The sequence below is a fragment of the Budorcas taxicolor genome, chromosome 4, assembly GCF_023091745.1.
Source record: "Budorcas taxicolor isolate Tak-1 chromosome 4, Takin1.1, whole genome shotgun sequence".
NCBI classification, from domain to species: Eukaryota; Metazoa; Chordata; class Mammalia; order Artiodactyla; family Bovidae; genus Budorcas; species Budorcas taxicolor.
The window spans coordinates 68,604,868-68,676,956 of NC_068913.1; positions in this window are offsets into that span (position 1 = coordinate 68,604,868).

Consider the following 72,089-nt stretch of genomic DNA (forward strand, 5'->3'; position numbering starts at 1 on the left):
GGTGAGTCCTGACCAGACGGATGCACAGCTGGTGGAAGGAGAGGCGCTGGAGGAGTAAGAAAGAGGGTGACACCCCACGCCAGGCCAAGGAAGGAGAATAATGGGATTCCCCAAGGTGGCATCTCATCCCACCAGTGCTCGATGTCACCATATAACCTTGAGACGTGGGCCTCAGTTTCTCATCTGTACAGAGAAGGGGTAAGAGCAGGTGGCTGGTTCCTTGTTGGAATATGCATCAGAATTACCTGGAAAGCTGTTTCCAAGGGACAGAGGCCTAAGCATCAGTTCTGTTGCCCACCCCCAGGGAAGGTGCCTAGGAAGAACTCAGAGGTTGCAAACAGGGCAAACTCAGCGGTCTCCCTGCCAGGGTGGACAACAGTCCTGGGTGACAGAAGCTTTCACCCCCATAGTCAAAGGGGATACAAGTGGAACAATCATTCCTCCCAAACACTTCCCTGGAGACGCACAAATAGAAACTCTTTAAAACGTGTGTTTTTGTCCATCCAGTGGTTACCCAGAGCAGCAGTTCTCCAAGTGTGGTCCACTGATGTTTGGGTGATCCTCTGTCAAAACTATGTTTATTAATTGCCTGTTCCAACTGACTGACATTGTAAGTAACCTTTGAGAAACTATACTTGTTTTGTTCTATTGTAAAAAAAAAAAAAAAAGAGGTAAAAAAACCCAAATGTACATGCTGCTATATTTAAAATGGATAACCAACAAGGATCATGTGTATAGCACATGGAACTCTTGCTCAATGTTATGTGGCAGCCTGGACAGGAGGGGAGTTTGGGGGAGAATGCATACATGTATATGTGTGGCTAAGTCCCTTTCTGGTCCACCTGGAACTATGACAACATTGTTAATTGGCTATACACCAATACAAAATAAAAAGTTAAAAAAATTCTTCCTTTTGCCAATGACATATATGTCTGAGGCCAGAGCTTCTTCCTATACTACAGACAAAGCAATATAAATCACAAGTTGAACACAGAAGCAGATGTGAGAATCAAGATGTTTTCTGTTAGGCCAGACATTTGAGAGATTTACAAATTGTGAAACAAGGACAATATTCTCATTTTCTCTTTTGGGGCATGGGGTTATTCATCACAAAAATACGTTATTTATGCAAACACAGAATGACTTCACTATCGTGAAGTTGAAAAGAATTAATTTTTTTTTCTCGGTTTTACTTTTTAAAGCAGGAAGTACCAGCAGATATAACTCACATAAACAAAAACTCTTTGGGGTCCTTGGTAATTTAAAATGTACAAAAGGACCCGGAGGTCAAAAAGTTTGAGCACCTTAGACTTCCCTGGTGGCACAATGGATAGGAATCTGCTTGCTAAGGCAGGGGACACAGGTTTGATCCTTGGTCCATGCTGTGGAGCAACTAAGCGCATGGGCCACGACTACTGAGCCCACGCTCTAGGGCCCAGGAGCTGCAACTGCTGAAGCCTGTGCACCTAGAACCCTGCTCCGCAACAAGAGAAGTCACAGCAATGAGAAGCCTGCACACTGCAACTACAGAAAGACTGCACAAAGCAAAGAACACCCATTGCAGCCAAAAATAAACAAATTAAAAAATTTTTTTCCAGCATCTCTAGACCAGAATCTCAGTGAATAAGATCACTGGGGCTTTTTGTACATCTAAGTGTCCCAGGCTGGCAGAACTGCCTATCTGCTTACACAAAGAATGAGCATGAATCACAAAACAGATACTCCCTAGCCATTGCATAGCCCGATCTATGTCACAAAACCTGAGGAAATGGGGTCAATTCAGTGGATTCACTGCGAAAAATTTGTTCTTGCTCATTACTTCCACATCTGTTTAAGTGTGGTCTTTTGAGATGGCAGCCAGCATGTTACTCTTTTCTGAGCCACTAGATGGCACTGTTTGCATAGACAATATTCCAACAAGGATTGCATTGAGCTCTTTTCTAGAGAGATTTAGGATGGGGATGAATGAGGAGGATTGGGACCATCTTATTCTAACACACACTGAATGTATTAGGATAACTTTTCTTTTTGTTCCTCTAAAGCTCTTACCTTGAGACCACTGATAGTGAGGGGATGGTAAAAAGAAAAAAAAAAAAGATTAACTCTCTGATAAAAGATAGTAAACCAAACAACCTAACTCAATTTTAGTTATTCCTCTACAGCAGAGATTCTCAGTTTTAGCTGCAGATCAGAATCGCCCAGAAAATCTAAACTCCAGATGCTCAGCTCTTATCCTAAGTAGTTAAATCGGTTTTCTGGGGGTGTGTCCCAGGCATTGGTATTTTTGAAAACTCCCCAGTGGGCAGATAAGAATCCTTGTCCTATAAACTTTGTCTTAAGAAAACCACCTACTAGCCCCAAAGAGGACTTCCCCGATGGCTCAGTGGGTAAAGAATCTGTCTGCAATGCAGAAGACACAGGAGGCTTGGGTTCAATCCCTGGATTGGTAAGATCCCCTGAAGGGAGAAATGTCAACCCATTCCAGTATTCTCATCTGAAAAATTCAATGGACACAGGAGCCTGGTGGGCTACAGTCCATGGGGTCACCAAGAGTCAGATGCGACTAAGTACACACACATAGCACCTAAAGAAGAGACACTGACTTTTCCTTGTTTCTTCATTAAATTCTCTTAATCATCCTACATTTAATTTTCCCCATCATTCAAATTTTAGCCAATAATCTGGGGAAAGGACTCAGGGAAAAAGGAACAATGCACAAACCTTTGAACCAAACTGAGTAACCAGAACTGCCAGAGTCTACTCTTAAGAATTTTTACATGGAGGACTTTTTATGCAGAGGTAGAGGTGAGAAAGAATGCCAGTGCCTAAATTAGGACAAAAAAAGAGTCTCAGAAAAAAAAAGAGGCATTAGAAAAAGTGGGACAGGTGTCCTTAAAAGAAAATTCTTCCCCAAGTATCTGGTAACCTTTACTTCCCCATCTGACCTTTCATCTAACCAAGGGTTGAGAACTTTAGAATTACCTGGAGAACTTTAAAAATAGGCTTGAGCTTCACCAGTAGAGGCTTTAATTCAGTTAAGTCAGGAGGGTAACATGGGTCTTTTCTAAAAAGCTCCCAGGGTGATTCTAACTTGAAGCTGGTTTGAGAACCACTGACCTAGCCAAATCAGCTCTTTTTCAGACTGTGTAAGTTTCACACTGTTCGGAGATTCTGATTTAAAATAACACTCTGGTAAAACCTGGTTTCATGAGCAAATGTAATCCAAGTTCAAATCCATTCATCCGTACAGCATTATATCCCATTCCATTTTATGATGCTGTGTGTGCGAGGAGGAAGATGGATGATCAGAGTCATTACTGCACCTGTCACTTTTACTAGCCAAGTTATGCTCATCTTCATTTATCCTTTCTCCCGAGAAAAGACTGGTTATGCCACTCACATATTTCCAAGGAACCACCTGCAGAGCAGTTCTACAGGTTTTCCAGAGCCTGTCATGTGAACGTCTTTTCCAGCCCCAGGATGCCTTATACGTGAACAATGCAGGCTCTTTCTTTGGCATATGGATGCAGTGTCTCAGCTTGGGGAAGGGCAGTGGGTGACAGCATGCTTGAATCAACTGTCCTTGATAAAGTCGCAAAGCCTCTCCACCCTCCAGGACCAAGACCTCTTCCATAAGGGCACAGTGGTGGAGCCCGTCCACGTAAAGGGCTGCCTCGCCATCTTGCATTGATGCCAATCATGGTTTCTGAACCTGGTCAGCCAACATTCTAATGGAATTCGAACAAGGTTAACACACTGCTTGCACAGATTTTACTCTGTTCATCACTTGCAGTTGTATTGGTTACTCTCTGCCACATCCCTTGTGTCAAATTCAATCCTGTCCTGCTTTCGCCTGTGGTGGGGAAACTGATTAACTGTGTCCCTGGCTCCTTTATCCTCTGGCTTCCAGCGGGGTTTGTCCAGTGAGAGATACAGGCAGGAGATCGCAGGGTGGGAAGAGAGAGAAGATGAGGCATTTCTTCCACTGCCCCCTCCCTCTTGAGTGGCGCAGCGCCCAAGGCTCACACCCTTGCTTCATTGTAGGGGTCTCTCTCTATCGCCCTCCTGTGGGAGCTCTGTTTTTATAGGAGCGCCCCCTACAGGAGCCCCGATCCTGTGCTCCCCCACCCCTACTCCTGTGGCAGCCCCTTCTGGTGGGAGTCTCCGCTCCAGCTCTCATCAGGCTCCAGAAACCCCAGCACCTTTCCCCAGTTCCTTCAGCAGCTCCCGCCATTGCCAGTCCTTGAGAAAGATTTCTTGTTAATCAACTTCTCTTCAAAACCCCAGTGAATCTGTCTTGTATTTACTGCTGGGCTGTGACACATTTAAGACTGCCTTCTGAATTCATTTTTCACTTTTCATTCATTCACTTGGGAGTCCTGTACATATGACTTGTGCTCCTCAAAGATCTTAACTTTAAGAGAACATCTAAGGGGCAGGTTATTTTAAAGCATTCTTTTTTCTCTATCCGAGCCTCTGTGACCTCTAGATGTCTCTGAAATATCCCAGACCAAGGAGCTGGGTGCCTCAGTGTCCTCTTGTATAAAACAAAGGGGATGCACGAGGCGGTCTCCAGTACCTCCTCCTCCAGGCTCTAGTTTCTCACAATGTCCCAGAGGGTCAGGGCTCAGCTCAGGGGCGGCAGGAGCCGCACAGAGAGAACACGGAGGGAGACACACCATCTTGGTGTCCTGAGATGTGCTGCTTCTCAGGGTGAGGAATCAGAGCCCTTCACTCCAGACAAGGCCACTCTCCTAGTTTCACAGCAACACAAGCAGAAACCAGAGAGCCTTCCTTGCTGCCTAGAATAGTGGGAGGAATCTGGGAGCTGGCCTGGGGCAGCTTGAGAAAGGAGGGTGGGGTGGGGTGAAAAGGCATGTAAAATGGGGGGGGGGGCTGGGAAGAGCCCCAGGGGAGCACCGCTGAGGGGTCTGTAGGTGGGCAGGGGGCAAGGTCAGGAGGAAGCAATAGTTAACCCATTTCCAGGTATAGTCACGCCACACTCTATTTCGTGATTTAGGTCCTACACCATAATTACCATCTTCAACCTTCAGTGAAAGGCTGCTAACCACAGACTCTTTGCTAACAATCCAAAAGAGAAATGAAAGAAAAAAAGAGAAAAAAACAAAAAACAACAGCTAACAGGATGGGGCGGAGAAGGCAATGGCAACCCACTCCAGTACTCTTGCTTGGAGAATCCCATGGGTGGAGGAGCCTGGTGGGCTGCAGTCCATGGGGTCGCGAAGAGTCGGACACGACTGAACGACTTCACTTTCACTTTTCACTTTCATGCATTGGAGAAGGAAATGGCAACCCACTCCAGTGTTCTTGCCTGGAGAATCCCAGGGATGGCAGAGCCTGGTGGGCTGCCATCTATGGGGTCGCACAGAGTAGGACACGACTGAGGCGACTTAGCAGCAGGAGCAGCAACAGGATGGGGAAGGGGACCAGTAAGAAGGGATGGGAAAACAGTCTGGGTCCAGGGACAGGGGGTGGGGAGGGTAACACGATGAGTATGGTGGATGTTTTACTCAGGGTTTGCTTTAATGTATGTGAATTTAGGACATAATGCATTCTTTTCTTAATTAATTTTCTGAATAGGATTTATCATGGTTCAAAATTCAAAGAGTACGAAATAGTAGCAGGAGTCTCCTTCCCACCCTTATATCTTAGACACCCCCTTCCCACTCCCCACTGGCAGTCCTCATACTAGCTCATCATCCTTTGGGGGGTATTTTATAATTTTCCTAGAAAAAAAATATGTAAAATCTTTTTTTCTGGTTTACATAAATAAAACCATACTATGCATACTATATCTGTTTTTGCATTTGATAACCCTGAGTAATTAACTTTCAAATTAATCCATATGAGAACATCTTCTTTCTTTTCTGTGGTTGCATGATATTCCTGTATATGGGTGTACCATAATTCATTCTAAGTAATCCCCAACTGATGGGCATTTAGATCATTTTGTGACATTTGCTATTATAAAAATTAGGGAAATGATTAACTGGTAAACTGTATTCTTTAGTGTGCTTGTATTATACCAAGAGTACAAATGATTTTTTCTCCAGTAAAGCATAAATACAATTTAACTCAGCAAGTAGCTTTACTTAATACATATGTGTTACTGAAAATATTGGGGTTTCCCTGATGGCTCAGATGGTAATGAATCTGCCTGTAATGTGGGAGACTGGGGTTCGATCCCTGGGTCAGGAAGATGCCCTAGAGAAGGAAATGGCTACCCATTCCAGTATTCTGGCCTAGAGAATTACATGGACAGTGGAGCCTGGTGGGTTACAGTCCATGGGGTCAGACATGACTGAGTGACTAACAATTTCACTTTCACTTTTCGTTGAAAATATGGTTGTCACATATATTTGATCCAGTCAGGTATCCTTTACAAGGCTTCCCTTGTAGCTCAGCTGGTAAAGAATCCACCTGCAATGTGGGAGACCTGGGTTGGGAAGATCCCTTGGAGAAGGGAAAGGCTACCCACTCCAGAATTCTGGCCTGGAGAATTCCATGGACTATATAGCCCATGGGGTCGCAAAGAGTCAGACATGACTGAGCAACTTTCACTAATAATAAAATTCATTACAAAACAATTTACTTATTAGAGCTAGTAATAGCAGTGTATTTTCAAAAACACATGTAAATATTAAGAGATTGTTACCATCAGTTGACGCAGGATGGTCAAAAGCAAAGGTCTTTGCTTAAGGCAATAAGAACAGAATGAGGTCCAGCTGCTCCATAGATTTAAGAAGCTTTGAACTTGGAGTTAGGAAGTCTGGGTTTGATTCCTTGTCTTGCCATTGTGACTTTTTCAATAAAATGGGGATAATCATTCCTGCCCTATGTACCTGGCAAAGCTGCTCTGAGGATAAAGTGGAAAATTATTTCACATGCGTGAAAGCTGTTTACCAGCTGCAAGAGTCTGAACTGATGTTGAATCTTGTTGCTACTCTTGCATTGCTTACAGCACAGGTTCTGGAGATCAGTAGACAAGCAATCTATGGACTAATCGCTGAAATTAATTTCATAAAAGAAATGATGCTGGGCATGAACATTTTAATTAAATGCACCAAATGGTGGCACTTACGTATAGTAATGTTTTAAAAATCAATTAAAGAATCAGAAAGGAAACAGATTCCTGTTGGCTAACCACCACAGTGTTTTTTTTGTTTTTTTCATTTGCACCCTCCCCTCTCCCTGCCTCATCTCCAGTTATTAAAGTCATGTTTACCGCTAACCACCTTGACAGGAGGTAAATCTGGAAACCACTCAAATCTGATAGGGTAGGTAATATCTTTTTGCCAATTAACATTGTTAATATTCTCGGATTTACACATATCTCTGGATTCATTAGGAAATGATCAATAAAATAAGTGGGCAGATCAAGTTTAAGTACTCTGGAAAATGAAATGCTGGGCTGTCTGGATTTGAGAAATATTAGGAAGCCTACTTATTTCACTCATTAAATCCCTCAAGACATGCCATTACTGAAGCAGACAGGTGCCCCGGGCATTTCTCAGTCAATCCATTCAAGTTTCTGCCACCTCTTTTTGAGTCACTGCCGCCATGGCAACAGTCCACTGACCTGCCCTTAAGGGAAATAGGATTTCTGGCAAGACTGAGACTTTTAATAATTCCACTTGTCAATAAGGTCAGAAAGAAACAGATGGAGTCGTACGAAGTTACTTCACAATCCACTAACAAAATGAGTGACCCCCAGCAAATGACCAGACCCAGTGCTGGGAGCGTCCTCTAGGAAAGTCAACCAGTGCATCATTAACGTCCAAGAAATCGGCGCCACCATTGCCCATCCATCAAACCTTTCGCTGAGTCTGGACTTCCTCCTTCAATGTTTTCTTTATCTACCTTTTCCTGAAAAAGGTAAAAGTGTACTGGGCGGCTCACTCAAAGTAATTGTTAATCTGATGATTGATTTTCTCTAAAATTTAATTTTAATAAATAAATACAAAATGCTCTACAAGAAAGGACATATTTTTTCATGTAAGTTTCCTTATGGGACTACCATCTAGAAATATCAGTTCCTAGTGACCCAACTTTCCTCTTGGGGGACGACAAAAATCTACGAATATCGATTCCAGTACCCAGGATCTAAACTCTCATCCCAAATACACCAGAGTCACTTCCTATTCACTTCTTCTCCTGGAAATGTTCTAATGCATTGTCTGCAGTTGTAACAGATTGCCTTTTGGGTGGCATTTCTCTCCAATTCAGAAATATAAACACCACTTCAGAGATTTATTTTACAATTCATCTTCTGATTTGTCATGGCCGGGAAAGTCGGCTTCTGGATTTTCTATTCTAAATTACTTTCTGAACAGATTTTTGCAAACAGACTAAGGAACAGCTTTTGCTTAGACAGGAACAAACTCCCAGGAAGCTGGGACTCAAGTCCTCTCTCTTCTGTTGAAATGTAAACAATCAGGAACCCTATCATTTCCCAAATCAATTATTTGCCAACGAATAAACAGGTGCTTTGGAGACTCTGGAGTTATAAAATGAAAATGGCAAATGATTTTTTCATGGGCCAGCTGCTCAACTGACGTGATTCTGAGGCAGGTTCTCCTAGGCTCTAAAGCTCAATTAGCAAATCAATTAGGATCACGCCCTGTCTGCCAGCAGGCCTGCCTGCCATCCTCTGCTCTCCTCCTGCTCTGGTGCTTTCTGTGCTTTCTGGTGCATCCCTGTCACCAAAGCTGAAGCCCGGTCAGTCAACCTGAGGTTCCTCTGCTTTTTGCTCACACTGGACAACAGGGGGAGGAGGGGGGCTGTTCCGGATTAATTAAGGATTAACAAACACCAGAAGGAGCCGTGCTCAACCCCACTCATTTCTATCTGCCCCAGTCCAGGCTCGCCTTAGAAGCTAGGCTCAGCACAGACTCAGGGGGGCTGACTGGCATGGCTGGCTGTCGCTTTGTTTCAGTGGAAAACAGATAGGACCAGTCAAAGCAGATGGTTCCTAAAGGGACACATTCAAAAAATCTGCTACCAAACTGCGGCGGCGTCTTTCACATAAACAGCAATTTACTGGAGAGGAAAATCAGACCCTCCTCGCCACATCCTGCCATGGTGCCACCAGCTTGAGCATCACCCATTTGGGAGGGTCTCATCCTCAACAAGGCCCAACAACTCCTCCTCTGGGGCAAAGGACAAGCCTCCCAGAGATAGAGCCAGAGATGGGGGCATTAGCATTGATGCTGACTATATCTTTCCAAGTCTCCTAGAGATATAGCCATCATCATGGCTAATGCCCCCATATCTGTCAATAGAATCTATTATCTAGGTAAGACCTCCTTCAAGAGGGATTACTGACCTGTGCATCACACATGGTCATCAAGTTCTAAGAGAAGCAAATACAAACACTACGTATTTGGCCAGCTGGGTTGAACTGGAGATGGAGCCAGTGACACCGCAAATGGCAACTAAAAATACAAGTGACCATTTTCATCATAAAACACTAATTTTTTAAAGGATTTTTTTTTTCTTTCAAACTTCAAATAAACTCACAGACAATTATTAGTGGAAGTCCTGGCTCTGACTTATGAGTTCTGGCAAATCATCGGACATTTTGGACCTCACTGTCCTCATCTGGAAAATGAGGGAGTTGAACTGAAATCAGACTTCCAAGGTCTCTTTTAGCACAAAATGTTTAAGGTTTTTTGGATGGGAGTGGGTTGGTCTCCTGCAACAGTTTGGCAAATCACATACTGAATTAAGCATCCAGGTTTTCAGCATAGATTAGAAACAGAGAGACTGTGTTCGTCCCACACGTGGCTTACCTTTTCGACGGCTGTGTGCTCTTCATTTGTGACGCTGGCTTTTCTTGATTCATTTTTAGACCTGCTTAGCCTTCTGGATACTTTTTCTCTGAGTAGAGTGGCATATCCAATGTGTTCATAGATGGGGTTTGTTGTCATTTTGGAAATGTATTCTGAAGCTTTTGTTTCTATGTACAGTGTTATCAAGCCATCTGTGACCAAATCATGAATCGATTCAAACCTCTTCTCACCCACAAAGTGTTTTCCATCATAGAAGAGCCTGTAGTTTAAGGTCTGGTTTCCAAACCTGCCCATGAGGAAGGAGAGATCACAAGAGTTTTAGAAACCAGGTCAGTGGGTGACAGTGTCAGCTAACACTTCTGGGATCTGTACTGAATGCCAGACACTGGGCTAAGGGCCTGACATGATTTCCCCCCATGAGGTTATCATGGAGACCCTTCAAGACAAGTACAATTATTATTCTTGTTTGACAGCTGAGAGAATTGAGACTTGAAGAGATGGGGTACCTGCTTGAGGCTATACCCCTGGGAAAGATGCAAAGGTGGGTTTAACCCCAGCCAGTCCTATGGCATCATTTGGTCTTAGAAATCACTATGGCCATGGGTCATAGTCATCCTCATTTGCATAGTCAGGGGGTACTGCCTGATTCACAAATATGTCAAAAATTTCTTAATGGAAGCCAGCCATGCCCCTCCACTCCCTCCCCTCTACCAGGCAATTATCTCTGCAGGGGAAATTATAACCACTGGCCTTGGGTCCTTTTATTATTATATCTTTGACCATCATCAGGAGCGCACCCATGCCTTCCATCCTAGTTGGTCCAGCAGAAGGGTAACAGGGGAGCTGTGGAGCACGCTTTGCTTGAGCATCAGTGACAGCATCACAGAGACTTAATCATTAGGGTTCTCCCCTGTTAGTGCTGATTGTCCCCTCTTGGCCCTGGTCCTACAGCTCACAGCTGCTTCTGGGTTTCCCACTGGGACTGTCAGCTCCTGCTGAAGGGGATGCCGGTAAGCTGAGAAAAATCTTTGCATCCCTAGAGCACTTGCTATTCTTGAAGTGCTTCATCATGGTGACACCACTGAAGATATGGCATCCCAAGTGCAGCTGGGAAAGCATCGTTCTACAATCACAACCGAGATGGTGGGTTGAACACGTCTTTGTGGGTGGACCTGGGAAGTGTTTCATTGACACTATTTTTTTCCACGGAGACAGTGCTTTCTAATTCCAAAGAGTTCACAGATGAACTTTTGGAAGACAATTCAATTTTGAAATTGAAAACTTTCCTCAAATCTTGTAGGGTTGTCATGAGGATTGAAGGATATAAAATATTTGATGCAGGTTAGGAAACTGCAGTAAAGGCAATGCCTTTGGGGTGCTGTGATTTTTAATACTGTGATTTCATGGTAAAGTGCTAATGAGAGCTCTGGTCTGATGGCTTGCTAGCAGGAAGTGTCATGACCTCTAGTGGGAGGTCTATGGGTCAATATGATTCCAGAGAGAACCCAGTGGACCAAATGCATGTGTGTTCAGGCACACACCCACAGTGTGAGGTGAAGACTTTTGACAAGGGCTGCACAAGCTGAAATCAAGATTGCTGGGAAAAATATCAATAACCTCAGATATGCAGAAGACACCACCCTTATGGCAGAAAGTGAAGAGGAACTAAAAAGCCTCTTGGTGAAAGTGAAAGAGGAGAATGAAAAAGTTGGCTTAAAGTTCAACAGTCAGAAAACGAAGATCATGGCATCCGGTCCCATCACTTCATGGGAAATAGATGGGGAAACAGTGGAAACAGTGTCAGACTTTATTTTTTGGGGCTCCAAAATCACTGCAGATGGTGACTGCAGCCATGAAATTAAAAGACGCTTACTCCTTGGAAGGAATGTTATGACCAACCTAGACAGCATATTGAAAAGCAGAGACATTACTTTGCCAACAAAGGTCCGTGTAGTCAAGGCTATGGTTTTTCCAGTGGTCATGTATGGATGTGAGAGTTGGACTGTGAAGAAAGCTGAGCACCAAAGAATTGATGCTTTTGAACTGTGATGTTGGAAAAGACTCTTGAGAGTCCCTTGGACTACAAGGAGGTCCAACCAGTCCATCCCAAAGGAGATCAGTCCTAGGTGTTCATTGGAAGGACTGATGCTAAAGCTGAAACTCCAATACTTTGGCCACCTCATGCTAAGAGTTGACTCATTGGAAAAGACTCTGATGCTGGGAGGGACTGGGGGCAGGAGGAGAAGGGGACGACAGAGGATGAGATGGCTGGATGGCATCGCCGACTCGGTGGACATGAGTTTGAGTGAACTCTGGGAGTTGGTGATGGACAGGGAGGCCTGGCGTGCTGCGATTCATGGGGTCACAAAGAGTTGGACACGACTGAGTGACTGAACTGAGCTGAACTGAAGGGAGGCAAGCTTTCCAGATGGCTCAGTGGGTAAAGAAGCCTGCTAATGCAGAAAGATGCAGATTCGATCCCTGGGTCAGGAAGATATCCCCTGGAGGAGGAGATAACAACCCTTTCCAGTATTCTTGTCTGGAAAATCCCATAGACAGAGGAGCCTGGCAGGCCACAGTCCATGGGGTTGCAAAGAATCAGACACAACTGAGCACAGAATTTGTGCAGAAAAAGGAGGCAGAGGTATGTCTTAATTTACTGGCTTGATGTTTCAGGCAGAAGCAGCTCTAGAAGCACTAAATTTGCAGATAATTCTCCCGAGAATATTGTGCATGCATAAACAGAGCCTTGGAGTCCATCAACTGATAACGTTTGTGACCCAGGACACATGTAAACCTGTAATATGCTGCTGGGCACTTTGTGAATGACATGAAAATAAAAAAAAATAATTGGGGGAAATGGGGAACAACTGATTAATGGAGTTTTAATTTGGGATGATGAAAAAGTTCTGGGAGATGATAGTGGAGATGGCTGCACAACATTGAGAATATACCTAATGCCACTGAATTGCACACTTACAGATAATTAAAATGATACATTATATGTTATGTATGTGCTTGTGCTTAGTCATTCAGTCATGTCCAACTCTTTGCTCCATGGACCGTAGCCTGCCAGGCTCCTCTGGTCCATGGGGATTCTCCAGGCAAGAGTACTGGAGAGGGTAGCCGTGCCCTGCTCCTGGAGAATCTTCCCAACTCAGGGATGGAACCCAGGTCTCCCGCATTGTGGGTGGATTCTTTACCATCTGAGCCACCAGGGAAGTCCAAGAATACTGGAGTGGGTAGCCTATCCCTTTTCCAGTGGAACTTCCCGACACAGGAATCGAACCAGGGTCTCCTGCATTGCAGGCGGATTCTTTACCAGCTGAGCCACCAGGAAAGCCCTGTATGTTATGTATATTTTACCACAATAAAAAAAAAGGGAAAAATAAGTAAATCCTTGTAAAGCAGTTGCAACTGTGGATAATCGGGTTTACCTTAGTGCTAACGTGTAGCATCCTGGCTGGCGCTGGCTTTCTCGAAGAATGTAGGCACCCTCTACGCCTCCAAGAAGCTCATCTGCCTTCTCTCGGGAGATGATACCGTGGAACCTGAGAAGAGACAAGAGCATCTTCGTTCTGAACAAACCATACAGCAGGTATGGACCACAAAGAGCTGGTTAAAAGACATGGTGGGACCACCTGGGATTTACAGCTCCTCACCTTAATGAAGAAGGAAGTGACTAATGTATAATTCCAAATGGGCTTGGACCCACCTCCCAGCATGTATCCAAACAGATAATATGCAAAAGAAAAGGAAGAAGGCCAAGTCCACCTGGCTTTCTGCTATTGTCTTTGCTCACAAGCTGAAAATTAAAGTCAGAACCAAAAGCCAGGTTACGACTCCTCTTTTAACCACGGGGAATTACAAAAGAGCATTTACCAATTTAGCTCTCCGCTCACTATGTATTATCCTGATTGCAAATGAACACATACTGATTATCACCCTGCTTACTTCAGGTGTGGGGTGTTGTTCATTTAAGAGGCTCATTCGCTGGTAAGAATAGCCAGCAGTCATGAGCAGTCTTCCACTTCTTTAAATTTTGAGAGCAATCTCTTAGGGATGTGTTTGGAAAATGTACCTTTTTTTTTTTTTAAGATAATGTTTATTTTTTCCCATGCTGTTTAAAAAGTAATACAGATGCATGTAGAAAATGCAGTAGGATTTCAGGCTTAGCCAGAGACTGCTTTGCTCTGGAAGGGATGTCTGAGCCCTAGAGGGCGTATGGTGATGCCAGGGGAGAAGAGAACAGGACAGCAGTTAGGGACAGTCAACCAGCCAGCTCTCTGTCACTCTCAAACAATGACAGCTGCTCAACCCTGTTTTCAGAGATTTGATCATTCTGTGTTACAGAGGAAGGTGGGAGCTGGGTTACAGGGTGAGGTCGGTACCGAGGGGCCCTGGGCTCTTGGGAGAGGGAACAACACTCTCTTTCTAGGATTACCCAATCTTAGAGAATTTGGAAGAATAAATTAGAGAAAAAATTATCTGGACAAATAATCCTCTTTTACCTTCCTGGAAGGGAGAGGGAAGGGAGGGAAAATTGGCTACACAAGTTTTTCCCCAGGAATGCAAAGATTATTTAGAGGACACATGTACCAGGATAATTTTTTGGGAAAAAAACATACCTATCACAATGGGTGCATGCTAAGTTGCTTCAGTCGTGTCCAACTCTTTGCAACCCTATGGATTATAGCCTGCCAGGCTCCTCTGTCCATGGGATTCTCCAGGCAAAAATACTGAAATGGGTTGCCATGCCCTCTTTCAGGGGCTCTTCTTAACTCAGGGATCAAACCCGAGTCTCCTGTGCCCCCTGCATTGCAGGCAGATTCCTTGCCACTGAGCCACCAGGGAAGTTCATGTGTCACCATTTTTATGTCCTAATTCCCTTCTATTCTGTACTGCTAGATCTTACAAGCTGAAGCTTTAGTCTTAGGGGAGCGAGGTCCCAATGTTCTGGCTTTGAGTTCTCAAACCAACTCTCAAAAGTCTAGAACAGTGATAGCTTGGGAAAAAGAGGGGTTGTGGCTTCTCAAATTTTGGTTTTAAATCTTGAGAGCCAACACATGGAGGTCTTGGAGCAGCGCATTTCTGGGGTGAGGATAAACATACTGTGTGATGTAAGAGTAATCCTCCTGCCCACAACTGATCAAAAGGAGACCAGTGTCCCCAGTTATTCTGGGAGGGAAATTGGGAGAAATCTGGCCAGAGGCCAGGCTCAGTGGGTCTGAGTTGGGAGGTGGAGAAGCCTCCTTTGATGACGAGCTTGGCGCGTTTAGGGTGGTATGCCCGTAGACTGGAGACCTTCTTTGTAGCAAGAGCTGGAGCTGGAGAAGACTGGACAGATGGTCTGAGCAGGAACCTGAGGGCAGCCTGCAGTTACCAGGCCAGTAAGAGAGAGACAGAGAGACAGACAGACAGACAGACAGACTTGGGGAGGGTAGAAGAGCAGAGGGCACTGGAAAGTTTCCCATATCAGAGTCAGAAAGGGCAGAAGCTGGTGCCACAAGATGTTTTGGCTGGGATGTCCAGGATACAACCGGACAGGGCAGGGCAGGGGACGGGCGGGGATGATCATAGCAGGAAGAGACACACACAGAGGAGGGCAGAGAAACCGGACACCCCAGGCCCAGACCACTCTCTGGGCGGAGAAGGGCGAAAACCACGAGAGAAGGAGTACCCTAAACAGGCGGCTAACCTGGAAGCAGCTTCGTTTAAACGCCCTTGTTTTAGGGATGGCCGGCAACAGATGCCAAGTGTCAAGAACTAAGATAAATTCAATTGTTTGAAAGAAGTAACAATTTTGTGCACCTGAAGACTCAGTGTGCAGCTCAGCATCCCCTTTAGGGATAGATTTAAAAGTGTCCTCTCTCTCTCTCTCTCTCTCTCTCTCTCTCTCTCTCTCTATATATATATATATATATATATATATATATATATATATATATATATATAATGATCCCAACTTTTCAAAAAGAAAGCCTGCACAAAGACTGGAAAGAAAGAGATGAAGGAAAAAAAGTTAACAATACTTCTCTTTAATGGTGGGTTACGGTATTTTACACATTGTCAATTCCTATACGGGCTTCCCTGGTAGCGCAGTTGGCAAAGAGTCCGCCTGCTATGCAGGAGACCCTAGTTCAATTCCTGGGTCAGGAAGATCCACTGAAGAAAGGATAGGCTATTCACTCCAGTATTCTTGGGCTTCTCTTGTCGCTCAGCTGGTAAAGAATCTGCCTACAATGTGGGAGACCTGGGTTTGATCCCTGTGCTTTAATTTTCCCCAGTTAATTAGGTATCATTTAACTTTTTAAAAACCAAAGTAATACCTGTCCACAGTGGGAAAATTAAAAGGCACAAAGGAAATAAAAATATAAACAGTAGAGAAATACAAATTCCCTTTTCACTAATGACACCCATTGTCCACACTTTATTGTGATTCTTTCTAAGAAAATATATGTACAAATATTTCCTGAATAGAGCATATCTTATATTTTGAATGGAATTTAAAAAACCTTTTAGTTTTTTTTAAAAAGAAAGGGAAACACAGAATCTGAAGTTTATAAGCTAACTTCCCTCTAATAGGAAATATCCCTTCTTTGTGGTTTCTTAGGTCTCCTCTCACTACACAGTTTATGTGGATGGGGGTTTGAGGATGAGAACTAGGAGGTTATTCAATAAAAGTCTTATGCAAAATAGGAAAAGACAATGAATAGAGTTCCTTATGGAATTCGTGTACAAAAGTGTTCTATTTTAGAAGTATATATTAGGTTTTCATTTTTTTTAAAAAATTCTTTTGTTGTTGTTGTTGTTCTAGAACAAAATCCAAAACAGTATACTGAAGAAAGAAAAAGTCATCTTATATCCAGGTTGAATGTTAGGGATGTGGGGGTGGAAGAGAGGAGGCCAGTGGTCCAGGCAGGTACTCCAGAAGCCCTAGCTGAATTTTCAAGGCCCAGTAGGAAGGTTCAGAAATGCAGCCATGGCAATTAGGAAGTAGCTGCTGAACTGGGACAAATAATAGCATCATTAATCACAAGTGTGAGGCTTTGATGGGTAAGGAATAGAGAAAGGAAGTTTTAGTTTGGTCGGTGGACTTGAAAGAGACTTTGCCTCTGAATGCCTCCAGGTTGGACATGGGAAGAAGAGTGAACTGTGTATCTACCCTGACTCTGTGCTGGGCAGTTCTGCCTGCTGTGAGCTGTGCACCAGGCCACAGCCACAGCCTGCTGGTTGTTTTTATGGTAATGCATATTTGCTTTGCAGTAGGTTTCTCAGAAAGTAAAACAAGAGATGAAATTAAGAGGAAAATGGAGGAAATCATAATTATGGTATTAAGGTAATTTGGCTAATAGATCCACATCAAGAGAAATCATCATTTTGGTTTTATGAGACTGCAAGGAAATGGGATGACTTTCCTGAGTGTTGCACTTACTGAGGTGTGTAAAAGCCAGGAATTCGGCCTCAGTTTACAATCTTTGACTCGAGCTGTTTATGTGGTATAGAGGTAGAAAGTGAAATGAAAGACTAAGAGAGCTGCAACTATGGAAAATGCTGCCTTATGTTTCAAATACTTCCAGGCACGCAGTGGCTGCTTTTTGAGAAGAACTGAATGTAGCAGAAGATAGTGTTCCTCCCACATGTGTGAAAGCCAAACACCTGAATATTATAAGAAAAATTCAATACAAAAGGATCTGATTGCATTTATCCTTATTATTAAACTCTTGCACAATGGACATTTGATGAAGACTATATATTGGAAAATTTTTAATATTTAATATTTAAATGACATATGAAAATGACTACTTATTATGTTATTAAAACAATGAATAGCAGAATACATACTCTCTTCCATAATATTTTGGTCTGTTTTCCACCTATATTAAAAAAGAAGAAAAGTATTAATAATGCATTTGAATTCAAATCAGATAGATAAAACTACTATTCAAATAAACAGAGCTAGAGTCCTGGAAATAATTTTATTACAGTTTTTATTCCCCAAATCAGAGATCTAAGACATTCTGGAGTTAATCAACACACTCAACTTTCTTGAGTAAAAATGACCTAGAATTGCTGTATTTCTCCAATCATTAGGCTCATTCCCACCCAAACGCAAACATCCAATAAAAAAATTTTCAAAGGAAATAAAATGAGACTTATTTTAATATTAAGGAATTGATAACAGTATTACAAGGCTTCATCCTGAAGGACAGAATAAGTACTTCTAGCATGAATAAAACATAAGTGTTTATTTCAATCTTCCTCTAATTGTTTCATTATATGGTTGTAATAAAAATGGGATGTACATCAGGATTAAAAATAAGCTTAATTTGGTCTCTTTACAGATAAAACCTACATCCTAACATTATTTTTTCAACAAATGGCTAATGGGCTAAAATTCATTTGACATCAGAGGTATAAAGTTTGGAGGATAAGATTTATGAGTTGACTGAAAAGCATAAATATTCCAGAAAAGGTTTTTGAATCATATCTTGAGCCTTGGGGTAATCACACTGGATTTCTACCACATATATGTGATGATCTACTTTTGTACAAACTTTGTTTTCTTACGTTAAAGGTGTTGGAGTTGGTGAGAAATTAACATGAATTCCCATGTTCAGCTTTTATTCTTCTAGTCTGATTCCAGGGACACTGAGGATATGTAGAGCTACAAGAAGTTATAGATTTTCACTGATGCTTATAAACAGTAAGTTCATGTTTATTTGCTAAAGTAGAATATGGGCTGGGTGGCTATTTCATTTATAGTCATTTCTGTGTATAGTCAAAAGGGCAGTTTTCTCAGCGGGACAGAGTGGTGGTATCTGAAGGCAGTTTCCTAGCTTACCTCTAGCCTCCAAATGATGCAGGCCACCTGATGTGAAGGGCTGACTCATTGGAAAAGACCCTGACGCTGGGAAAGATTGAAGGCGGGAGGAGAAGGGGATGACAGAGGATGAGATGGTTGCGTGGCATCACCGACTCAATGGACTTGAGTTTGGGTAAACTCCGGGAGTTGGTGATGGACAGGGAGGCCTGGCGTGCTGCAGTCCATGGGGTCACAGTCGGACACAACTGAGCGACTGAACTGACCTGAAGTGGGCAGTAGGGAGCTACGCACTAGAGGAAAAGCCTCAAAAGGGGGAGCCAGGGGACCGTCTTGACAAGCCTGCCTTGGGCAAGCCTAGCTGGCATAGAACTAATCATCTAGACACTTCTAAATGTGTGTTCACTCTTCTGTGCACTTTACACCCGAAAAGCACTGAACCAAGAGAGGGCATTCATTACTCTTAATCTTCAAGGTTTGAAGCCTGCTAGGTGTCCTTTACAAAGGATGATCTAAATAATAGCATTAATCGAAGCACAAAGTATGTAAAAAGGCACCTTGTTAACTGATGGGTACCACGACTCTACATACTAGGAAGCTTTTGAATGTGAGTTGCACATTTTGTCATTTACATTGTTCTATTAGCTTTCTCAGTTCTTTCCTACTCTTAGGACACACGTTTACAAAACTAGGTATAGTTCCCAACCTCATTCCCTTCCTCAATCCTCTTATCTTTCCAAAAGGGAAGAGGAATTAACCTAACTTCCCAGATGGACAGCATGGCAGATAGAGCTTACTACTAACTCCTGGCATGCAGGTAAGTTAATTTAATTGCCTCTTAAGACAGCAAACTGCTTTCAGTTCATCTACCACTCATAAAAATACACAGCACACTTACGCTCAGAGCTCTGTGCTCAGCCTGGTCATTGTTCATGAAGTGATGACTTCAGAGATATGAGAGGAAAGATATAAGGAGCTCAGGGGTGTTCTGTACTTGCAGTAGAGGGGAACTTTTGAAAAATCTAACATAGGCCCCCAAATAGGGAAGTCAATATCTAGGGTGCCTTGAGAAATACCAGATAAGATCCTGCCTGAAGGACCCTTTGATCCAATTGAAGAACAAATCTGCATATGAAAACTGCAAGAAAATAAAACAAGAGCACTGAATCGTGTGGGAGAGACTCCACGTGGAATATCGTCATGGAATAGGCACCCAGTAGCGCACAAAATGTGTACTAAAATACTATCCTTCATTTGTCTGAAATTCAAATTTTTCTAGACATCCTGTTTTCCTTTCTTTCTTTTTTTTTCTTCTAAATCTGGCAAAGCCACACATGGGGGAGAGGAAAGGTGGAAGTAAGAGAGAGTGAAGACAGAGGATGTGGACAGACGTCCAGTCATGGCTCCCACTGTCCCGGCTGCTTTGATAGTGATCTGATTCAATCTCGCTTCCTGGTGTTGTCTTCTGTAGCTCGTAAAGAAAATATAGCTGTCCTTAGTGTTAAACAGAGAAATAATGACTGGGATAAAAAGCTGTAACAATCACCTCTTCCTTTTCCTAAACTTTTCACTCACAGGAATCTAAACATGGTCTTTCTCTCCACCTCTTACCGAACTTTTGATCAGTCAAGAGCTAAATTTAAGTTAAATGATGCCAGAAAAATCATAGAATATCCGCATTTTTTTAAGATGGGTCATTTTGGATCCTCAGACCCTGACAGTCAGCTGACATCAGGGCTCTGAGGCACAAGGGATCTGGCTATAGTAACGTCTTCCTTGTGACCGAGTACTGCCTTAAAGGAGCCTTACTCTGCCCTAGGCACTGCTTCATATTAAACATTGACGGGATCATGATGTACCTGTGAAGCACAGATTTGTTTTATTAAAGAAGCCATAGCATTGAATTTCAATTTCCAGGTGTATGAGATTCTCTTCAGTGAATGAGACAGAGGACAACTGATAAATAATAAGTAAAGCAGCTCTGAAGTTCCTCCATTTTTCATTGAGAATTGCGTCATTAAAATTAGGCAACTTGAGAAAAATGGAGGGCTAATTTACGTAGTCACATGGATTCAGGAAGGGACAAAAACACAACATATCCCAACATGAAGGGAAGTCGCCTGCCAGGCCAACAGCTAAAGCTGGACAGCGCATCACATTGGCGAAGCTGGTCACTGTGAGCGTGACTGGCTCTTGGGGTTACTGACCCACTTTCAGAAGTGAAACAAGTACAGCCTTTTTAGGGAAAAAGTAATAATTTCTGGGCATTTTGCTCCATCTTCCAATGCTGGATCCTTTCATGATCTACTTGGTTCTGAAAGGAGCACCACTCTTTGCAAAAGGAGGATACTAAGCCAACCAGTGAGCACACACACATCCGAAATGGGTACTCCCCAAGACACAAGTGACTTTGGTTATGTGGCCTGACTGTGCAAAATGCTGGCTGATTTTTTTTAAATAAGTATAACTGAACATCATTCTCTAAATAAGGACCATCCACAGGAGACTCCCCTTCATGGATCACAGCCTTATCCTGGCGAAAGTGCTTATGTAACTCAAGAAACTCTGAGCCATGCTGTACAGGGCCACACAAGACGGATAGGTCATGATGAAGAGTTCTGACAATACATGGTCCACTGGAGGAAGAAATGGCAAAACCCTCCAGTATTCTTGCCATGAGAACCCCATGAATAGTATGAAAGGGCAAAAAGATATGACACTGGAAGATGAGCCCCCCAGGTTGGAAGGTGTCCAATATGCTACTGGGGAATAGCAGAGGATAGTTACAAATAGCTCCAAAAAGAATCAAGAGGCTGGACCAATGCAGAAAGTTGTGAATATGTCTGGTGGTGAAAGTAAAGTCTGATGCTGTAAAGAACAATATTGCATAGGAACCTGGAATGTTAGGTCCATGAATTAAGGTAAATTGGATGTAGTCAAGCAGGAGATGGAAAAATTGAATATCGACATCTTAGGAATCAGTGAACTAAAAGTGATGTGAAGTGAAAGTCACTCAGTTGTGTCCGACTCTTTGCGACCCGCATGGACTATACCATCAATGAAATTCTCCAGGCCAGAATACTGGAGTGAGTAGTCTTTCCCTTCTCCAGGGGATCTGCCCAACTCAGGGATCAAACCCAGGTCTCCTACACTGCAGGCGGATTCTTTACCAACTGAGCTATTAGGGAAACCCAAAATCCATGTGAATGGGCAAATTTAATTCAGATGACCATTATAACTACTACTGTGGGCAAGAATCGCTTAGAAGAAATGGAGTAGCACTCATAGTCAACAAAAGAGTCTGAAATGCAGTACTCGAGTGCAATCTGTAAAATGACAGAATGATCTTGGTTCATTCCTAAGGTAAATCATTCATCACAGTAGTCCAAGTCTATGCCCCAACCACTGATGCTGAAGAAGCTGAAGTTGACTGGTTCTATGAAGACCTACAACCTCTTCTGCTGCTGCTGCTGCTAAGTCGCTTCAGTCATGTCCAACTCTGTGCGACCCCATGGACGGCAGCCCACCAGGCTCCCCCTTCCTTGGGATTCTCCAGGCAAGAACACTGGAGTGGGTTGCCAGTTCCTTCTCCAATGCATGAAAGTGAGAAGTGAAAGTGAAGTCGCTCAGTCATGTCCGACTCTTCGCAACCCCACAGACTGCAGCCTACCAGGCTCCTCCATCCATGGGATTTTCCAGGCATGAGTACTGGAGTGGGTTGCCATTGCCTTCTCTGGCAACCTCTTCTAGAACTCACACCAAAAAAGATATCATTTTTATCATAGGGGACTGGAATGCAAAAGTAGGCCGTTAAGAGATACTTGGAGTAATAGCCAAGTTTGGCCTTGGAGTACAAAATGAAACAAGGCAAAGGCTAACAGAGTTTTGCCAAGAGAACGCACTGGTCATAGCAAACACCCTCTTCCAACGACACAAGAGATGACTCTACACATGGACATCACCAGACAGTCAATACCAAAATCAGACTGATTATGTTCTTTGCAGCCAAAGATGGAGAAGCACTATACCATCAGTAAAAAAAAAGACCTGGAGCTGACTATGGCTCAGATCATAAACTCCTTCTTGCAAAATTCAGGCTTAAGTTGAAGAAAGTATGGGGAACCACTAGGCTGTTCAGGTATGACCTAAATCAAATCCCTTATGATTATACAGTGGAAATGACAAACAGATTCGAGATATTATATCTGGTAAACAGAGTGCCTGAAGAACTCTGGAATGGATGAAGTTTGTAACACTGTGCAGGAAGTGGTGACCAAAACCATCCCAAAGGGAAAAAAAAATGCAAAAAGTCAAAGTGGTTATCTGAGGAGGCTTTACAAATAGTTGTGAAAGAAGAGAAGCAAAAGGCAAGGGAGAAAGGGAATGATATACCAAACTGTTCATTACTATGAACAAAGCTAATGGAGGTTACAGAATTCCAGCTGAGCTTTTTCAATCCTAAATTATTTCATAATTTCATGATGCTGTTAAAGTACTGCGCTCAATATGTCAGCAAATTTGGAAAACTCAGCAGTGGTTACAAGACTGGAAAAGGTCAGTTTTTATTCCAATCTCAGAGGGCAGTGCCAAAGAATGTTCAAACTACTGTACAGTTGTATTCAGTTCACATGCTAGCAAGGTTATGCTCAAAATCCTTCAAGCTAGCCTTCCGTAGCATATGAACTGAGAAATTCCAGATGTACAAGCTGGGTTCAGAAAAGGCAGAGCAACCAGAAATCAAATTGCCAACATTTGTTAGATCATGGAGAAAGTAAAGGAGTTCCAAAAAAACATATACTTTTACTTCATTGCCTACATTAAAGCCTTTGACTCTGTGGACCACAGCAAACTTAAAAATTCTTAAGGAGATGGGAGAACCAGACCACTTTCCCTGTCTCCTGGGAAACCTGTATAATGCAGATCAAGAAGCAACAGTTAGAACTGGGCATGGACCAGTGGACTGGTTCACAGCTGGAAAAGGACTATGACAAGGCTGTATATTGTCACCCTGCTTATTTAACTACTATGCAGAGTACATTATGTGAAATACCACTCTGGGTGAATCATAAGCTGGAGTCAAGATTGCTGGGAGAAATATCAACAACCTCAGATACGTATGATACCACTCTAATGGCAGAGACTGAAGAGGAGCTAAAGAACGTCTTGATAAGGGTGAAAGAGGAGATGTAAAAGCTAGCTTAAAACTCAACATTCAAAAAACTAAGATCATGACATCCAGTCCCATCTTCATGGCAAATAGAAGGGGGAAAAGTAGAAGCAGCAACAGATTTTCTTTTCTTGGGCTCCAAAATCACTGTGGCTGGTGACTGCAGCCATGAAATTAAAAGACACTTGCTCCTTGGAAGGGAAGCTATGACAAACCTAGACAGTGTACTAAAAAGCAGAGACATCACCTTGCTGACAAAAATCTGTCTAGTCAAAGCTATGGTTTTTCCAGTAGTCATCTACGGATGTGAGAGTAGGACCATAACAATGGCTGAATGCCAAAGATGCTTTGGATGCTAAAGAATTGGTGCTGGAGAAGACTCTTGAGAGTCCCCTAGACAGCAAGGAGATTAAACCAGTCAATTCTAAAGGAAATCAATCCTGAATATTCACTGGAAGGACTGATGTTGAAGCTGAAGCTCCAATACTTTGGCCACCTGATGTAAAGAGCCAACTCTTTGGAAAAGATCTGATGATGCTGGAAAGATTGAGAGCAGAAGGAGAAGGGGATGCAGAAGCTGAATGGTTGCATAGCATCACAGACTCAATGGACATGAATTTGAACAAATTCCAGGTGACAGTGGAGGAGAGAGGAGTCAGGTGTGCTGAAGTCCATGGGTCGTAAAGAGCTAGACGTGACTTACCAACTGAACAACAACAGCTGGGTAATAGTCCCCCTAGGAGGGCAGTATTTGCCACTGACATCACTGTTGATCAGAACACATTTGGAATTCCTTTTCTGGAACTGGCCTTAAGAATTGTTACCCTTCTCTTGAATATCCTAACAGCTTCATCTGTGACCAAGTGTGGTCTGGTCATTCAAAACAGAAATTTTAGGATGCATGTTAAAGATTGCAGATTCCTGATCCCTTTTTAAGAAGAACTGAATCAGAAATACTGAAGGTGGGGCTTTGATGTGCTGTTTAATGAAGTCCCCCTGGATGATATTTAAGCATATACTGAAGTTTCAGAATCACTGGTAAATGGAAACATACATTTGTTTTTTGAGAATGGATTTGAGAGTAGATGTTATTATAACAAACAGGCAAAAGTTATTCAGAGCTAAATTTAGTAAACAGGGTGAGTGATCCAACTAGGAAATCCATTTGAGACAAAAATGAAGCACAGTTTTCTAGTAATAAGATGTGCACTATGACTTGTTCTACAGGCACTTTAGAAAAGCACTCCCAGGACACTCCAAGCAATGCAAAGCTGGGGGAATAAAGGCACAGCTTCCCAAGATGACTGATTGGAAAGCGACAACACTCATGTAATAGATGGTAGAGTAAACTATTTCATGACTGCATATCATATCTCACACATCATTAGTGCCACTACTGTGACTGCTGAGACGGGTTTAGCCCTGTCCAGCCCTGTCCACAGGATCCATGCAGTATGTTCCTCTACACATGAAGCCAATGCAACTGTCGCAGCTTCCCACCTCCTGGCCTCATCAGCCCATAACCACCACAGGCTCCAATCAAAGCAAATCATCCACAGTTCTATAAATGCACCCCTAACACATCCATCAGTTTTTGGTATGTTCTTACTTTAAGATCCTGAACCTCATTTTAGTAAAATGAAGGTGGATCACAAGATGGTTGGAAAGGGCAGGCTCTAGACTCAGACTGCCTGGCTTTAAGGCCATATCAGTGTGTCCATAGCAGGTTAGTAACTTCTCTGTACCTCAGTTTCCTCATCTTTAAAATGGAGATGGTAACAAAAGTATCTGCTTCATTGTTATTGTTGTTTTAATAATTAAATGAGTAAATACATGCAACATGCTTGCAACAGTGCCTGGAGTACCTAGATACACAACGGATATTAGCTATTATTGGTACCCAGAAAGAGCCTCCTGTGTACCAAAGAAAGAGGCAGGCCCATTATTTCCCATGATCTTAAAGCACCTTCTACCTACCTCTGCTGAAAAACTTGACATCCCACCATATTTTAAATCTTAACTTGCTTGTTTCTTCTCTAACTATTCTGTGAGTTTTTTTAAGCAGCTATTTTAGTCTTCATCACCATTGTATTCCTAGAATTTCACCCGAAGTCTGGCACAGAGTGAATGCAGGCACCTCTTGTTATCTGAACCTAATCCATTTCTAAAAATGTGTTGGTCGCTAGAGTTTCAAATAACAAGAGTCTATATCCTACTGTTTTAAATGGAAAAAATAATAATTCATTTGTAAAACATCCAAAAATATCAATGTCCCAGACATTACTAAAATGCTTTAAAATAATTATATAACAATTTAAGAATTTCTGCATAATATGAAGTATTTAAACACTAATTATAAAATTGTTTAACACTTCATAACATAATGATTAGGTATGTTTGTGTGCAGTCCATGGTTGAATTGAACAGGAATTTTACTACCCTTCTACACTGAGCATGTTCTATCGTAAACAATGAGACACTACTGCAGATTTGAAAGATACTATCCAAATTAGACCTGAGTTGGTAGTGCCCCAGGGTACCTCGCCTAAACAAATACTGAGGAACTAAACCTTCAGGGGAGAAGTGCGGAGAGTTATGAATATAATGTTCAGCATGTTTAAACAAGGGGGCTTCTCCCGTGGCTCAGTGGTAAAGAATCTGCCTACAGATGCCGCAGGAGACATGGGTTTGATCCTTGTGTAGGGAAGATTCTCTGGAGGAACACACGGCAACCAACTCCAGGATTCTTATCTGGAGAACCCGCATGGACAGAGAAGCCTGGCGGGCTACAGTCCATGGGGTTGCCAGGGGTTGGACACGACTGAAGCGGCTTAGCATGCATGTTTAAACAGGAGGCCAATCAGGAGGGCTCTGAGGTCTGAAGGAGCCCCTCTTCCATCATCTAGCTTCCCTGCTGCTCAAAGTATGACCTGTGGAGCAGCAGCATTGGCATCACCTTGGAGCCTGTGAGAAATGCGGAATGTGCATTTTGAAGGGGAGTCATGTACACGTGCGGAGAAGGCAGTGGCACCCCACTCCAGTGTTCTTGCCTGGAAAATCCCATGGATGGAGGAGCCTGGTGGGCTGCCGTCTATGGGGTTGCACAGAGTCGGACACGACTGAAGTGACTTAGCAGCAGCAGCAGCATATACACATGGAAGTTTAAGAAGCTGTCCCACATAGGAGAACTTGTGATAGCAGGTTTTTAACTGGGAGACTGATTTTTGGCCAAAAGCTTTTGTGAGTCATTATAGCAAATATTCGGAGAGTGATTGTTCTGAGAGCAAAGGGTGCCTGTACTCATTAAATGTTTGCAGACTGAGACAGAGATTGTGAACGCAGAGCCCTGCTGTCAATTCGATTGCTGTGTGACCCTGAGTGGGTTATTAAACTTCTTTGCATCTCATTTCTCTCGATTTTCAATAAAACTAGAGTTATAAAAATATACTATTTTAATAAGGCTGTTCCAAAGATTAGATGAGATAATACATGTGAAAAACAATGGGACTTGGAACATCGTGGTAACAGGATAACGCTCATTGAACGGGCTACTCTTTGCCAGGATTGTTTGGAGTTCAGACACGACTGAATGAATGAACAACAACAACTCCTTGCCAGGAGCTGTCCTTAGGGTTTCATGTATTTTCTCATTTAAGCCTCCAAACAACCCTGTGAGGGAAGTGAGCACGCTTATTTTTTCAGAGAGTCCCTAAACAACTAGCTTGAGGTCACAGATCTAGTAAGTGGCTTAGGACTCAGCACACACACCTTTAACCACTGTACTTCCCATCTTCTCCAGAGCAGATGACAATCAACGTGGATGCCTTCATTGACTAGCAAAGTTCTATAGTCTAGCTTCAGACTAAAGTACCTCAGTTGTCCTTGATTTTTCTTTTGCCAGAAGTGAGCACCTTAAATTCCTTTGGAATGAACTGAATTCTGTCAATGAGTTAACAAATGAGAACTTGGAATAAATTTGCCTAGATGTAGTGACATTTTGGGTCTCTCAAAGATTTCCATGGGGTTTAGAATTAGGTATATTCCAAACTACTTGTTTTGTTTTCCAGTTCATTCTTCTAATTTTAAGCAAGAATCTTCAGCATTTTGCAAAGCTTGAAAGAACAGTAGGGTGACAGCTGCATAGTGAGACAGGAAGCATAATCCTTAAATGAGTTGGCTTTATAGTCAGATTATCATTGCCTAGATAAACACAAGTTCTTTTATATTTAACACAAAGGCATTTAAAGAATATTGTGAGCCCTCTGTAAACAAGGTTTCCAATTATTGAAAAAAAACAAAGCTTTTTATAATCCCCCAGCAGCTGGTATGGTATGTGTTAAGTTTTTGCTTAATAGAAATAATTTAAAAACCCAGTTTAGCAACCTCCTACACAGGGCTGCTAGACTGCTAGATCAAGTGTGGGAGAAAGGTTTTTGATGGGGGGATTTGTACTGGTGATACTGGGGCAACTTCATTCAGTAAAAAATTAATTTGGGTAATTTCCATCTAACTAGAAATCAAAGATCTCTATGAAAGGGAGAGAAATAAAATGCAGGTACTGAAATTTTATATTCTTTGTGAGAAAATGCTCAACATCAGTAATTATTCAGAGAAATGCCAATCAAAACTGCAATGAGGTATCACCTCCTACCAGTCAGAATGGCCGTCATCAAAAAAATCTACAAACAATAAATACTGGAGAGGGTGTGGAGGAAAGGGAACTCCTTTACACAGGTGGTAGGAATGTTAACTTATATGGCCACTATGGAAAACAGTATGGAGGTTCCTTAAAAAAGTAAAAATAGAACTACCATATGACCCAGCAATCCTACTCCTAGGCATATACCCACAGAAAACCAAAATTACAAAAGATACTTGTACTCCAGTGTTCCTTGCAGCACTATTTACAATAGCCAGGACATGGAAACAACCCAAACATCCACTGACAGATGAATGGATAAAGATGTGGTTCACACACACAGTGGAACATTACTCAGCCATAAAAAGGAATAAAACCGAGCCATCTGCAGAGACGTGGAAGGACCTAGAGACTGTCAGACAAAATGAAGTAGGTCAGAAAGAGAAGAATAAAGATCATATATTAACGCATGTATGTAGAAGCTAGAAAAATGGTACAAATGAACCTGTTTGCAAAGCAGAAACAGAGACACAGACGGAGAGAACAAATGTATGGACACCAAAGGGGAAAAGACGGAATGCAATGAATTGGGAGTTTGGGATTGACTACATATAAAATAGATAACTAATGAGAATAGATAACTGATGTTACTGTATAACACGGGGAACTCTACTCAACGCTCTGTGGGGACAGAGAGGGAATATATGTATCTGTACAGCTGATTCACTTTGCTATATAGCAGAAACTAACACATTGTAAAGCAACTAAACTTCAATAAAAATTAACTAATTAAAAAAAGAAATTTACATTCGGTGGTCAGATCACATAGTATAGAATGAAAATTGAGTAAACTTGAAATCTCCCTTTCTTTTCTTTAGTTTTCCTCATGGAATTCCTTTAAACTCTCTAGGATTTTTATGGGGCACTAATGAGGTACTTCACTTCCTGTCTTGATTAGAGTGTATTAATAAAAAAATCTACCAGCCGGTCTTTCTGTAATAAACCTCCTTAAAAGGTTACCAATGGTTTTGCTAAGTTATGTAAGTAACCACAAGTCAGGCTCCTCAGAAACTTGCTATAAACATTCTGCTAATGCGCAGATGCACATAATACCAGGTTGGACGCTCAGGATCAAAGTAGTTCCTATTCATTTGGCTTGTTTTCTGTCTCCTTTCCTTTTTTCCCTATGTTTCCCGGGGATTATGAATTTTAAATATGTGTGCATGTGTTCAGTTGCTCAGTTGTGTTCAACTCTGAGACTCCATGGACTGTAGCCTGACAGGCACCTCTGTCCATGGGATTTCCCAGGCGAAAATACTGGAGTGAGTTGCCATTCCCTTATCCAGGGGACCTTCCTGACCCAGGGATTGAAGCCATGTCTCCTGCATTGACAGATTCTTTACCACTGAGCTACCTTTTAAAATAAGTGGTAATATTACAACAAATAAAAAGTAAAAGATTCTTCTTAGACCAGTGGTTCTCAACTGGGAGGGGAGGTTTTTTTATGCCCCAGGGGATATTTGGCCATATCTAGAGACAATTTTGATTGTCAGGACTAGCAGGAGGATGCTACTGGCGTCCAGCGGGTGTAGAGTCCAGGCATCGTAGGAAGCATCCTACAATACACAGGCACACCCAAAACATCTATAATGCTGCTTTATAAACTAAAAGAACTTTGGACTCGAGTATTCCCAAGGAAGGTTATTAAAACAGTCTTTTAAACTAAAATGCAAATAAGCAACAAATACTTGAAAGACACAAAATGGAGTAAAGCGAAGGTAAGAGGGAATACTTGTTTTTGGTAATACTGATAAGAGTAGCTTTTAAGAAAAGACAGAAATACCTCCAGCTACTCAGGGAAATAGCTCAGATAAATGCAAAACTAAACAGACTAACAACTCAGTAAGATTAATAAGGGAATCAACCTCCCTCCACCCTTGGAAAAGTTATAAAAAATATGAAAAATGGTTTTTCCTGTGGTCATGTATGGATGTGAGAGTTGGACCATGAAGAAGGCTGAGCGCCGAAGAATTGATGCGTTTGAACTGTGGTGTTGGAGAAGACTCTTGAGAGTCCCTTGGACTGCAAGGAGATCCAACCAGTCCATTCTGAAGCAGATCAACCCTGGGATTTCTTTGGAAGGAATGATGCTAAAGCTGAAGCTCCAGTACTTTGGACACCTCATGCGAAGAGTTGACTCATTGGAAAAGACTCTGATGCTGGGAGAGATTGGGGGCAGGAGGAGAAGGGGACGACCGAGGATGAGATGGTTGGATGGCATCACTGACTCGATGGATGTGAGTCTGAGTGAACTCCAGGAGATGGTGCTGGACAGGGAGGCCTGGCGTGCTGTGATTCATGGGGTTGCAAAGAGTCGGACACGACTGAGCGACTGAACTGAACTGAACTGAAAGAAAAAAATTTAAGACATACTCAAGAATATCCTGCCTCCTGAGAAACTTGTATGCAGATCACGAAGCAACAGTTAGAACCAGACACAGAACAACGAATTGGTTCAAACTTGGGAAAGGAGTATGTCAAGGCTGTATATTGTCACCCTGATTATTTAACTTACATGAAGACTACATCATGTGATGAAGCACAGGCTGGAATCAAGACTGCCAGGAGAAATATCAGTAATCTCAGATATGCAGATGACACCACCCTAATGGCAAAAAGTGAAGAGGACCAAAGAGTCTCTTGATGAAGGTGAAAGTGGAAAGTGAAAAGGCTGGCTTAAAACTCAACATTTAGAAAATGAAGATCATGGCATCCAGTCCCATCACTTCATGGCAAATATATGGGGAAAAAATGGAAACAGTGGCAGACTTCATTTTCTTGGGCTCCAAAATCACTGTGGATGGTGATTGTAGCCATAAAATTAAAAGACACCTGCTCCTTGGAAGAAAAGTTATGACAAACCTAGACAGTGTATTAAAAAGCAGAGACATCACTTGGCCGACAAAGGTCCATCCAGTCAAAGCTATGGTTTTTTCCAGTAGTCACATATGGATGTTAAGAGTTGGACCATAAAGAAGGCTGAGTGCTGAAGAATTAATGCTTTTGAACTGTGGCACTGGAGATGATTCTCGAGAGTCCCTTGGACTGCAAGGAAATCAAACCAGGCAATCCTAAAGGAAATTAACCCTGAATATTCATTGGAAGGACTGATACTGAAGCTGAAACTCCAATACCTTGGCCACCTGATGCGAAGACCCAACTCACTGGAAAAGACTTTGATGCTGGGAAAGATTGAGGACAAGAGGAGAAGGGGATGACAGAGGAAGAGATGGTTGGATGGCATCATGACTCAATGGACATGAGTTTGAGCAAGCTCTGGGAGATTGTGAAGGACAGGGAAGCTTGGCATGCTGCTGTTCATGTGGTCACAAAGAGTTAGGCACAACAGAGTGACTGAACAACAAGAATAGCCATCATGATATGCATATGTGAACTAATATCTAAATCCTTTACTCTGTGGGTCTCCACACCTCACAGCATGTTACTTTGAAACTTTGCTCTGACTCCTGAGTTGGAAACAAAACGTCCCCTCCTTCCTCCTTCCCAACCCCAAAGTCATTAAGTCCTGTTCATCGGGTGTAGGTTTTTAACTGCTCTTGAAATGCTCCTGCTCTCTCCCCATGTTCACTGTACTATCTATCCACCTGGACTGCTGAAATCATCTTTTTACAGGTCTTCTTGCCCATACTTTAATCATCCTCCAATTTATCTTTCACAGTGAGGGCAGAAGATATAAATCTCATCATGTTACTGCAAAGTCTTCACTGGCTCTCCACTGCCACATGGTCAAAACCACACAACTTAGTGGGGTCTCCCAGACTATTCTACTTAAAAGTGGAAACTCCTCTCCTTGGCATAACCCATATCTCTGCTCTGGTTCATTTTTTTCCACTACATTTATCATCACCCGAGATACTATATATTTTACTTGTGTGCTTTTTGCCAATCTCTCCCATTCAAATAAAAACTACACAAGGGCAGAGATTTTTGTGCTTTGCTAGTTGCTGCTGTTCTAGAGTCTATAAAAAAGCTGGTATACAGCAGTTGCTCAATAAATATTTATTGAATGAATAAATGAATGGTATGCAGAATCTTCCTAACATGGTCTTGCTTGTGTATCTAGAATATGTCCTGTGAACAAAGAATGTCACCTGCCACATCAGTAAACAAAGAATGTTACTCTGGGCTGGAGGAAGCACAAGCTGGAATCAAGATTGCTGGGAGAAATATCAATAACCTCAGATATGCAGATGACACCCCCCTTATGGCAGAAAGTGAAGAGGAACTAAAGAGCCTCTTGATAAAAGTGAAAGAAGAGAGTGAAAACGTTGGCTTAAAGCTCAACAGTCAGAAAACTAACTAAGATCATGGCATCCGGTCACATCACTTCATGGCAAATAGATGGGGAAACAGTGGAAACAGTGGCTGACTTTATTTTGGAGGGCTCCAAAATCACTGCAGATGGTGATTGCAGCCATGAAATTAAAAGATGCTTACTCCTTGGAAGGAAAGTTATGACCAACCTAGACAGCATATTAAAAACCAGAGACATTACTTTTTCAACAAAGGTCCGTCTAGTCAAGGATATGGTTTTTCCAGTGGTCATATATGGATGTGAGAGTTGGACTATAAAGAAAGCTGAGCACTAAAGAATTGATGCTTTCAAACTGTGGTATTGGAGAAGACTCTTGAGAGTCCCTTGGACTGCAAGGAGATCCAATCAGTCCATCCTAAAGGAGATCAGTCCTGGGTGTTCATTAGAAGGACTGATGTTGAAGCTAAAACTCCAACACTTTGGTCACCTGATGCGAAGAGCTGACTCATTTGAAAAGACCCTGATGCTGGGAAAGATTGAGGGCAGGAGGAGAAGGGGACAACAGAGTTGGATGGCATCACTGACTCAATGGACATGGGTTTGGGTGGACTCCGGGAGTTGGTGATGAACAGGGAGGCCTGGCGTGCTGTGGTTCATGGGGTCGAAAAGAGTCAGACATGACTAAGCAACTGAACTGAACTGATGGCCATCAAGTCATCAGCCACTGTAGCCACCCCCACTGTGGTACAATCGGAAGAGATTCAGGATGGAAAAAACAGGATACTGGCCCTAAGTAGTTAAGGTGCATCTCAAAGTCTGGGTGCATTGAACCCAGACTCTTGCATCTTCCCTTACATAGTAAAGTGCTAGCTTCATTAACTTGAGATGTCTAGTTTTTCTTTAATCTTTTGATGTTCCAACTCTCAGCTTTTTTTTTTTTTTTTTGCCCAAACTCCTATATATCCTGGCTCTTCCCTTCTTTACAACAGTCCCTAGAGCTATTTCAGAGGCTGTCTCCTGGACTTAAGTTCTCAGTGTGTCTGCTGAATAAAACATAATTCTCAACTTTTAGGATGTGGATTTTATTTCACTCAACAGTTCTTTGCACACACACTCTTGCTCGACCACATCCTCATCCCTCAATTCTTTAAGTTCCTAATATAGAATATGCCTTGTAGTTTCACACATTGGTTGTTCTTAGACTTTGGCCTTTCTTTGGTTGGGTTGTTTCCTCTGCCTGGAATTCTAATACTTGTTCGTTAACCTGTCTATGCCTTAACCTGGCACTGATCTTAATAATAAGAGGTAAGATGTTGCCATCTTGGGAAAATCTTTCCTGGCTAACTCACACCAGTTTAGGTATGGTTTCCTAGCCTCTCTATAAAGGCCTGAGTCAGGGCCATGATCTTATTAGGACTGATATTGTTGGCCTTTGCAATCTCTAGATGTGAGCTCCTTGGGGAAAGAGCTCTTGTCTTCTCACCTCTGTTGTCCTAGTAACAAACAGCCTATCTTATATACAGCTCAGCTTCCACTGAAGTAATACATTATTTGAAAGACAGCTTTGCTAATGACCTACATTCCCTTTCTGGACTCACTGAAATTTCAAAAGGGGTCTTCATGGCAACGTAGGCAGTATTGATGGCTCACACTTTGGTCCTTTATGCTTCGACACCATAGGACAAAACATGCTCTCCTTCCAGTTTTCTGAATCTCCAAAGAGTAAAGAAATCCAAGCAACAACGATGACTTGTTGTCAGTGATTCTGCTAATCAAGTTCCTGCACATTCTCAGGCCAAGGGGTGAATGTGTGAATCAACATAAGCTGCTCAGATGCTCTGAGCCTGGACCTTGCAAGTTGAGGAGAAACTATTAAGAGAAATGGTTAGAGATGATTCACATGAATGGCAGAGTCTAACAGCTACAACAAAAATATTTGCTAATAGGCATTAAGAACTCACTATGTGCCAAGAATTGTTCTAAGCACTTTCTTCATATATATTAACCCATTCAATGCTCATGACTGCCCCATACATAAAATCCATCACACCCATTTCCAAAGGGCAAACTGAAATACAGAGAAGCAGGATATAAAAGCAGGCTATCATATCCTGGAGCTTGGGCCCCAACTACATACTTCACTGCCCAGAGGTTCATCCATCCTATTTCCTGGGTCCCTGAAGATGTCCTGATTCACAGATCCTTCCCAAAGCCCCTTGTTTAGCTCTTTTTTTCCATTCAGGGAATTTATCCATATCTTTCCAATCATTTTCTTTACCACCGCTCCTACTTTTTCTCTCTAAATTTAGCCAGTTTTGATTCTGTTGCTCACAACAGAATCCTAAGTGATATTTCCATTAAATCCCAGTCTCACGGGCTGGAGCCAAGGTGGCTGTGAGGTTAACAAAGCTTCACAGGAAATTCTGATACACCCCTAGGATGGGAAACAATGACTTTCTCAACGATGTTCCCAAACATGGAAGAAATTAATACCTTCCTAAGACTTCTACCAGAGAAGGCCATGGCACCCCACTCCAGTACTCTTGCCTGGAGAATCCCATGGATGGAGGAGCCTGGTGGGCTGCAGTCCATGGCTTCGCTAAGAGTCGGACACGGCTGAGTGACTTCACTTTCATTTTTCACTTTCATGCATTGGAGAAGGAAATGGCAACCCACTCCAGTGTTCTTGCCTGGAGAATCCCAGGGACGGGGGAGCCTGGTAGGCTGCTGTCTATGGGGTCACACAGAGTCGGACACGACTGAAGTGACTTAGCAGCAGCAGCAGCAGCAGTAGGACTGCTACATGGATTTTGATCCACTCTCACAGTAGCCTTCAAAGAGTCCCCAAAGGCTAGCCGTGGCCATTTCTTTCCTCTAACTAGCCCAGATCATCCTCCCAGCAGCTCACTTTGACCCACTCTTCCTTGCTGCTTCTCCTCTGACACTGATTCCCTGGCTCTACGTGTGGGCTCGAACACCCACTTTCAGCCCTGCTTGTATGCACAATGCGATTGGGTGTATTGCTCTAACTCTGCTCTCTTACCTGGGGCTTGGTACTCATACTCTGCCATCCTGAAGCCACAGCTCCAGGAATAATAACTTTCCTCCCATCAAGCCGAATACCACGGAGGCCACACTGGCCAGGTTGGCTGGCCAGCCTCCAACCAGGGCAAGAAAATAAAATGTAAGGGGTTTACTTGTTTCTCCTCCTGATAACTTCCTACAGACAGGCACTTTATTTTTAAAAATACCATAAAGGTGAGTCAGAGTCTAGGATTCCATCATGGACAGATATTTCATCTTGATATCTAATCTCTTTTCCCTCTTGCTTCAAATACACTCTTCCCCTTCCTTTGGTCTTCAGGGCAGATAAGAACCTGAGAATATTCTCCAAAGGAGCAGGTTTCCACTATTAGAAGCCATCTGATTGCCTGTTCTTCCTCACACTAAATAATCCTTGTTTTTTGAATCTTTCCCAACAGATCCTATTTTCCAATCCTTAATTCATCTTCATTATTCTCCTTGGAACTCTCTTTAAATTCTCCACATACCTCTTAGGCTCAAAGAGCTTGAAGTATGCAGTTGAACTGAATTAAATCAAGGGAAAACTAATGCTGCTGATAAATTTCTAGGAGGCAAAAAATGATCGGGTGAGTATGCTCATTTAATTCCTCATTCCTGTTAGCAAATTCCTTCCTTCAAAGCCTAATGGTATTTGGGTTAAGTGGTACTATATGTACTTTGGAAAAGGCAAAGAATGTCCATCAGTCTTATTCTTCTTCCCAGAAGTATTTTTTAAAACTCTGTCCTCCTAGAAATAAAAAATTCAAATGTAAGTATTCAATCCAAGTATTCAATTGAATGTGCTCAAACTGATGGATAAAATTAACCTACCTGCAGAAAAAGGGAACATAATTTGGGAGATGGTAGAAATGAAAGATTATTTGGCAAAACATTCTCAATATTGTTTGTGTTATAACCTTCCTTTGAAGCTTTTTTACACATATTTTTCTTTCCTAATCATTCCTTCCCAGCAAAGTTTCAGTACTACAGATAGACTGTATATCTGCTTCTGTTCTATATGTTTACCTGTGCTTCATAGATTGAAATAGCAAAGATTTTTATGTGCTCCCTCAAGAACAAACCCCCACCTTGGGCCTGATACTGGCTCCATTGAGAACTCATTGTCTGGTGACATCCTCATGGCTTTCAGAATGTTTCTGCATTTATTCTCCTACCAGGAAGGTGGCCTATGTATGAATCTCTTTGCCTCCGTTTTATAGATGAGAAAGCTGTGGTTTGGAGTGATAAGTCAATCTGCTCCCAGTGCTTCCCAGGGCTAGCAGCAGATCGCGGTCGAAACCCAGCTGCTGCTTTCAGGTCCAGTCTTCACTTTGCTATATGGTGATGATGCCATAAAATCTAAAAGCCTTTTCTCAATTATTTTTAAAAAGTACTTAATTCAGCACTTCTGGAAAACAGCACTTCTGAAATTTCCCCCAAACAATTCCCAATATGGTAATAAATAAGAGTTGAAAGTGCTTTATTCATGTTTGTCCTTGCTTTCAAATTCTTTTTCTGACAAATTATTCCATGTTAAAAATTCTTGAGCTTACGGTGCTTACAGCAGCTCTGACATTGAGCCACACTCCTGCCTTTCAGGGCTGCATACCCAAGAGATTGTTTTTGTTCCCTGGGTCAGAGCTTGCCTGGACATTGCTCTTCTTGCACAAATGAACTTAGTTTTTCTTTCTGAAATTTTATTATGAAAATTTTCATATAGACAGAAATGCTGAAAAAAGTTAACAGCCAACACCCATATATGCACAATTTAAATTCTATAATATGTGCTATATATATGTGCTTTATGGTATATCTATCTTTATTCATCCCTATATCCATCCACTAATCCAAATTTGGTGAGGGGGTGTATTTCATAGTAAGTGGCAGACACAGCACTCTTTCCCTCAAATGGTTTGGGCCTGAAATTAAAGAAGGTGAGCTTAGTTTACATGTTCAGATGGTGTTCCCAAACAAAGAGACTGCACACATCTTTTAAATTTCCTGCTTATGGAGCACTGGGCCACCTTTTTAAACAGGTTACCATTTCTTAACAGGGAAGACGTGGCCGTGAGGAAGCAGGTGAAAGAACGACATCTTATTGTAACTGCCTGGGCTTCTTTCACCAATATACGAGTGTTAGACATGAAGGTCAAAATGTTTCTCATAATGGCTTGGGGTCAAATCCATCCTAAACTACAGAACTAAAGTTCTTCTTCTGGCTAGCATTTATACAAGTGCTTGGGAAAGGGTAGAAATTAAAGACCAATACTTCCCACAGATAAATGTCACTGTTCTAGTGCTTTGCATGTATTAACTCTTCAAAGTTACTTCTAATACAAGACTAGGGCTCAGGAAACTTTTTCTGGCAAGATAAGATAGTAACTACTTTCGGCTTTGAGGACCATACAATCTGTCTCCAGGACTCAACATGGAAGCATAAAAACAGTCACAGTTAATACATAAAGGAATGAGCATTGCTGTGTTCTAATAAAACTTTATTTACAAAAATAGCTGGCAGACAATTGTTTGCCAATGGCTATTCTAGACTAACACACATTGGAGTCCATTGTCAAAAATCATTTTCAGGACATCTTATAGTTAAATCAAAACTCAGGGCATTTGCCAATGCCTCAAAGGGCCTTTTTATTTAATGGTGGTCCAATCACCTATTTGTGTTCATGTACCGCTGTCTCTTACTGCACAGGGAGGAAAGAATCATTAAGTTTTAATCTATGGTCTACTGATGCCAACTTGAAAAATCAAAGCAAAGGAAGACAGCAAACGGTTGAATTATACTGTTAAACAATCAAAGAATACTGAAACCCTAAGGGACCTGATCTGCATCCTTGAATTGAAAGATGCTGCTGCACCATCATTAAACACGGTCTTTGAGAAGTCATGGAACTCGGAGGATCACAGCAGAGCAAAGGGACAACCAGAAAAGCGTAATTATAGACGCAGTAGAAATACCCTGGGAGATACAAGAACAATTCATCAAACAATTGATGTGTAATTACCTAGGAGGACACAAGGTGCTGGATGGTAACCAACATGCCTTTGTGGGGCTGTGCCAAGGATATTTAATTTCCTCCCACAGTAGATGGGGAGATGACACTGGCCCTGTAAACAGGAAGAAGAAAGAGATACTATCAAGAAAGCAAAGCTTGCTATTCTTGCCAACAAGACAGGGAGATATAGCATACTGAGAGCTAATCCAAGACTGTGGCTTGTCAGAGGACACAGCCAAAGATGACTGATTGTCATGGCGCCAATCAAGCTGGGAACAACAAAAGGAGTGGTAGACTGAGGCAAGGAGGCACGGCCCGGACAGCATCAGCGCTGGACTGGCTTTCATTGATAAATGAGTTGCCTGCAATTCTGAATTGAGAGCTACTCAGTGAGCACACAGCTGATTCACTAAGTGAAGTGACTAGCACTTGGAAAACAGAAATATATTTCAAAGTACTCCTGACATAATGATAATGGATTTATTACTTTTATTAATTCAAAGGTTCATTGAAAGGAAGAGTAAATTTAGCTGGGATTTGTACACATCTACTAGGTAAGCCTTCAACAAAGCCTTTGATTGTGTGGATCACAACAAACTGTGGAAAATTCTTAAAGGCATGGGAATACCAGACCACCTGACCTGCCTCCTGAGACATCTGTATACAGGTCAAGAAACAACAGTTAGGACTGGACATGGAACAACAGACTGGTTCCAAATAGGGAAAAGAGTATGTCAAGGTTGTATCTTGTCACCCTGCTTATTTAACTTGTATGCAAAGTACATCATGAGAAACACTGGGCTGGAAGAAACACAAGCTGGACTCAAGATTGCTGGGAGAAATATCAATAACCTCAGATATGCAGATGACACCACCCTTATGACAGAAAGTGAAGAAGAACTAAAAAGCCTCTTAATGAAAGTGAAAGAGGAGAGTGAAAATGTTGGCTTAAATCTCAACATTCAGAAAACAAAGATCATGGCATCTGGTCCCATCACTTCATGGCAAATAGATGGGGAAACAATGGAAACAGTGAGAGACTTTATTTTGGGGGGCTCCAAAATCACTGCAGATGGTGACTGCAGCCATGAAATTAAAGATGCGTGCTCCTTGGAAGAAAAGCTATGACAGCCTATTAAAAAGCAGAGACATTACTTTGTCAACAAAGGTTCGTCTAGTCAAAGCTATGGTTCTTCCAGTAGTCATGGAGTTGCAAAGAGTCAGACACAACTGAGCAACTGAACTGAATGGAACAAGGTAAGGAAAACATCAAAGGAGAACTGGAGTTCATAAGAATGTATACTGAATATGGACAGACACAAGTACAAATCACCTGACTAGAACTGAATTTGAACGTTTTTGTCAATTAGTCGTACAAACATAAGACTGAGGAGAATAGCTTTTTGGGAGAGGAGTGGTGGGTGTAGAAAACCAGGTTAAATTAAGCACTGACCATTCCCCTAACAAAGATTCATACTTGGCCCCGGCAACATATGAGGGCATGGGAAAGCTAGACATAGCAAAGAAGAGAGGCAAAGGCAAAATATTTTTAACGAGTGGAAAATAACATCAAGGAGGAAGTACATCTAGAAAAGAAAAGGCAGCCATGGGATGACTCGGCACTGACTGAAATTCATGAAAAGTCTAGTCCAGTGCTGGGCAAACAGTAAACATCACCAGGAGAGAAAGCATCTTGATTCTCCTATCTACTCCAGGGTACAGGGAAAAGCAGCATGAAACAGAAGTAGAGAGAGAGACTCATTTGAAAAATTGCACACACCCCAATATTTCTGGCAGTACTATTTACAATAGCCAACCCATGGGAACAACCTAAATGTCTATTGACAGATGAATGGATAAAGAAGATATGGTACATACATAAATGGAAGGTACCTAGCCATAAAAATGGAGAAGGCAATGGCACCCCACTCCAGTACTCTTGGAGAATGGCACCCCACTCCAGTACTCTGGAGAATCCCATGGATGGAGGAGCCTGGTGGGCTACAGTTTATGGGGTCGCTAAGAGTCCAACACAACTGAGCGACTTCACTTTCACTTTTCACTTGCATGCATTGGAGAAGGAAATGGCAACCCACTCCAGTGTTCTTGCCTTGAGAATCCCAGGGACGGGGGAGCCTGGTGGGCTGCTGTGTATGGGGTTGCACAGAGTTGGACACGACTGAAGTGACTTAGCAGCAGCAGCAGCAGCAGCCATAAAAAGAATGAAATGATGCTATTGCAGCAGCGTGGATGAACCTAGAGATTATCATATTAAATACTAAGTGAAGTAAGTCAAAAAGATAAAGACAAATACCATATGGTATTACTTATATATGGAACCTGAAATAATGATAAAGATGAACTTCTTTACAAAACAGAAACTGACTCACAGATATAGAAATAAAACTATGGTTACCTAAGGGGAAAGCAAGGGAGGAATAAATTAGAAGCTTGGGATTAACAGAGGCACACTACAATATATAAAATAGATAATCAACAAGGATTTACTGTATAGCACAAGAACTATATTCAATATCTTTTAATGACCTATAATGGAAAAGACTCTGAAAAAGAATATATATATTACATATTTGTAAAATGGAATAACTTTGCTATATACCAGAAACTAACACGACATTATAAATCAACTATACTTCAATTAAAAACAAAATAGAAAGTAGAGGAAGTGAGAACAATGGCTCCAGCAGCAGTCCTCACACTTGAGCAAACATCAGGATGACCAGCAGGGTTCGTTAAGACCCAGATCGTTGGTCTGGGGTGGGCCAGAAGAATCTGCATTTCTGACAGGTTCCCTGGTGATGCTGCTGCTGCTCCTGGTCTTGGGACCGCACTTTCAGAATCACTGGGTTAGAAGCCAAGTCCTGGATTTGGACCCTCCGAGACTGACTGGCTCTGCCCTTCCTGTGCTCTTTGTCTCATTTCCTCTTGTAAAAGGAGACAGATAACAATCGCATGGCACTGTTATGAGAAATTACGTATGTGAAACTCTTTAACCCAGCGCTCGGTGTACAGTAAATCACTCATATGTGTTAGCACTCATTACTATGGAAAGATGGACAGCAGTAAATAATTAGGCCATATCTTTTATAGTCACCACAGTCAAACCTGCACGGTCTGAGACGGTGCCATCCATGTGTTTTTCTTTTTTCCCAAACATCTCACTGCTTGGTTAGCCAGACCACACTACTCTAGGAAACATGGCTTGCTCGGGGCAAAGTGTAACTGCCTTTATGAGCGTTATTTCTCAGTTAATGTTTAACCAGGTGAGTCAAATGTGAAGCATGTTTTTAGAATCTCACTTGTGCATCCAGTGCTTTGTACCTATCCCAGACGGTCCTGGCCACACCTGAAATTTTGATAGGCCTGACCTCTGAGTCACACAGCAGACATACCATTCAGATAGCTATTGGTATGGGGGCATTACCTCATAACCACCATGCCCTCAGTCTGGACCACCCCTCTCCTGCCCCCATCTGTGAGTGATGGTATCTTGGGTCATAGCTATCACAGACGAAGTGAAGATGACAGAATCCATGATGCTGTCAGTTATTCCTTTATAAAAAACCAAAACAAAACACTAACTACACAACGTGGGCTTCCTAGGTGGTGCTAGTGGTAAACGAATCTGCCTGCCAATGAAGGAGATAAAAGAGACGTGTGTTTAATCCCTGGGTCGGGAAAAGTCCCTGGAGGGGGACGTGGCAACCCACTCCAGTATCCTTGCCTGGAGAATCCCATGGACAGAGGAGCCTGGTGGGCTACGGTCCATGGGGTCGTAAAGAGTCAGATACCAATGAAGAGACTTAGCATGCATGCACACAATGTAGTCATTCATCCCTAGCAGTAGCTTCTCAGGGTTAGCCTGATGGCTCAGCAGTGAAGAATCTGCCTGCAATGCAGAGGCAGGTTTGATCCCTCGGTTGGGAAGATCCCCTGGAGAAGGAAATGGCAATCCACTCCGGTATTCTGGCCTGGGAAATCCCATGGACAGAGAAGCCTGGCCAGTACAGTCCATGGGGTCGCAAAAGAGTTGGACATGACTGAAGGACTAAAACAACTTCTTAAGAAATGTTATAAATTATCAATCTCTCCTTCATTTTCCTTATTCTGTTTTAAGGGAAAAAACCTTCCGCTTTTGCCTCAGTTCATACCCACCTTACATGGATGTTCCTTGGCAGCCCTCTCCAGTTTAGTCATCCATCCCCTCGACTCAGAGCTCCTGAGCCTCTAAATTCTATAGCAGCTTCTCCTCAAGAGCCCTTATCCTCTGCTCACGCCATCACCTTGGAAATGAATAAATATTTTCTAGGTGCAAAAGTGCAAAGTCTATGCCCTATTAAAAGAAATTCAAAATATTCCAAGGAGAGTAAATTTGGAGGGAAGGTCATATATTTTGGTAGACAGCATTACTTGCTAATAAAAAAGAAGCTTTTTATTTAAAGAAGTGCAAAACTCTTGGTTCTAACTTTAGAAAACAATAAAACTCATATGTCTAAAAAGTTTTTAAACATTAGTTTTATGAGAAGGTTTTCCCCCTTTACAATAGTGGGTCTACAAGCCAAGGAAGTCTAGCTCAGGATAAAATCACATCAAGCAAAAAGCCTTACTGTGTTAGGGAGTGAGATGAAAGTCTGAAAGGAATAATGATGGCAGGAGCCCTTTATTCTAGGTTGTGTCAATATTAAGGAAGGAAAAAGAGACTGGTGGAGAAAGTCTAGGATGAAAAAAAGAGAAATATTTCTGATCAGGGAAGGAATAGCCTTCTGATTACTACACATAAAGCCAATTAAAAGGTAATGGGATTGGTTTTTGTTTGTGGCTTATAGAATCAATCTCATTACATTAAAGACATAGCTTATCTTGATGTCTTGAATCAGTAGACTTTTCTTGTTCCCTCTGATGCACATTTGCTCAAAAACACTTATTTTCAATGAACAGAAGAAGAAAGTGGGGAGCATGGTAGAATATCAGAAAACCTCTCTGAGTTTATTTTAAATCTGTAATTTGAAATGTACTGAGTTAGTTGAGCGGAGCAGGCAATGGTACCCCACGCCAGTACTCTTTTGCCTGGAAAATCCCATGGACGGAGGAGCCTGGCAGGCTTCAGTCCATGGGGTTGCTAAGAGTTGGACACTACTGAGCGACTTCACTTTCACTTTTCACTTTCATGCATTGGAGAAGGAAATGGCAACCCACTCCAGTGTCCTTGCCTGGAGAATCTCAGGGACGGGGCAGCCTGGTGGGCTGCCATCTATGAGGTTGCACACAGTCCGACACGACAGAAGCGACTTAGCAGCAGCAGCAGCAGAGTTAGTTGAGAATAATACAGCCAATCAATATGGCTGGTTAAGATCTTCCAGACATGCCCAGGATAAGGTAAATACCTAAAGCTACAAGATTGTGAGACTGTGAAATCTAGGTATGGTGAATCAGACTTTAAAATGTTTAATGATAAAATGAAATGCTTTTGCAGGCTTAAAACAACAGTTTTTATGAATAAAGTAGAAGAGATTAAATGGGTAGCTATTTATAAACACCAAAAACTAGAGAACATGTACAGAAAAGGAGAAGGGGCACAAAAGGTAATATTTAAAAAGTGAGTACAAATCACTAGGAGGTAAAATAAGGGATTACTGCTAAAAATTTAAGATAGATCACTATCCTCCATATTTGGCTTAACTTCTGATAATCAAGAAAAAAAAACTGGTTCTGATCATAAATGCTAGAAAACTCAGTTCTAGAATTTACTGTTGCATTAAAATATTTTTTCCAAAATAGATTATTCTATGGTAAGGGAGAGGAGGAGTAAAGCTGCATAAAATGGAGAACAATTTAAAATGATAGTATGTAATTTATCTCCCTTTTTGAAACTGCCTTTTAGAATCCCATATTCACTACAGCAATTTCAAAAAAAGAATGACACAAGACACCAAATCATTTACAGTCACAAAAGAATCTCTGCATATTTTGTATTCTTCATTTAATTCTGAGGAACTTGACTTTAGCCATACAAGTAAATCTTAACATTTTGGCCTTTTGGAAAGGTCACAAAGAAATTTAGAATGTTCCAGGAAAAAATATTAGTCTGTGCTTACGTAAGAATGTTAACAACAGCCAAAAGTCCAACTGACTCCCCTAATAACAGCATTGAGTAAATCTGATATGCTATTAGTAACAGTCTGAGAGTTCAAAATTCCTTAAGATAGCAGTCTCTTTTTTTCATCATTTTACCATATATTTACTGACTGCCCACTGCTGGTTGGCTCTGGGCTCAATACTAGGGAAGTACCCATGACTAAGACTAGTGATGTCCCTCCCTGGTGTTTGTATTCTCCAGAGAAAGATGTACAGACAACAAGGAAACAGTTAAATATGATCAAAAGTGCATTAGAGATTGTATTAACTATGTAAACAAAACAAACAGGGTGATATGAGAGAGAGGATCTGTAGGTACTAATTTTTCAGGGGTTCAAGAAGGGCTTCAGTTATTAGGTAAAGTTTGATCTGAAATCTGGACATGTAGAAAATTCAAGGACAAGAATTTCAGGCAAAGGGCAAATGCAAAGGCCCTATGGTAGGGGCACTGTGGTCTGTTTGATGGATAGGAGCAAGAACTAATGGGGCTGCATGGCAGTGCACTCAGAGAATCGTGGTACAGACACGACTGTGAGAAAGGAAGGAGCCACACCAGGGCTCATAGGCAGGGTGAGGTCTTTCTTTTAAGAGAGAAGGGAAGCTATTGGATTTATTGCTAACAGTGATGGTTTGGGCTCCTGCTTGAGGAATGGTGTGTGTGTGTGTTTGTGTGTGTGTCTGTGTATCAGGAAGACTGCCAACAGTGGAAGCAGGGATATGAAACTGGAGGCTGCTGAGTGGCAATAATCCAGGTAAGAGGGATTTCTCTGGTGGTCCCGTGGCTTAGACCCTGTGCTCCCAATGCAGTGGGCTGGGGTCTGATCCCTGGTCAGGGAACTAGATCCCACATGCCACAACTAAGAGTCTGCATACTGCAGCTTAGACCCAGTGCAGCCAAATGAATAGATTTAAAAAATAATCCAGGTAAGAAATGATGATGAGCCAAACCACAGGGTAGTCCTGGCAACAAAGAATAGTGAAAAACGCCAAATATATTTGGAGGCAAAATCGAAGGTTGCTACAAAAAAGGGTGAATGCAGGAAAAACAGGCATCCAGGTCTCTGAAGTTAGGTGTCATTTAATGCAGTGGGGTCCAAGGACAAAGTTGTTCTTGTTCAAATTTATTCTTTGCCCTTGTTCAAAGTTATCCTTTGAACAATAGACTAGAGATGACCTGTAAGACATTTACCTGAAAAGATCAAGTAGGCAGATGGAGCGAGGTGTTTGGAGCCCACGGGAGAGTTCTCAGCTAGAGACACACATTTGAGAGTCAATATTCTGCACAATTTCTGCCAGACTACCCAGGTAACCGTTTGGTAATTAATAAACGCTTAGGAGATGATTGGTTGACAACTGGCAGAAAGGGGAAGTGAAATTTTGCATCCTGGAAGATGTTTTGCATCTCTTGGTATGGAACACTCAGAAAATGCTGGTAGAAAAGGCCAGGTGCTGGGCTGCTCAATAAATATTAATTTACTGCAATAAATCTCAAGAAAGTAAAGGACTGTTATTTCAGAAACTAACCTTACCCAACTCAATAGGTGCCACAGCTGTCGTTCAGCTTGTACTCTGTCCCTCATCCTCAGTATCTTTTTACCTTGAGGCTTAATCCCTGACCCAGGCACCTTGCTTTGTTCTTGATCACTGCCTTTCTTGCCTTCACATCCAGCAAATACTGTCCTTGCTCTGACTATGTCCCTAATGACTCTCTCAGAACTTGCTCTTCACAGATTTCTGAATCAGCCATGAGTCAACACTGAGTATTCACAGTGTGCCAGGCACCATTCTAGATGCTTGAGGCATGAGTTCTGAGTTCAGTCACTCAGTCGTGTCCGACTCTTTGCGACCCCATGAATCGCAGCACGCCAGGCCTCCCTGTCCATCACCAACTCCCGGAGTTCACTCAGATTCACGTCCATCGAGTCCGTGATGCCATCCAGCCATCTCATCCTCTGCCGTCCCCTTCTCCTCCTGCCCCAATCCCTCCCATCATCAGAGTCTTTTCCAATGAGTCAACTCTTCGCATGAGGTGGCCAAAGTACTGGAGTTTCAGCTTTAGCATCATTTCTTCCAAAGAAATCCCAGGGTTGATCTCCTTCAGAATGGACTGGTTGGATCTCCTTGCAGTCCAAGGGACTCTCAAGAGTTTTCTCCAACACCACAGTTCAAAAGCATCAATTCTTCAGCGCTCAGCCTTCTTCACAGCCCAACTCTCACATCCATACATAACCACAGGAATAACCATAGCCTTGACTAGACGGACCTTTGTTGGCAAAGTAATGTCTCTGCTTTTCAATACGCTATCTAGGTTGGTCATAACTTTTCTTCCAAGGAGCAAGCATCTTTTAATTTCATGGCTGCAATCACCATCTGCAGTGATTTTGGAGCCCCTCAAAATAAAGTCTGACACTGTTTCCACTGTTTCCTCATCTATTTCCTATGAAGTGATGGGACCGGATGCCATGATGTTCGTTTTCTGAATGTTGAGCTTTAAGCCAACTTTTTCACTCTCCTCTTTCACTTTCATCAAGAGGCTTTTTAGTTCCTCTTCACTTTCTGCCATAAGGGTGGTGTCATCTGTATATCTGTGGTTATTGATATTTCTCCTGGCAATCTTGATTCCAGCTTGTGTTTCTTCAAGCCCAGCATTTCTCATGATGTACTCTGCATATAAGTTAAATAAGCAGGGTGACAGTATACAGCCTTGATGTACTCCTTTTCCTATTTGGAACCAGTCTGTTGTTCTATGTCCAGTTCTAACTGTTGCTTCCTGACCTGCATACAGATTTCTCAAGAGGCAAGTCAGGTGGTCTGGTATTCCCATCTCTTTCAGAATTTTCCACAGTTTATTGTGATCCACACAGTCAAAGGCTTTGGCATAGTCAATAAAGCAGAAATAGATGTTTTTCTGGAACTCTTGCTTTTTCCATGATCCAGTGGATGTTGGCAATTTGATCTCTGGTTCCTCTGCCTTTTCTAAATCCAGCTTGAACATCTGGAAGTTCACGGTTCACGTATTGCTGAAGCCTGGCTTGGAGAATTTTGAGCATTACTTTACTAACATGTGAGATGAGTGCAGTTGTCCGGTAGTTTGAGCATTCTTTGGCATTGCCTTTCTTTGGGATTGGAATGAAAACTGAGCTTTTCCAGTCCTGTCCTCAGGCCACTGCTGAGTTTTCCAAATTTGCTGGCATATTGAGGGCAGCACTTTCACAGCATCATCTTTCAGGATTTGAAATAGCTCAACTGGAATTCCATCACCTCCACTAGCTTTGTTCGTAGTGATGCTTTCTAAGGTGCACTTGACTTCACATTCCAGGATGTCTGGCTCCAGATGAGTGATCATACCATCATGATTATCCAGGTCATGAAGATCTTTTTTGTACAGTTCTTCTGTGTATTCTTGTCACCTCTTCTCTATGCTTGAGGCATAGATCCCACTTGTAACACCCTGAAAAGTAGCTGTTTGCCCTGGGGGTAGACCTTAATCCCTCAGAGAGAGTAGGAGCTAGGCTCTAACTCAAGTAGCTAGAAAGTGGTAGAACAAGGATTGCAGACAAGTTCAAGTGACTGTGCAGCCAGGCTCCCCTTCCTGGGTTTGCAAAGCTCATTGGATTTCGCCTGTTGAATCAGTCTATACCCTTGATCTGCTACTTCTCCAACAACATCCACTAGGTGGTCAGTATTCATCGAGAGCCACCAAGCAAGCAAGTCAGGTTGGCCTGTGTCTGTACCCTTGAACCACAGTGTTCCATGACTTGGTAACTGCAGACTCACTTGGCGCTCCAATGTGGAATTTATCGCATTCAGTGGGAGGACCCAGACCTGAGAGGGGCCCACAGCCTGGGAGGTTATTAGGCATCAGAGAAACAAAAGAGACGGAATGTGTTGGAGCAACACGGCCGGGGTGACATGCCTGGGACAAGGTGGCTGACGGGAGAAGGGTTTTCAGAAGAAACAGCTTTTATGGCTTTATGTAAATATGTTAACAAAGCTTCAGTCTCTCTGGCCACACACTCAAGCTGAAAGGCTTTCTGTCTTCATTAGGCACATCTCCTGAGCACACAGGTGTACTACAAGGCACAGAGCTGTCTGCTCAAACATCCTCTGCAGCAGAAGCAATGGCTTCACCAGCATCCAAGAAGGGCCTTCACTAGGAGGAGGCCAAGTCCTGGGAGACTGAGCAATGTGTGCAGGAATTATTTGCACGGAAGGACAAAGGGCCCTGAAGCTACACTGGCACTCATCTCAGCAGCACCTGCCGCTCCAGCACATTTGGCCCTTTATCGCCCGACACCTGCCTGACTGGATGGGCCCCACACCACCTGCTGAGGAAACAGAGCCGATGAACATCCATTTCGCGTTTGGTTTCCTGCCAGAAATGAGATTTGGAATTCGTAGGAGCAAAGTTACCTAAGATTCCAGCATCCACCGATATAACTTATTAATGAATCAGACTGATAAATGTCAAAAGGTGGAAAGCTTGGTTTAGAGGACAAGAGTGAAGGAAGAAGACAGCTGCACGTGAGCCAAATCCTTCAGTCATAGCAGATGGCGGTGGCTTGTGGCACACAGTTCTGCTCTGCTAAGGCCTCTGGGGCACTCCCTTCCGATGCAAGTGTGACATTAAAGAAACAGGCAGTGGACCCTCGGCCCGCTGGATGTCTGAAGAGTTTCAGCGGAACTCTGTGAAGAGCCTTCATGAAGCTAATCTGAATCCACCCATCTCCACTGCTAACATTCTACCTGGCTTACAGGATGATGGACATGATTCCAAGATTTTGAGAAACAAAGAAGAGCTTGGATTCTTTCTTTCTTTCTATTCTCTCTTTCTTTCTCTCTTTTATACCCCCCTACACAGATAATACCTTAAATATGCCTTTAATTACCTGCAATTAATAAAACACTCAAGATACCAATAGCCAGGTTCTTTGCTGTATTCCCAACACCTAGATGAAAGTCAGAACAGAGTAGGCTCCCTCTATATTATATACAATACACATATATAAAATAAATGAACAAATGAACATTTACTATCTCCTTGGGTTACAAGTTCTGGTGCCAGACTTTGCCAGTAGACTTTTTATTAATAACTCTAGGAAGAGATGTGGGCTTCCCCAGTGGCTCAGTGGGTAAAGAATCTGCCTACAATGCAGGAGACACAGAAGACTAGGGTTCAATCCCTGGGTCAGGAAGATCTCCTAGAGGAGGGCATAGCAACCAATTCCAATATTCTTGCCTGGAGAATTCCATGGCCAGAGGAACCTGGTGGGCTACAGTCCAAAAGGTCACAAAGAGTTGGTGCAACTGAGTGAGGAGGAGACTTCTGTTGAATTCTAAGTTCACAAACATTCTTTTCATAGACATTTAAAGTTCTCTAACTCCCTATACATGGTTATATTTTTTTCTGATGGCAAAATACTAAGTATAAAGTATACTTTATACTTTATAAAGTACTTAGTATAAAGTATACTATAAAGTAGTAGTATAAAGTATGAAGTAGGACTGAAGGAATTTTTAATAACTTGTTTCTTAGTGCCCACCCAAAATACCCTAATTAAAACTTCTCATTAAAAAATTCTGTTATTTATCCCAATCTTCTCTTATTTGGATATTACTGAAAAACCAAGGGACATCAGTCAGCAGGGTAAGTGACAGAAAAGACCATACCACCAAATAAAGATCTGATCTCATTCTGAATTTTTCCTTTCAGATCAAATATTTTCTCCTCCCAAGCGATACTCCTGGGATGAGAGTATTCACTCTATTAAAATTCAGACTACCTGATGAACTTCAGTGCCCTTCCACAGAAGTAAGACTTGCTGTAGAAGCATTAATGAAACAGTAGTAAGTTGGCTCTGGTTGTGGGTACATATGTACCTAAGTCTTTGATACAGATTCAAAAGCAGATCTAGTCAGTCTGCCAGAAAGTCCTGATGTCAAGGAAGACTCTCAAGGTTATTGGAATTAAGAGTCTTTCCCCCGATCAGGCAGATGTGATGCTTTAAAAGAAATCTGCTACTCTCTATTTAAGCAAAATCATACTAACAGAAACAAGCAAGGACCCATAGACCTTTGTTTGAAGGATTTTAGTCTGGCTATTAAAGCAACTGGTCAGCATAAAACCAGAAAACAGAGCCTTCATCTTGCCTTTCCAATCTGGCTGGCATCCCAGATGATAAGAGAACTGACAAGTAAAGGTGGGCCAGGGAAAGTTCTGTGGCTAGGAAGCATTATTATGAGTCAATATATTTTTAAGCTTATCTCCAAGAATAAAAACCCAGTCACTCTTCTCATAGGGATTTTTTTTTTAATATGACAAAGCATAGAGGTTTGCTAAATATGGGTGTTAAGAGTGTCCAGATATTTATCATTCTCTGTATTTTCTCTGATGGAAACATTTCATAATTTTAAAAAAAGCGATAAAAGTATCAAACTGCAGGAGCAAAGAAAAAACAGAATTCACATTTTGGGGAGTTTACAAAAAGATGCTTAATTACCTTTGCAGTGGTGAAAAATGTAAGACTTCTGATTACAAGTTAGTATTTTTCAAATAACACTTGATTTCAAAATATAGATTATTTAGATGTTAAATCTGATGACACTTAAACATTAATAGAAATCAACTCTCAGCAAATCTGAAGGCTCTCCAATATGAACACAGTGCTGCCCATTCATCATATTTAATGAGGTGTATTGGAAATAGCTGAGTACTGACCTCCCCAGGACAAATGATCCTCTTGGGACGAGGGGCCTCTTGCTGTAACTGATACACTGCCAAACAGAAAAAGAGAGAATTATAATTTAAAAAAAAAACAACCAGCACATACCAACACGGCTTCAAATAGCTCAACCTAACTACCTTTCAAGAACTGCAAATTTCTCAACCAAAAAAAAAGGAGATACCCATTTTTAGACAGAATCAAGTCAGATCATTTATATGGAAATGAGTCACAATGAATATAAACTGGCAAAATTGATTTTTTAAAATTCTCATAAGGACAATTTAGTTTCATAATTGTTACTGGCATTGTTCATGTTATAGCTTTCTTGGAAGACTAGATAAGACTAAAATTCTTTTGAGAATTTTAAAGATGAAATTCTACTTGTGAGTACCTAAGTAGTAAGATCACATAATAGGATCCCTCCGTCTCAATGCTGATGAGAATACCAGGGAAAGAATGGCCTTAGAAGACAAGTGGCATTCTCTGAAATGTTAGTTATAGACAAAGACACAATTGATTCTGTGAGTGAATGAGGCTCCAAGTCATTTCTTTTTTCATGAGTTCCGTTTTCGCCCTGCCCATCACCATGGATTCCTAGCTCCTTAACTATTTTCCAGCCATTGTCATTCCTTTCTCTTGGGCCCTTCAGTATCTTAAATAATAACAACTCTCTTATATCCTGTACAAAAGACAGATTTTCCGGCTTGGGCATGGAGGAAAGCAGGTAATTGTATACAGAAATATAATTTATCTGACTATTATTTGTGATTTATTAGACTATGATGAGTGGCTTTCTGCTGCTTAGCTAGTTTGGTTATTTTTCCTAAGAGGAAAAGCCACCCTGTGCATGTACCTTAAAGTTTTACTTTCATGGAAATGGGAGCTGAAGACAAACCTACTTGATGTTATCTCCAGAGTAGTGAAGAGGGAATAATTAATGTTAAGTAAATCTATGAATCATATCATAAATACATCAAAAAAAGGTTAAAAATTCAATTGTATAAAGTCTTTCTAGAAAATGTAATAAGAGAAGTGAAAATTTCTGGCTTACTCTTGGTCTAAAAATAAAAAGAGAACATTTAATTGAAAGGGATAGTCATGTGGCAACAGAGGTAGAAATGATGGACCTTATTTTGTGTTGATGGCTCCCCAAAGCATTCAGCTCAAAATGGTTATTTTCTTACCTAATTAGGGGTAGACCACTCAGCTTACTCACAAAGAAGAAATCATCTAACTCTCATATAGATATTTTTAACTCATCCCATTTCTAAGCTTAGGTTGCCCATGCTAATGATGGTGCCTGTGACACTTAGGAATAACTGTAGCCATGTGTAAGGGACAGGTCAGAGAAGGCTTCTTGTACCGAAGGAAACATGAGGAAGAATTGGCCAAAGATAGAAAAACAGTTTTGGACACTCTATTGACAATCCCAGTAGAGTCCACACTCTCCTTAAATCATGAGAGAGCCTTCATGGAATCTTTTATTCCTCTCAGATCAACCCCAACACCAACTAGCTGCTTTTCAGCAGGGTTTTGCTGTTAATGAGTATAAAGGGAACCAAACAGGGCATCTCTTAGAATCACAGAGCTCACGAGCAATCATAGAACCCATGTTCAGAGAATCCTATCTCCTCTTATCCTCCTATCACCAGCACCCTTTGAAGCCAGCAGTTATATGTGGGGGGCATGGCTGGAACAGTTTTGTGAACACCATTTTTAATGCCTCCCTTGAAGGTAGAAAAAGAAGTACAGCTGTTATAAGAGAAACACTTTTAGCTATGCGTACCTTTGTAATTCATATCAGCAAACATTTGAACACCAGCTATAAAACAGATACCACGGTCAGCATTACCTGGAGGCTTTGAGGATGAATGGAGGGGAAGGGAGAAGAGAAGGGAACCAGCATATCAAGTGTCTGTTACATGCCAGGAACAATGTTGTATTGAATCCTCTCAAGAGCTCAGAAGAAAGAACATATCATTCTCAATTTTATATGAAGAAATAAGTGCCTAGAAGGGAAATATCTGCCCCAGGGCATCAAGCTAAAATGGATCCTTTTGACTCCAAAGCCCTGCTTTATTTTTCTGTGCCTCAGGGCCTTTGCACTTGCTACTCCATCCAACTGGATTGCTCTTTCCCAAGATATTTAGATGGCTCCCTCCCTGCTCCTTCATTCAGGCCTTCCCTGACTTGCTCAGCTTGGAATAAAATTCCACATCATCATCCCACTCTGCTCCCTTTTACACCATTTCATGTTTCTTCACGGTCCTCGTCACCATCAACACACTATTTGTTTACCTGGTGTGCTGTCTCCCTTAACTAAAGTATAAGCTCTTTGGGGGCAGGGACTTGGTTCTGTTCACAGTGGGATGCTCAGTGCTTTGAACCGTGTTTGGCACATGTAAAGTGAAAGTGAAAGTGTTAGCCGCTCAGTCATGTCTGACTCTTTGTGACCCCATGGGCCGTAGCCCACCAGGCTCTCCAGGCTAGGATAATGGAGTGGGTTGCCATTTCCTACTCCAGGGGATCTTCCCGATCCAGTGATCGAACCCACGTCTCTTGCATCTCTTGCAATGGCAGGTGGATGCTTTATCCCAATGCCATATGGGAAGCCCAGGGAAACAGAAGATAAGAGTATTTTCACTGTCTGTAAAGGAGATCTTGAAAGTGTAACTCAGGACAACACTGGTAGAATGCAGATGAGAAGGGAGTTGATTGCCGAGGAGGATTGGCAGGGCTTGATTGCAAATGGAATGGAGGAAAGGGCAAGATTGAGATGCTATTAACAGTTATAGAGGTTACAGGAGACGAAATGTAAGGGACAGTTCCTCTCCTGTGTCAACAAACTACAGCCTATAGCTGTACACTCTAGGGATTCTCTGAGTAAAGAGAAGTGTGGTTGCTCACCATCTTACAAATGGAAATAGCCATTTGTTCTCCTCCAGCCAGGAGAATCTTTGAGGTGGGTCCCTGCAAACTCCTCAAGCCAGAGATGCCACCTCTCCTTGCTGGTCCCTGGGCTGCGCACATCAGAAATCAATCACCATTTCTCAGTGAGCTACAAGATCTACTTGGTGCTGTTCTAAGCAACAGAAACTGACAAAGCCTGTTAGCCATCCAGATTCTATGTCTCTATAAAGATAATTAGATGACAACCAATTGCAATGGCAGCCATAGGGAAAAAAAAATATAGGGCCTTAGACTCTATCTCAGCGTCAGTCCCTGTCCCTCCTTCTCAAGACTGGCTGTAACAAAACAAACATCAGTGAGGCCCATTTAATGTAACTGAAACATGTCACGTAATCTTGAAAATGTAGTTTCTTGAATTTTTTTGTTGTTGTTGAACAAACACACGTCACAAGAAGAATGCAGTAATAAATGTCACTTCTTGGGTGATTCTGTGCACTAAGGGGCAAGAAGATGGAATCTGCTTCTACGGCAATGTTTCAGGTCAGCCCCAGGCTCTTCCCCGCCCTGGGCCCTTACACACCGAAGAGAATCCCGAGCACTGGAATAGGCTATTTGACTGGGGTGAGGGGATGGTCACTAGGAAACCTGGGGGTAGAGAAGAGGAATCCCTGTTCCCCGAGAAATCTGAAGCAGATTGAGAAATCAAGAGTTCACTGAGAGAACCGTTTTTCTTGAGTAAGAAAGCATGGACTCCCTTGGTAGTCCTATGGTTAAGAATCTGCCTGGCCAATGCAAGGGACTCAGGTTCGATCCTCAGTCCAGGAAAATTCCACGTGCCGTGGGGCAACTCAGCCCATGTGCCACAACTCTAGAGGCTGTGATCTGTAGCAAGAGAAGCCACCTCAATGACAAGCCTGCACACTGCAACTAGAGAGTAGCACCCGCTTGCCACAACTAGAGAAAACTTCGTGAAGCAATGAAGACCCAGTGCAGCCAAAAAATAATAATTAAAAAAAAAAAAACTTGGCTCATCCTCTGGTAACACAATCTTCCCCTAGATGCCAAGTGAAAACCACGGCCTGGGTGATGCGAAGCCCAGTCCAGATCCATCAGCTCTTAACAGACCCTGCGGCAATGTCCTCTAACAGCCTCGAGTCCCTTAAGAAGGCATGTGGACCCAGGAGCCAAGCCTGGACACTCGGCTGTGACCCTGAGCCAGTGCCACCCTGTTCACTGCCCATGACTTCGCAGTATTTGTAGGAAAGAACTCACGGGTATGAGTAACCAATGGCGGGGGCTTTGATGGCCTCTTAGTTCAACCCCACCTCCAGGCTGCTGTGTGCAGGCTTTGTCTTGCTAACGAATGTCCAGTCTTGCTTGGGATGAAGGTTCCTCCTCTTGTCCATGGCACACTGAAAAATCTGAGGATGAGGCTGTGGAGACTTGCATCAGGGGGTCTCAGGCCTAAGTGCATGAGAAGCACCTGTGGGGTGTGATAAATTGCAGATCCTCCACTCTTCTGATTCAGAAATCTGGGGTCAGGCTGAGGAATAGTTATTATAACTATTCTCCTCAGGTAATTCTCATGCAGGGGGTCTGTGGACCAGAATTTGAAGGTTCTACACTCCTCTTTAGAAAAACAGGCACAAGCTATGACTGCCTTACCTGCTGCCCAGGGGAGTCTCTGGGGAGAGCTGCTGGCCATGGCATCTGCTGCCTAATTGGCACTTGGCCTCTTAAACAATAAAATCTTTCAGAATATACCCATGGTGGCTGGCTTTTAAACTCGTCTGCTTAGGGCATGCAGTTCATACAGTTCTGGCTGAAAATTTAGAATGTGGCTTTATTTTATTTTTAAATTAAACTTGAAAATAGTCTTTTTTTTTTAAATTGAAACCAAATATTTCTCAGTGACTTTGCCAATGTTTTGGGGTATGGTATTGAGTATGAAGGACTACATGTAGAGAGATGATACTTTGAGGCGAGATTATTCTTATGGAAGTAATAGCATTAGCTTCTAAGAAAAATGGGGGAGCAGAAAAGGCAAGAACTTAAGCATGTAGTATCATTGTTCTTTGAGTCAAGATGGAGTTTTCATTCTTGTGGCCCCACAGATGAAAGCACACAGTCTTGTCTAAGGCAAAGACTTAATATGCATTTGTTGAATGAATGAGCAATCTGCTGCTGCTGCTGCTGCTAAGTCACTTCAGTCGTGTCTGACTCTGTGCGACCCCATAGACAGCAGCCCACCAGGCTCCCCCATCCCTGGGATTCTCAAGGCAAGAACACTGGAGTGGGTTGCCATTTCCTTCTCCAATGCATGGAAGTGAAAAGTGAAAGTGAAGTCGCTCAGTCGTGTCTGACCCTTAGCGACCCTGTGGACTGCAGCCTACCAGGCTCCTCCGTCCATGGGATTTTCCAGGCAAGAGTACTAGAGTGGGGTGCCATTGCCTTCTCCGAATGAGCAATCTACTTTATATAAAATATTGAGAGAGCTGATTTTAAATCAGACATGCATTGGTTGCCTTCTAAGCATCCATTTCCATCTTTCCCACTCCAACCATATTCCAAAGTTTCCAGTCATAGAGATTACATAGGAGTGAACCCTCTTGAGTTCCAGCCTTGTGCCCTGATTGGTTTAGGGCAGTTAGTGTACCCCAATTCTCTGACCATAGTCATGTAGCCAGGGTTGGGGACTCACATCAAGTAGGGCTGAGACATTTTTTTTTTTTTGGTAATATTTGTTATTTTATGATTAATAGAAAGCACTGCTCTCCTGGGCACATTGACAATGGTAATCATATTAAATGCCCAGGAAAGCAATTACCAAACAAAATTTAATTGCCTCTAACACCAAAGCTGAATTTGGGTGCGAATAGTCTCTCTTTTTTAAAAAACTGAATTTTGTATTGGATTACAGATGATTAACAATGTTGTGATAGTTTCAGTTGGACATTAAAGGGACTCAGACTAAAAAAATGCTAATACTTTTGTTTGAAGTAGACTATCTCTTTGCGAGTTGCTTTTGGATGAGAATGTGGTAGCTCTCTGGGGGTTATAAGACAAAAGCCTACTAAACGTGGAGCTAAACCTAGGAAAGCAGAGCCAAGAAAGGAAGACATACGCACTGGGCTCCAATAATGTCTTTGAGTTGCTGGACCAAGGCACGCCTAAAGCCAGTGCCTCTCAACTTTTTGCTTATGTAAATCAATGTGTTTAAGTGGAATATTCTGTTATTTGTATGAAAGAGCATTGCAATTAGCATTAAAACTTAAAAATAGCTTCTTAATGTGGATCATTGTGAAGTAGATTCATTTTCCTTTAGGAATAATGTTATAATTGGGACAAAAGCTTCATAATAAGAATCTAGTATCAAATAATTCAATATTAAAACCAACAATAGATGATGGATGAGAGAAAAGACATACCTATATACTTCTGTAATCACTGTAAACAATCAATTTTTAAATCAAGTCCTATAATATGGCAAAAATGAACAGCATCCAGCAAATGTATGAGAAATTTCAAAGTACCAAATAATCACTGGAGTTGAAAAATTGTGTGATGGAAAATTATAGATTCCATAAATGATACATTAATGAGTTTGAATCAACACCTAAAATTAATCTCTCAAAGGATCGTTTGTGAGTATTCCAAAGAGAAACACTTGGTGTTTACCAATAGGTTATTTAAAGCCAAACAAATTTCATATTCTGATACGTTTATTGGATTTTCAGATATGGAAAATGCTATTGTTTTAGCATATTTGTATATTACCATGGACCTCATGAAGTTTTGAAGGCCCTCCATTTCTTCTTATTTATCTTTTAAGACCTACATGCAAATTTATCCTCTTCTAGAAAGTCTTCTGTAATCCCAGGAGGGAGAGGAGTAGTATATGTTGCTTCAGTCCATTTGCATATTAATTGGTTTACATCTGTCTTTCTAGACTGTAAATTGAAGGAAAGCATAGACCACATTTTTAGCTACTGTTGATTCCTAGTGCTTCTCCTAATGCTTATGATGTATGTTTGCTAAAAGACCAAATGAGTAGATGATAAACTTGACAATAAGAAGGAGTAGCAGGAGTTGGCAATGCGTGTCAGATGAGCTTATAAGTAGTCCAACATCGAAACTCAAAGAATTAGTGGATTCAGGACAATCAAAGAGAATTCTCAGTAGTACCCATGTATTTGATGTTGTGGATGGCCCTGCTGATGGCATCCTCCCTTCAGAACTGCAGGGTGCAGTTCTGAATAAGTGGAGACTCTCAAATAGAGCCCGGATGACTATTGGCTGAGTATAATAAAGAGGAACTTCATATATGTCATTCAGCTCAGTTCAGTTCAGTTCAGTCGCTCAGCCGTGTCCGACTCTTTGCAACCCCATGAATCGCAGCACACCAGGCCTCCCTGTCCATCACCAACTCCCGGAATTCACTGAGATTCACATCCATCGAGTCAGTGATGCCATCCAGCCATCTCATCCTCTGTTGTCCCCTTCTCCTCCTGCCCCAATCCCCCCCAGCATCAGAGTCTTTTCCAATGAGTCAACTCTTCGCATGAGGTGGCCAAAGTATTGGAGTTTCAGCTTTAGCATCATTCCTTCCAAAGAAATCCCAGGGCTGATCTCCTTCAGAATGGACTGGTCGGATCTCCTTGCAGTCCGAGGGACTCTCAAGAGTCTTCTCCAACACCACAGTTCAAAAGCATCAATTCTTCGGTGCTCAGCTTTCTTCACAGTCCAACTCTCACATCCATACATGACCACTGGAAAAACCATAGCCTTGACTAGATGGACCTTTGTTGGCAAAGTAATGTCTCTGCTTTTCAATATGCTATCTAGGTTGGTCATAACTTTTCTTCCAAGGAGTAAGCATCTTTTAATTTCATGGCTGCAGTCACCATCTGCAGTGATTTTGGAGCCCCCCAAAATAAAGTCTGACACTGTTTCCACTGTTTCCCCATCTATTTCCCATGAAGTGATGGGCCCAGATGCCATGATCTTTGTTTTCTGAATGTTGAGCTTTAAGCCAACTTTTTCACTCTCCTCTTTCACTTTCATCAAGAGGCTTTTTAGTTCCTCTTCACTTTCTGCCATAAGGGTGGTATCATCTGCATATCTGAGGTTATTGATATTTCTCCTGGCAATCTTGATTCCAGCTTGTGCTTCATCCAGCCCAGCGTTTCTCATGATGTACTCTGCATATAAGTTAAATAAGCAGGGTGACAGTATACAGCCTTGATGTACTCCTTTTCCTATTTGGAACCAGTCTGTTGTTCCACGTCCAGTTCTAACTGTTGCTTCCTGACCTGCATACAGGTTTTTCAAGGGGCAGGTCAGGTGGTCTGGTATTCCCATCTCTCTCAGAATTTTCCACAGTTTATTGTGATCCACACAGTCAAAGGCTTTGGCATAATCAATAAAGCAGAAATAGATATTTTTCTGGAACTCTTGCTTTTTCCATGATCCAGCGGATGTTGGCAATTTGATCTCTGGTTCCTCTGCCTTTTCTAAAGCCAGCTTGAACATCTGGAAGTTCATGGTTCATGTATTGCTGAAGCCTGGCTTGGAGAATTTTGAGCATTTCTTTACTAGCATGTGAGATGAGCATTCTTTGGCATTGCCTTTCTTTGCGATTGGAATGAAAACTGACCTTTTCCAGTTCTGTGGCCACTGCTGAGTTTTCCAAATTTGCTGGCATATTGAGGGCAGCACTTTCACAGCATCATCTTTCAGGATTTGAAATAGTTCAACTGGAATTCCATCACCTCCACTAGCTTTGTTCGTAGTGATGCTTTCTAAGGCGCACTTGACTTCACATTCCAAGATGTCTGGCTCTAGGTGAGTGATCACATCATCGTGATTATCTTGGTGGTGAAGATCTTTTTTGTATAGTTCTTCCGTGTATTCTTGCCACCTGTTCTTAATATCTTCTGCTTCTGTTAAGTCCATACCATTTCTGTCCTTTATTGAGCCCATCTTTGCATGAAATGTTCCCTTGGTATCTCTAATTTTCTTGAAGAGATATCTGGTCTTTCCCATTCTGTTGTTTTCCTCTATTTCTCTGCATTGATCGCTGAGGAAGGCTTTCCTATCATTTCTTGCTCTTCTTTGGATTTCTGCATTCAGATGCTTATATCTTTCCTTTTCTCCTTTGCTTTTCGCTTCGCTCCTTTTCACAGCTATTTGTAAGGTCTCCTCAGACAGCCATTTTGCTTTGTTGCATTTCTTTTCCATGGGGATGGTCTTGATCCCTGTCTCCTGTAAAATGTCACAAACCTCCGTCCATAGTTCATCAGGCACTCTGTCTATCAGATCTAGTCCCTTAAATCTATTTCTCACTTCCACTGTATAATCATAAGGGATTTGTATTCATATGTATTTCATATGTCATTAGGTTTGTATTAAATGGCCTCAACTGTCCCTTATGTATATCTAAAGTTTTATGATTCTAGAGCAAAGTATACACAGACACACACACAAAAAACTTGGTTAGATCCAAAAAATCAAAAGCAATACACTCTGGTAAATTTAATAGTATGAACATGTAATAAATAGCACCTTTTCTGGGCTTCCTTAGAACATAAAGGTTGTTTTAAGAGGTACACTGGGTGTCCCAAGGTCTCTCGGAAAAGCGAAATGACTCTGAGCCAGTGCTATCTTCTCGCTTCAGTAAAGCTCTCTGTGGTGGCATTCACTCAACAAATATTTATTGGGTAGTTAACGTATGCAAGGCTGTGTGCAAGAAGGTGAGCAAGGAACAGTAAGTCATGCAACCCTCCCAATGCCTCTCACTACAGATATTTTGTTGGTTTACTGTCAGAGCACTTCACACTCCATTAGGAAGCAAACAGACAAAAACATCCAATTACTTAGTCATTAGCACTGCCTTTTAAAATAGAAGATCAGAACGCAGAACATTAGAATGGAAGGGCCCTTAGAGACCCAGCACAACCCCTTTATTTCACAGATGGAAGAACAGACTCATGTAATAAAGAATGAGGCGCCTCTCTATATGCTGACATGGGAAGATCAAAACAAGGTATTTGTGAAGTGAAACAAGCAAGTTGAAGGACACTGGGTACAGCATAAACCCATTTTTCACAGAAGGGACCAACCACAGAAATGCCTTAATATCAGGCATGTGTATTGTAAACACTTGGAAGGGTGTGCTTTCCAAAATGGACAGTGGTCAGCGATTGGAAGGGAGGAGTGGAATATGGGGTGGGGATGCTATGTGGTTTATGGGAAATTTTTACTCTCAGCTTTATGTATTTCTCTAATGTTTGTCTTTTATATAGCTTTGTTTTGCTTTTGTTACAGATACATACACACACATGGGGATATGCTGTGTGTGTCTGTGTGTATGTATATACTTCTTTATGTACTTATGTATACAATTTTAAATAGAAAAAAAATCATGAAAACTTGCAGGCTGTGAGTCAGGTTTGCTTCTGGGTTCCACTCTGAATGCCACTCTAATGCTTCCTGTAAAATCTTTGTCAAATTACTGAACCTCTTTGATCTCGGGTTCCTTTGTGTGTGAAATGGGGATAAGAGTGGTACCCGTTGCTGAGGGCTAAGATGGGATTTGGGAATTCAGGCACAGAGCTAGCATGGTAGCTGGTACATGGCAGGTCTCCATGGACAGAAGAAACAAGGGCAACATCAATAATGACAGAAATAATTATCCTTATCACTACTGTCTAGAAGCAAAGCTTGAACAAGAGCCTATTCTCCCGGGGTCTCTCCACACCATACCCCTCCCCTTTCTCACTGGAGAATTACTTAGGCAGTTGATACTAAGGAAAGAGAAAATGAGCTTGAGGTGATGACAAGTGCCTGCCTTCACGAGGGGAGTCAGATTGATGACTGATGATCAGATAATGAACCCTGTTTCTGAGGAGTCACCCTTAGTGACCAAATATTATTCTTCCCTATCTGTTAATTTTTTGGTGGTAAATGTCATATGATATTAAGCTATAGGATAAACAGTCAAGAACAAAAATCATGGAAGTCAACGTACTTACCCTTGATGACCAGCTGTGGGAAAAAAGGAAGAAAGGAAAGAAGGATGGAAGGAAAGAGGAAAGGAAGGGAGACAAGGAGCACCCTGAAGAAAGTCAGAGTCAGAATATCCATCTTTTTTTTTTTTTCCTAAGCATTCCTAAGTGAGTCATGGTAGCTGGCTCTCATAGGTCCTGGCCAGGGGAGAGGGCTCTATTTTCTCTGACCAATATATCTCCTTAATAGAAAAAGAAATTTGGATTTGCAGGGCTGTGATGAGGGAGTTTGTGTGTGCACTAAATCAACAGCAAAAATTGTTCAAAAGGCAGGCCTGCTAAAGACTTCTGAGGAGATTTTCATTTTAGATACTCACAGTATGATTTCCATATTGGAGGCTGGTATTCTTCAGCATCTAGAATAAAAAGAAAGAAATCAATCCGTCAGCTTGAATGTCAAACTGCCAACATGTGTCTTCTCTGGGGGAACAATACTGTCAGCAGACCTTGCCTTCCAGTCCCAAGGGTCCTCTCAGCTCATTTACCGGACAGTTTCAGGCAAGAGGGGGGAATTGGGAAAGGCGACCCTTGTGGACCCAACACCGCTTTGTCCAGGTCACTTACCATGACCGAATCAATTGCTTAACCATTTTCATAGAGCCCAGTAAATCAAAAAAGATTTTTAAAGCAATTAACTTGATTGTACCCTCCAGTAATCCTTTCAAACAGTATTTACTTAACTTGGCATAATAAACATATAATTTATCTCACAGATTCCAATCAGACCTTTAGCCCATTTATTTAGACTTGAGGGCAAGATGCACAGTGGCAAGGATGTAATATTAAATCTGGGAAGCTGTACCACTCGGCCAACTGAACTCCTAAAATACTAGGTCTGACAGCAGAGACACTGATGATTCAATTGGAATCTCATCATGTCCTTGAATTTACTCCAGTGTGTGACTTAGGAAATTTCCAGAAAACCTTTCAGCAATCAGAAGTGTCAGAGTGAAAGAGTTGCAACAAAATGGAGAGGACTAAACTGTTATTCATCAGACTAGAAAGCAGACAATGGGAGAAAATCTGCTTGTTCAGTCAGCTCAACAATCCCAAAGCTGACAGCTGATTTTATAATTCTGATGGAGTTATTAGAGTCCTTCTGAGCTCATAGCTAAGGTATTGGTAAAACATACTCCAGCTTAAACAGCCAGAGGGAAAAATCCATTCCCTGACTCACACAATACTGAGCTGGGGAACTTTTAAGAGTTCTTTCAGTTCAGCAGTTTTCAATGAGGAAACCGTTTTTGTCATCTTGCACGTATATGGCATCACTCACCCAGCCTAATGTGCCCTTGTCCTTCTTTTGCTGTCACATACTAAAATTTTATGCAAAGGAATAGAAACTTTCTAATCTCATGCAATAAGACAGTTTGAGAAATTTTCCCCTCCTAAGAAACAAATATGCTTACGATACATAAAAAGGAACTGGAGTGGTGAAATTCCCCCAAATCTTACTCAATTACAGTTGTGTAGCTTAAATGAAATTCTTTCACAATTAAGTACTTGCTCTCTGGGATCCATCCTATCACAGAGGCAACTAAACACCTCCTAAGACAGTTTCATACAAAAACATCTGGATAGTTAGGCTTACCTAGTCAGGAACCTCTCTATGGATAATCAGCCACATAGACACACACAAAACAGTGTATTAATAATGGTTTATGTTGTTATGCAAACTTTGTTTGCTAAAAAAAGTGAAACTCCTAATACCTTAGCCAAGGTGGACAATGTAATAGTGAGCTTTTAACCTAAACAAGCAATTAATTTCATTCTGTATGTTGTTGCTTAGTCGCTAAGTCATATCTGACTCTTTTGAGACCCCATGGACTGTAACCGTCCTGGCTCTTCTGTTCGTGGGATTTTTCAGGCAAGAGCACTGGAGTGGGTTGTCATTTTCTTCTCCAGGGAACCTTGTAGACCCAGGGATTGAACCCGTGTCTTCTGTGTTGCAGGCAGATTCTTCACCACTGAACCACCTGGGAAGCCCGTTCTATATGTAACACAAACCAGTTTTAATGGATGAATATGGTGTTTGTTTATAAAGAACTCTCAAATAAAATAAATCATATTGCTGAGTTTACAACAAAATTCTAGAACCATTCATACAATACTACCTCACCAGAAAAGCCAGGTCCTGTGTGTTAAAACACTGATGACACCTTCAAAAATCTTTTTCAAAGGTATAGAACCAACACACACACATACACATACACCAGACTGCATAGTAGTAGGAATTCCTGAGATGTCATCTACCCGAAGATGCCTTAATTATTTTAGATGAGATTTACTCTATAAGCTAAGTAGAACCTCCAGACCAAGAAATAGTCAAGAATATTCAGAACTGAAAAGTGTATCTTTCTACGTGCTGAGGGAAGTTCCCCTCAAAATAAGTAGTCTCCTTAATTCAGGTTTCAGATACACAACTTGGAGCTCCTAAAGGGCTTCTTATCTGAAGTCAGAAGTTTGGATTAAACGGCCGCTCACTGCTCACTTCAGTCTTGCTCTATGAAAAACCTGGAATTTTCACCTGAAATACTGGCTCCTATCCTTTAAACTTACATTTAGGCTTCCCTACACATAAACGCTTTATCCCTTTTGCATTGCTCCTTGTTGGTAACGTCACATAGAGGTGAAGAAAGCTGTCCATAGAGACTAGATATCATAATGCTGCCTTGTTTAAAAATCCTCCATTGTCTCTCATCTGCATTTGAAATAAAATACAAACATGGGTTTCCGTGATGGCTCAGCTGTTAAGAATCCACATGCAATGCAAGAGATACAGGAGATGTGGGTTCTATCCCTGGGTCAGGAAGATCCCCTGGAGGAGAGCATGGCAATCTACTCTAGTATTCTTGCCTGGAGAATTCCAGAGACAGAGGAGCCTGGCAGGCTATACAGTCCATAGAGTCGCAAAGAGTCTGTCATGACTGAGTGACTGAGCACATATACTGACAAACATTATACTGTGGGCTCCAGTCCTGCCCTCCTCTTCACCCCACTGCAGGCATTTCCCTGCTTCTCACATATTGTCCAACCATACTGGTCTTCTCTCTTTTCCCAGAACAAGCCAAGCCAAGGCAAGGCCCCTGGCCTTTGCTCCTGTGGGCCCTCCAAGTAAAAATTCTCCTCTAACAGACTTTTGCATGGCTGACTTGCTCTATCATGTGGGGTTCAACTGAAATTTCTCCTCCCAGGGGTCGTCTTTGCCAGTCTTACATAAAACAGCCTTCTCCCACCCCCCAGTCTCCTGCATAGCACTTATTACCATCAGAAATTATTTATTGATTTGTTGGCTTGTCATTACTGGCCTCATCTCAGTATTAGCTAAACTCCACACAAGCAGGAATTTTGCCTCATTCACTTAGGCCTCACTGACCCTTAAGAAGGTTGCATGGCATATAATGGACATTCAAAAAGCATGTGCTAAATAAATGAATGAATTCTCAGGGCTCAGACTGTACCTCCGACAACTACTGACTGAATGACATGAAGCAGGTTACTCGACTTCTTTTCAGTTCAGTTCAGTTGCTCAGTTGTTTCCAACTCTTTGCGACCCCATGGACTGCAGCACGCCAGGCCTCCCTGTCTATCATCAACTCCGACAGTTTACTCAGACTCATGTCCATTGAGTCAGTGATGCCCTCCAACCATCTCTTCCTCTGTTGTCCCCTTTTCCTCCTGCTTCAATTTTTCCCAGCATCAGGGTCTTTTCAAATGAGTCAGTTCTTTGCATTAGGTGGCCAAAGTATTTGAGTTTCAGCTTCAGCATCAGTCCTTCCAATGAATGTTCAGGACTGATTTCCTTTAGGATGGACTGGTTAGATCTCCTTGCAGTCCAAGGGACTCTCAAGAGTCTTCTCCAACATCACAATTCAAAAGCATCAATTCTTTGGCACTCAGCTTTCTCTATACTCCAACTCTCACATCCATACATGACTACTGGAAAAACCATAGCTTTGACTAGATGGACCTTTGTTGGTCTCTGCTTTTTAATATGTTGTCTAGGTTGGTCATAACTTTTCTTCCAAGGAGCAAGCGTCTTTTAATTTCATGGCTGCAGTCACCATCTGCAGTGATTTTGGAGCCCAAAACAATAAAGTCTGTCACTGTTTCTACTGTTTCCCCATCTATTTGCCGTGAAGTTATGGGACCAGATGCCATGATCTTAGTTTTCTGAATGTTGAGTTTTAAGCAAACTTCTTTTAAGAGCCTCCAGTACTCATCTTTATTAAACCAAAAAATAAGTGTACCTCCTGTATGACTGATTGCTTGTGGTTACTGTGACAATTAAGTGAGATAATATATATAAAGTCCTTGGGACAGAGCCTGGTAAACAGCAAGTCCTCCATGAAGTCCCACTAATGCTGTTGTGTGGTCATGGTTACATCACCCTGTCCTGATTCTTCCCAGGTAAACTCAGGCTCATGCCTCCTCTCCCTTGGCTACAGTCAGCAACAATCTGTGTTCTTGCCCCCAGATCTGGAGGCTGTAATTAAGCTCCAGTGCTGTTGTCATGGAAGGTTTTTCTTTCTCATAAAAGAATCCAAAGTGAGAGGCCATTTGTCATGCTTCAGTGGAGCAACTATAATTACCTTGGTCTTAGAGATTCATTTCACAAGCCACTAAAGTGCACTGTTAGGAGGTTTTCGTCAAGCAACAAGGCACAGAATATTTTTAATATGTTGAAACAAATCTTTAGCTGCCTTCAACACTGTCCCACCAACATTGCATTTGCCCCAATCTCACACAGTATTTTTTTTTAATCTGCCATATTCTTAAATAGCCTGATACCATATATTTTTTAAAAACTGAAATAGGTTTTCTAGGTCATTGAGTTCATCTTCCTCATTTGGCAAATGAGGAAAACGAAATGAGAATGATGAAGTGGCTTTCTCAAGGTCATAAAATAAGTCAGAGGAAGCGGTGGGATTAGAGCAGGGAGCTCTGCCCTCCAGCCTCTGACACATTGTCATCCTTGCCAGGAAATCCACCCTAATTTACATAAACTGACAGCAAGAAAAAAAAATTATATAACAGACTTGATCCTGCAATTCTTGTGAATCTCGGAAGAAAAAATAAAATAGAAAGAAAAGCAGTCATATGAGTCAGACAGAAAAGACAAATATCATATGATATCATTTACATGTGGAATCTATTAAAATGATACAAACGAACTTATTTACAAAACAGAAACAGACTCACAGACTTACTTAGAAAACAAACTTATGGTTATCAAATGGGAAAGGTGAGGGAGGAGGGATAAATTTTAGGATATTGGAATTAACATACATAGTATGAATTAATATACATACTACTGTATGTAAAATAGATAACTGGCAAGAACCGACTGTATAGGACAGAGAACTCTACTCAATACTCTGTAATAACCAATTGGGAAAAGAACCTGGAAAAGAGTGAAAATATGTCTATTATATTACAGATTTGATCCTACAATTCTTGTGAAGCATATATATGTATCTGTATAACTAAATCACTTTGCTGTACATGTGAAACTAACACAACATTGTAAATCAACTATAGGCCAATATAAAATAAAACTGAAAAACAATAAAAAGAAAATTCATATCAAGTCAACGGTGGACATTATTCCACCAATACACAAACCCCATCTTAATAGGGTTTCCCTTGTGGCTCAGTCGGTAAGAAATCCACCTATAATGCAGGAGACCCAGGTTCGATCCCTGGGTTGGGAAGATCCCCTGGAGATGGAAATGGCAATCCACTCCAATATTCTTGCCTGGAGAATCCCATGGACAGAGGAGCCTGGAAGGCTAGAGTCCATTGAGTTGCAAAGAGTTAGACATCACTGAAGCAACTGAGCACACAGCTAATAGTTAAAATCCAGGAGATGCAAGATACAGAAAGTACTGAAAACAAAAGCCATTATGTTTTGAGGAAGGGTATCATCTTATTAAACATTTTAGAGAAATAGATATAATGCAGAAGGGAGGAAGCAGAACCAACAAAACTTCCTTGTTCTAAGAAAAAAAACTATCAGTGAACCCAGATGGACAGTTAAATTTTTCAAAAGTTATACGTTTTTCAAAAGGTCAGTTCAGTCGCTCAGTCGTGTCCGACTCTTTGCGACCCCGTGAATCACAGTACACCAGGCCTCCCTGTCCATCAGCGATTCCCAGAGTTCACTCAGTCTCACGTCCATCGAGTCAGTGATGCCATCCAGCCATCTCATCAGAGAGGCTTAAAAAACAAATTGCTTAAAAACTCTGACAAATTGCTTAAAAACTGTGTAGCCTTTTGTCCTCAGCAATTCTATTCATGTGAACTCAGCCTAAGGCAGAAACTGAACATGTGTACAAACATGAGTATATGAACAGTGTTCCCTGCTGCTTTGGGTACAGCAGTGAACCTAATAGCCCAGAAAGGAGTGTAAAATGAATGACCACATGCCATAGCCATGAAGCGATGGCGCTGGTCAGAGGTCTGTGACCCACAGCATGGCCTCTAGAGCTAGACAAGGCTCGAAACCCTAACTCGGTTTCTTACTAGCTGTGTCACCTTAAACAAGTTATCTCATCTCTCTGTCCTTTAGTTTTTCAGCCTATAGAATGAGAGCAATAATACTATCCAACACACAGCATGTTGTGAAGATAGGATGGTTTGTCTGGCATGAGTAAACTCTATCTTTGCTTGCATTATTATCTTTCCTTAATGACACAGAAAAATATTCATGCTATGTTATATACTAAACAAATGAGGTCATAGAATAATTTAATAAATATCCCACTTTAAGAAAAATATAAGTAATTACATACATCAGTTCAGTTCAGTCACTCAGTCATGTTCGACTCTATGCGACCCCATGGACTGTAGCACACCAGGCTTCCCTGTCCATCACCAACTCCTGGAGCCTACTCAAACTCATGTCCATTGCGTTGGTGATGCCATCTAACCATCTCATCCTCTGTTGTCCCCTTCTCCTCCCACCTTCAATCTTTCCCAGCATCAGGGTCTTCTCCAATAAGTTGGTTCTTCATATCAGGTGGCCAAATCAATTATATACATAAAAATGTTTTACTTATAAGACTATAAACCTGTTAACACAGGGGATTTCTAATTTTCTCTTCTTTTGTCCACCTGTATTTCCTAATTTTATATTCAAATTGCTTGTACAAAAATTAAGACATATGAGAAATAATTGCTAGGTGGTTTCTCTTTTTGAACACGCTCTCTAAATAAATCACCACCTTGAAAATTAAGCACAAGTGAAAAGGCCTAACAAAAAATAATTCCTATAATAACACATGCAGCACGAACAGTATTTATCCAGGAGGAGCTAAGGATGAAGACAAAAGAAAAGTGATCAGGGCTTCTCAAAGGCTAAGCCCCATTCCCTTGGCTCTCTTAAAAATTCTGTGAAATAAATGTTAATGAGCAATTCTAAGCGAGTTGGCAATATGCTCATTAAAGATGGATGGGAAAGAGAAAAAAGATATAGATACTTAGAAAACTATCAAAACCTTACAAAAATAGGTAAGACCACCACACAAATGAAATAATCTATAAAGACTAAAACATATGAAACAAAAAGGAAAGAAAAGTTGGTTTCAAGGGCCTGGAGATACAGGTTAAAACTTAGAAACAGTCTTAAGAAAACCTTATGTGCCGAAGTAACTAAACCCTGAAAAGACAGAACTGCCATTGTGAACTGTGGGGGAAGATGGGGAATTCTGGATCAACACATGACAGGGGCAATAAAGAGTGCCATTAAAAAGTCATCTTTCTAGATCAATAGCATGACAAAAAATAATTTCATATGTCTCTTAAAATACACAGCATGTTGAAAAGTAGAAACCTCAACAATTTTTTAAAATGTATATTTTAGAAAGTTCCTAACCTCCGAAAAAAAGTACCATAAATAGACTTCTGTGAATCCTTCCAGATTTTGTCCTGTAAATGGCTAGAATAGAGTTTATAGAAATGGTCTCATATCATATATGGGCTTATCAGGTAGCTCAGTGGGTAAAGAATCCACCTGCAATGCAGGAGACATAGAGACATGAGTTTGATCCCTGGGTTGGGATGATCCCCTTGAGGAGAGCAGAGCAACCCACTCGAGGAGAGCAGAGCCACCCACTCCAGTATTCTTTCCTGGGGAATCCCATGGACAGAGGAGCCTGGTGGGCTACAGTCCACAGGGTCACGAAGAGTCGGACATGTCTGAAGCAGCTGGCATGCAGCATATCATATATAGTATCATGCAATCAGTTTTCGCATTTAATGATCTTTCTTAAGCATTTTTTTTCCATGTCAGTACATATAGATCGTGGTTTCCTTTTTAAAAGCTGTGGTTTGGTCTTCCACTATATCTGTGTACCAGAATAATTCACTTCTGTGAACATTTCCAACTGATGGATGTTTGAGTTATTGTCAATGTTTCAAAACAATGCTGCAATGATAGGTTGTAGGCATAGTTTAGATTCTGTAAAGTTGAATTTCTGGCTGAAGGGTGTATTTGTGATTTTCAAAGATATTGTGAAAATGGCTTTCAAAAAGGTGTATCAGTTAGAATTCTTAGTCAGGTGTGACAAAATGGCTACTGCTCCACACCCTCACCAAACACTGGCTGTTATCAATATATATTTTAATTTTTGATGCCTTTAGACTCAATTGGGGGTGATTTCCCTGGTGGTTCAGTGGTTCAGACTTCATCTTCCAATACTGGGGGTGCAGGTTTGCTCCCTGGTCGGGAAGCCAAGATCCCATATGTGTCGAGGCCAAAAAACCAAAACCTAAAACAGAAGTAATGGTGTAACAAATTCAATAAAGACTAAAAATGATCCACATAAAAACATATATCTCAAAAAAAGAGACTCAATTAGAAAAATATACATATGAAATTAACTCTGTTTGCAGAGAAGCAAACACCTGCACGGAATGCTCCTGGGAATGAACCTGTGAAAACATATGGCCAAGCAGTAAGACAAAAACATGCTAATCCCCCACATTTTTGCTAACCCCCCCACATTTTGGTGACTGCAGCTGGAAGGTTATATTCTTCTAAGCATTTTCAGCTCCAGAAATACGCTGGTTTGAGGAGCAAGTGTAAAGGAATTTGGGGACTGATTAATGAAGAAAAATTAGAGAATGCCATGTGCTACACTTGGGTAAGTGACAACTAAAGAGGAAATACCTGTAAACATCCAGGAGAGCCAGATTCTTTTGCTTGGCTCAGTGGAGGATGACTGGACTCACAGAAACACACAAGCAGGGGCTTTGGAAAACAAGAGGAGTGAAAGGTTCACTGGGTTCAAGAATGATCTACCAGGGAGGTTGGAGATGACCCACCCTTCAGAATATGTCAGACAAAGCTGCCTATATAGCATCAGGGGGATCATTTGGGA